A 72,089-nucleotide genomic window follows, 5' to 3' on the forward strand; every position below is an offset into this window, starting at 1 on the left:
CAACGTAATCTCCCATGAAGAGATAATTCGTATCAGGAGCATTTCCACCAATCCGAAACAACTCGACCAGATCGTAAAATTGACCATGAATATCACCGCACACCGTCACGGGGCACTTCACCGGCTGCACATTCCATTCTTCCACAAGTATAGCCCTAGCTTGTTCGCAAAGCGTTTTCACCTCCGATTCTGTCAACGGCTTGCACTCCATCAACTGCTCTATCTGCCGATCTATATCCGCGTGCGACGGCATTTTTCCCCTCCCGACCAACTATCCAAGAACAGATCGCAAGCACAAAATTCAAACCCCTAAACCAAAAATTCAGCAATTTACCAAACAAAACAGAAAAACTGAACCGATTCAAAATTGAAACACAAAATCTAGGGTTTGAATTGATTTCACTTGCAAGAATTACACAAGATTCCTCTCCGTTGACTTCAAGTATCAAAATTTCTCACCAAATTTTGCAAAAGACAAAAGAAAAATAGTAATAATAATATGAATCTGTGTGCAGTGTGTGTGTAGAGAGAGCAGATTCAAATGAAACTCAAAAGAAATGAAATTTTCTTTGTGTTATATCAGCGCGTCGATTATCACGCACCGGTGGCTCCGCCGAGTCCAAATCACCTCGTAGATGGTTTCCACGTGGCACTTCTTTCTCCAAGGTGGATGCTATCATGCACCGCTTCAAAATAAGTCAAATCAAGAAAGTCAAAACGAACGACCCCTTTATTATGGTCAAACTAAATCCTTAAAAGTTTATATTTTGATTTAAAATTAAATATTTTATAAAATATTATTTCTCTTTTTAATATATTTAAGAGTAAATTTCAAATTTCGTCCCTTAAATAAAATGATTACAAGTATAGTCACTATAATTTCAATTTCGGTATACATTGAATTTTATCTCTAACATTATTAAGTGGTTGTTCGGTTATGGCTTAATTGGCTACATAACCTATATGGCTTATTCGGTAAGCTATAAACGAGTGTTCGTTTGTGGCTTAATACTACAGCCAGGTGCTTATTCGCACAACCAAGGCAGACCTGTCCTTAGCACTCAACCATAGTTATTCTAGAAGTGTCCCTTATCATATTAAATAGACACATATGCCTTCACCAGGAAAACCTACCAGATCGATCACCTTCTCCATCGTCGGTCATCTCCTCCTTCCTTGTCGCCGGTCATCACCTCTTCCCCTATCGCCGGTCATCGCCTCCTCCCTCCATTGTAGGTCAGCTAGCTCATCATCTCCCATCATTGGTCATTTCCTCCTCCATCGTCGATCACCTCCTCCTCCATCGCTGGTCACCTCCTCCTCCCCCTGTCGTCGGTCATCACCTCTTCCCCTATCGCCGGTCATCGTCTTCCTCCCCGTGACCCCATCGTATAGTATAGGTCTTTTCTTCATCCTTCTCACTCATTGTTGTTTTCTAATAAATGTCGAGAGGTTTAAGTATGATATTTGTGAGTTTCTTCCAAGTCGCATGAACTCATGAAGGACCTTCAGATATTGGTGGGAAAACATCTCTAGAGCAAAAGTTGCATAAAACCCATAACATCTTTTGATTCACATGTATTTAGGGTTTCACTGATTTGGGTTCTTTTGAATTGGGGTTTCATTTGATCTACTTGTTGTTCTTGTTATGGATACCTGATGTAATAAAATTGATCCACAAAAATTTACAACTAAAAAGTCATTTGTTCAACATTTTTATCGAACTGTTGTTTTATTCAAACAAAAATACAGACTAGGAGTAGAATGGTCATTTTTGACATTCTTCAGCACAACAACCGAACAATAACTTATCTGTTAATATACAGACGACTATATCAATACAGATAGTTATATTCATACAAGTCTTAACATAAAACGAACCGAACAGCTCCTAACTTAGTTCAGCTATATCAAAAACCTTTTGATCAATTTACACTTACTTTTAAATAAATAAAAAATATATACATATATTTTATATACACAAACATACAGCTAACCTTCACTGCTTCTACAAACCTTGATCTCCCTCCTCCTACCATATCACCATCACTCAGTCTCCCTCCAAATGCAGATGCAAATATGAAGTGAACAACACCATTATGCACTCCATAAGAATACAGATACAAGTGCAGATGCAAATGGATGGACACCATGACAGTTTTATAGACATTTTTAGCTGGAAACAAAAGAGCTAGTGAACAACACCATTGTGCACTCCATCTCTAGACCTACAAAATCAGGTAACAAACTACACCGAATTGAGATTTCATTGAATTTTGAGAACGAAATGAAATCAGATCCAGATTCGAAGTGGTTTGGACGGAGATTTCATCGAGGGAGCTGCATCCATGGCGAAACCAGATCCAGGTTTCATCGAGTGAGACGATGACCACTTCTTCACACCTGTAATCAAACTGAACGAGGAGGAATCAGAAGAGGTTGACTACGAGTCTACTTGTGGTCGCGGAGCTGAAAATGGATCAACCTCAAGCATTTTGGGTGGAATTTTCTATTTTGGGTATGGGTGTGGAGAAAGAGGGCTCGAGGGGTGTGGTAGAAAGAGCTCGCCGGAATATGTGTGAGGGCTGAAGATGGAGGTTACCGTTGGGTTAGCGCTAAATCTATATCTATCTATCTAAATTAAATTATAATAGAAAATTAGATTAAAGAAATTAAACCAAAAAACAAGAACTATTAAATAGTTAATTTGATATTAATATCGAATTTTTTTTAAAATTCTTATGCTATCTTAAGGAAAATATTTCATTAAAAAATAATAACATTATCGTTTTTTCAAAACCACATAAAATCGTATTATATCGATAGAGATAAATAATAAAACTAAACATTAAAAATCAAGATTTATTTCGTTGTATTGTACGAATACTTTTCTAGTCTTTATCAAATGTATAGAATATCTTTTATTCTTTATTTTGGATAAATCTTGAAATATTTATTGGATTTACCCTTATTATGATATTATAAATGTTGATTTTGGTTTAAATGAGAACCGTAAAACAAATTTAGAACCAAAAAACTAACTTTTAGGTGTATAATATTATTAAGTATACTTATTGATAAAATAAATATATAAATCGTGCAATGCAGCGAGATATATCTTAAATTTAATATTTTATTTTTTATCTCAGTCGATGTTATAATATGGTCTTATGTGATTTTGAAAAAACAATGATGTTTTTATTTTTCAATAAAATATAAATTTGACAAAAATATATCAATATCAATATCAAATTAATTATTTAAAATTCATCATTTTTTGTGTAATTTTTTAATTCAATTTTTTCATTATAATTTAAGTTAGGTTCAATAACGAAGTAATTTATATTTAGTTTAATAATATAATTTTATTATAAAAATAATAATTAATTATTTAGTTAGAACTCGATAATTATCCTAATTATATATTAGATTTTTTATATTTTAAATTGAGATGTTTATCTTTCATTTGATTATGTTTATCCGTAGTTAGTTACACGAATTCAAATATGAAGCTTTAATAAGTTGTACTTATGCATAATTTACTTGTAATCTTGAATTTTAAGTAATATGCATCAATATACAGTACTTTACGTAAAAAATGGTTTTTAAGAGTTTTTATCAAATACTTTATAATATAGTATAGATACTTATTGATAAAATAAATATACAAATTAATATGTTCATCAATAAATATATAGTATATATATTAATGACATTTTTAGGAGCCCTTTACCAAACACTTACCCAGTAAGCAATTACGGGTAAAATTTAAAATTATAATTTACTTACCGAGTAAGATTTTAGTCCACCAAAACGACATCATATGCAGCAATTTACCTAATAAGCACTTACCGTTGTAAGAGTTGTCACTCTCACTTACCGGGTAAGACTATTGGCCCTTGTCTCGCTTTTACCGAGTAAGATTATTGGTCTTTATCATATTCATCCGGTAAAGCAATATGACTTGATAAACGTTTGGCAAATGACCCCTCAATATATATTTATCAATGAATCAAATTATAAAATGGTTTTTCGGTTCTCAAATCATTTTACAGTTCTCTCATGAATCCTCCCTTATAAACGTTTTCCCCTTAAAAGCTTTTTTCATATCTGTCAATTTATCATCCAACAATCCTCATCATTTTCAAGAGCCTCTATAAGAAATTCAGTACAACTCCAGACCTTAAAATCCCGATCCACACCTTGCCGCTTCTGTTGCTTTTATCCATCTCAAAAACTCGAAATGTATAACTAAAAACGGAAACGTGACAGCGAATGCACCCGGTCCCTATTCATGCCCCCAACAAGTTCAGGGCCTACGTATAGAGAACTTGTTGTGTACTCGTTTAGAAAAAACATAACAACAATTATATATTTATATTATTTCATAAATCTTTTGTGTAAAACTCTTGTATTTTAATAGTGCATCTATACAACATATTCAATCCCTTATAACTAGGGGTGCTCAAAAATCTGACTAACCCGATCAACTCAATCCAATCAAACGTGAAATAACTTAACTCGATGTCTAATCGAATTGTAAAGTTTCAAACCGTAGGTATTGGGTTGATATTGAGTTATTATTATTTGAACCCAACACAACTCGATGAACTCGATATCCTTTTATTTCTTGGATTTAATATGACTGTTGAATTTTAATTAATATATACATTTAGACAATTACACTATCATATATGCTCTTCATATACACATATTTTCAATCTGTTCACATCTCTATATAACTCATTCGTATATATGTTCAGTAACTGCGAACATATATGTGTAAATTGAGAAAATTAACTGAATGTGATATATGTAAGAAGTATGGGATAAGTTGTATCAAATGATTGATAATGAAAAAGAAATTATGAGTAGATAAATAATATTTAAGGTTAGAACTTGGAAGAATATTTTAATGTATCACAATATCAACCCGACCAACCCGTATGGGTTGGGTTGCACTTTGGTATGAGTTGGGTTAAAAAATTTCAAACCGTATACATTGAGTTAGGTTTTTAAATATTTTCGATCCGATCAACCCAACTTATGAGCACACTACTTACAATTGAATAGCCCCTAAATATAAATTATTAATGCTATAAAAGTTATGATCTGTCGAGAATTTTTGTCCTACACGACAACACTGTGAAATAACATGTAAAGTTTTGCTTATAAAATGAGTTCCAAGCTTTGGTTTCAAAAGTCTCAATTAAATGTACTTTAAATATATTATTATTATTATTATTATTATTATTATTATTATTATTATTATTATTGGTTATAAGGGGTTATAAGGTGTAAAGAAGTGAGTTCAATATTTATACTATATTATAAATCATTTGATAAAAATATTTTTTATGCTTGAAGTACTGTATATTGATGCATATTACTTAAAATTCAAGAGTACAAATAAATTATGCATAAGTACAACTTATTAAAGCTTCATGTTTGAATTCGTGTAACTAACTGCAGATAAACATAATCAAATAGATGATAAACATCTCATTTTAAAATATAAAAAAATCTAAAATATAATTAGAATAATTATCGAGTTCTAACAAAATAATTAATTATTATCTTTATAAGAAAATTATACTATTAAACCAAATATAAATTACTTCGTTATTGAATCTAAATTAAATTATAATAAAAAAATTACACAAAAATCGTACTTTTAAATAGTTGATTTCATATTAATATCGATATATTTTTGTCAAACTTTTATGATATTTTTAAATTTATATTTTATTTAAAAATAAAAACATTCATCATTTTTCAAAATCACATAAGACCATATTATACATCAACTGAGATAAATAATAAAATGAAATATTAAAATCATGATATATCTCGCTGCATTGGTTATAAGGTGTAAAGAAGAGACTCTCATGATATAGTGCAAAATGAGATATAATTATTTGGTAATTATTTACAAAGAAATTAGGGCGTTGAATGGTTAAAAGAGATCCATGATACAAAATCATTCAGTGGATTTTAGAACCATTAAGAGACAGTTTTTTTTTTTTTTTGCTAAACAAGATTCACCTTCTTAACGATTCAAAAACTGTCTCTTAATATAACTATTAAGAGGTAAACAAACAACCCCTTAGTCAGCTTATCCCAAAGTATTTTATTCCCAAAATAGCCCCTAAAGTTTGCATTTTCATGAGTATTAATCATTATCACTAATAACAGCTATCTCTCATCTGTTACGTAAGAAACATTTTTGTCTTGTTAATTCTTTTTTGTCTTTTTTTATTAGAAGATGGAGCGTTGTTTTCAGAAAATATCGTTATAACCACATTTTTTTCATATTGGATTTCTCATGTGATGGTAAAGACCTATTTTTACATTTGTTGGAAGCTATTAAAAATAGCTATTATGTATTAGATATGGTTTATTAATGCACAATTCTTCGAAATTCAAGTTTAAAGCACTTATATTATTACTACACACATACTTCTTAAAATTCTATCGTTCGAACTTCATAATACTAACTTATAAACACAATAAATTATAGAGTAATTTTGGTCCTGATCCCTGGCGTTTGACATTTTTCTCGAAAATCATCCATAATCTTCATTTATTACCAATTTGCCCACCATGTGTACAAAATCCAACGGTTTATCGTTAGTTTTTTTGTTGTTAAATCCAATCAACTTAAGGGTATTTTGGTCGATTAACCGTTTATCATATTTTAAATATATAAAAAGTATATTAATTGTTGTACACTATATTAGAGGGAGGTTCACAGAAAAACCCTCCAAAAAATAAAAAACATCATAATAACTGTTCATCTGTACGGTATATATATGTGTATATAAGTAATTGAATACATTTTCTGGTTTCTATGCACGTGTGCATTTTATGCACATGTGTATGCTGGAAAAATTACTTGTATGCACATGTATATACTGAAAAAATCACTTGTATGTACATGTGTATAACATACAAATGAACTGTTACTGAAGTGTTCCTTAGTTTTTCAATTTTTGCGGTTTCTAGTGAACCTGAGCTATTATCTATATTATTATATACATTAATATTAAAGTAAATTTTGGTGTTGGTCCATCACGTTTGTCACGTGTAATAAATTTGGTCCCTAGTATTCATTTATTCACTATTTGTCCTTGATGTTTGTAAAATCGTTCAATTTTCGTCCTTTTTATTAACCGACGTTTTTTTTCTCCTGTTAAATCAATTATATTAAGGGCATCGAAGTCAATTCGCCATGCTCTCTATTTTTATTAAAAAAAATTAAAAAGTAAATTAGATTATATTATATTAATTTATTTTATACAAAACATAACCTCATAAACCAGTAACACTCTTCAGAACTTCTCCAACAAATTTTTTATAATTTCTTTAAAATTGGAAATATCAAAAATTAAAATCTCTAATAAAATTATATTTAGCTCCAACAAATTTTATATTTTAAATTTTTTAACATAAATTGTATTATTATAATATTATCTAATTTACTATCTTAATACATTTTAAAACAAAACTTTATATAAAATAATAATAATTTAATCTCATTGGTGGGACCGAATAAAATATCCATTTCTCTCTCAACATCAAGTTTTAGATAATTATCTAAATTTGAAGTTCTTTTTCCATGTTTTCTCTATTTTAGATAACATAACAGAGAATCTGTTGGATCAATATAGAGAATCAAAATCTACATTTTCTCTATCGTAGAAAATTTGGTGTGTTTCTCCTCTAACCTTCACCATCGTCGGCGATCGTGAACACCTGAGAAATGTGAACCATCGAAAGATCTTGACCGAGCTTTTCCGTTTAAGTCATCATTGATGATGTTCATCGGGGAAGAAGAAGAGGATCCTCGATGGATGGCTGGCGAAGTGCTTCAACGAAGATTTCAACTGATTGCAGTACATCGGGAATGGAAAAACACAATTAAATCGGTGTTTTGTTTCATTGAGACGTCCTAGATTCAATTTCTGTCTACTCAAAGATTGAAACCCTTTCATTTTAAGTGGATACTTTTGTTCCAAAAAAGCATTTTAGATCCATCAAATTCAACAAGAAATCACAAGTTTAGATCCACCGGAGACCGTTTTCCTTTGTAAGTTTTTTTCTTCTTCTAAAGTATATAATATTTATATACGGCAAATATAACAAATAAACTCACACACCATTCTCATATTTGGTGAAGTTTGAACCCCTGACCTTCTAGGAGGCAAAAGACTACAATACCGCAAGGCCAAAGACCCTTTGGATTTTCTCCGCAAGTTCATCAGTGTTATTGCCTCTTTCCACCATCACAGATTTGTATGGAACCCTATGTGTGCAACACAATCATTTTAAAGTTCGGTTTGTTAGTAGCTTATATGACTGTTTGGTAATGGCTTAATGAGATAGAAAAAAATGTAAGCTTCTAGGGGAGTTCATGCAGAAAACCATTTTTTTTTCAGACCTCGCATCCCAGTCAAAAAACACGCTTCTTCCATTTATGAAAAACCTTTCCAAACAAAAAATTTCACAATGTACAAAATTTGTTGGTTTTGCAAACGTGAAGGGCAAATATGTGACAAACAAGGGTGAGCTATAATTAATAATTTCATAATATGATACAAAGGCATTGTGATAAGTGGTTACTTTGTTTTTAGCTTTTGCTTTTTGATTGGCACAAGAGTAGAGAAATGGACCAGAAACCCAAAATGGTTGAATTGTAGAATCCATTGAAAATGACCAACACATATAATCCAACTACTACATACACCCTTTTTCTTTCTTTTCAATCTTGGTGGGTTTGCTTTTCTTTCCATTCTTCTTTTGACACATGCCATTGCCACCACACACACATATATGTATATGTATGTGTATATATATATATGTATGTATGTGTATATATATGTATATGTATGTATGTGTATATATATATATATGTATATGTATGTATGTGTATATATATATATATATATGTATGTAGATTTGAAATCATCTGAGATCAAGGGTTTTTCGTGAGACCCGTAAGACCAATTCTCAACCCTTAGATTAGATCTACAATTTGAACATTCATAATCACAAAATTGTCATGAGACTTCTCAATAATCACAAAATTGCCACCGTGCAACTTTAGACCATTGGATCATTAGCTTATAAAGTTGATCAATGAACATAAATTGGTCTACGGGTCTCACGAAAAACCTTTGGTCTCACGTAAACCCAACCCTATGTATGTATATATATATATGTATGTATATACACACACATACACACACACACACACACACACACACACACATATATATATATATATATATATATATATAAGCAAATCATAATACTTGTATTGTTAAAAAGGTTTTTAAATTAAAATAAACATAAAAATAACAATACTTTCCTACCAAAATCATTCTTCGGCTAAAAATATTCTGATGCTTGTCGATCTGTTAATGTCAAAATACTTGTAATTTGAAACAACTAGCCGAAGGATATGAAAACTGATATTTTTGTTAAATTCTAAAACTAATCAAATCAACCGAATCAATTGATCCGATGTATTTCATTTAGAAGTAGAGCCTGAATAATAATAATAATAATACGATACATACAGATCTTACGAGGAAGCCCAGTTGCAAACATGATTCCCGTTATGAACTAGGAGACGAAGAGGGGGGCGACATGTGTCCTCATTCATCCTTAATAACGAGTTATGAACTTTTTACAACATTCATGATGAATATACCGTCACACACTCTCCTCTGTCTCCCTATTCGCAATGAATATCAGAACCTACCCCTAAATTTTACTTCAAACATTAACCGAACCGAAACTATAGAATCTTAAAAGAAAGTCCAAAATCATGAAAGAAAAGCACACCCAATTGCTTTATAAAACAAAACCAAAGAATTTAGCTTTAAGAAGCAAAAGCTTAACATATGATTTGATTGGTAAAGATTCTTTGAAGTACATATTCTTTCATAATGCATTCATTAGCAGCCTTTGAGAAAATGCTCTGGTTTCCATCACCTTTTTCTTTCTCTTTTGGAATTAACCCATTTTCTTCATTCATCTCTTCAATCAAACTCCTCACAAGAAACCAGTTATATTATATTATATTATATTATACACATTAACAGTAGTATTAAATTAAATAAACGATACTGATACAATCGTTTAAGAAATATGTTATGCATCGAACAGTGTTTGTTAGTTTAAAGCCTGACTTCTAAATGTAGGATGTTTTGCAATCAATGTTTTCAAGACCGTCTCATTTTGATCATAATTTTCTTGGAAGTACATACGAATCTTGTATGACCATTCTACGCTTGGCCCGGGGGTCTTCCGGAGTTTCCTGCTCTCCTGTACAATCATTAACATACGACTGTTGTTGTTATTTGAAGGGGTTGAAGCCTAGTAACATGTTAAAGTGACTATATATAGAGTTTTAATTAACATTAAAAGGATCAGTTTCATGACCTACAAATTTCAACAGGACTATGACAAATCTAAAAGGGAAAAAAACTAATTGAAAATGGTGTAAGTGACTTTAAATCCATCACTTATTAATGTCTAGTTAATTAATTAATCAAGAAAACTTGTATCCATAATTATTAATAGAGTTGGGTTCACGTGAGACCAACCTATTTTCATAAGACCATTTTTACAGCAAAATGCTGTGAAAGTAACCTTCACAGTGTTTTTGTTGTGAAGGTTCGATTTTTTTTTACCTTCACAATGTTTTGCTGTGAAGTTTCAAGTGTACAAATGTGGTCTCACGGGTCTCATGAAAATAGACTGGTCTCACGTGAACCCAATCCCATTATAATAATATATATGTATATGTTTACAAGACGAATGTTTCATGTACGAAACTCGACAATTTTACAGTTAAATAGACGAAGCGTTAATTAATATTTTATCGATTTTAAATTAAGTAGTAGCTCTATTAAGTAGTGACTATAGTTGTAATGCCTTGTGTACCTTTCTAATATCCTATGTGTTTATTGCATAAAAATCACCTATTTTTTTTTCCATATTCCTCAAATCAAATTTAATAGGAGACTAATATGTATTTTTTTTTTGGGGGATTCATGGGTGAGATTACACATACTGACTAATCTTTTGGATGACTGTAAATGGCTTGGAGTCATCGTAGGTGAACCTATATGACAACAAGAGTTTTGATAATGTCTGGATTCGAACCTGAGGTAGATAATATTTTCCCACTACATCTCTTTGAGACTTAACTAGCATGTTAGAACTCAAGTGGTCAGGCGAATATGGAATTTCAAGGGAGGTTACGTAAGTGTAGGAAGTGATTATATATGTAAATGTAAACGATGATGTATATTTAAATTAAACTAGAAGGGTATTCGTTCAATGCAACGAGATACATTATCGATTTTAATGGTCATTTTATTTCTTGTCTTTGTCGATATAATACGGTTTTATGTGGTTTTGAGAAAACAATAATGTTTTTATATTTTGAATAAAATATAAATTTTAAAATATCATAAAATTTTGAAAAATATATATCAATATTAGTATCAAATTAACTACTTAAAAATTCTTGACTTTTTGTGTAATTTTCTTTAATTCAATTTTTTATTAGAATTTAATTTAGGTTTAATAATAAAGTAATTTATTTTTTATTTAATAAGATAATTTTTAATAACAATTAATAATTAATAATTCTGTTAGATATCAATGATTATCCTAATTTTATTTTAGATTTTTTGCATTTAAAAAGAGATGTCTATTATTATTTGATTATGTTTATTTGTATTTAGTTACACGAATTCATACATTAAACTTTAATAAGTTATACTTACATAGAATTTAATTGTAATTTCTAAGTAATATATATTAATAAATAATACTTCATACATAAAAAATAATTTTTAAAAGTTTTTATCAAATATTTTTTTAATATATTACAAATATATGGTAGCGAAAGAGGGAAATATATCTATCAACGTAACAAAATTGTTTTTTCTATGCTTGTGTGCATGGGGAGATAGACCCACATGGATATATCAAAGAGAGTTGCAACTTTTTTTTTTACTACAAATCAAATTTTATCCTAAAATTAATATTGGGTATTATTCATTGAATTGTTATTCACATGTGATTTACATACAAAATCACATATGATTTTACACTAACAGTTAACATAAGTGATGTGCGGGCAACGTGGTGCATGAATCACATGTGATATTAAACTCATACGTGATTCAGCCACTTTTTCTTATTCTCGTATTTAGTTATAGTTCTCGTATGAAGATGTGCAATATTTATCGTGACCGAGGAAAAGAAGAACTTATATATGTGATAAATTAATAAAAATAGAATAAATTAAGAAGATGCATGAGAAAGTAATGAACCTGTTATGAATAGGGTCAGGTCCATTGGGAACTCTTCTTTTGCTGATGTGTAAACTCGGTCGACCACCGTAGACTCCTCCTCGGTGCACCACCGCCTCTGCAAACTTGGGATCTTGAGACGACGACGTTGTGGATGTATTGTGAAGAAGAATGAAGAGGGAAAGAAAGGCTAATAAAAAAACAAGAGCCCTAATTAGGGGATAGTAGTAATGGTAATAATGTCTCTTTTTACTGCTCATTTTGGAGGTATTAATTGGATTTGGTGTAGAGAGATGATGTTGAAGAAGAGAGTGTAGGGGTGGAATAATGGAAGGGTGGGTGGGTGGGTATGTTTCTTGGTGTTTCATAGGCTTCTCGCTTTTCTTTATAGCTTACACTCATTCTATTTCATTTACTTTAACCTAAAGATATTATATACATACACACACTCTCAGTCTCTCTTTCTTTCTCTCTCTCACACACATATATGTATAGAGAGAGAAATATATTAATTAAGTGAGAGAGATTAAAGAGAAAGGATTGGATTCACGTAATACCAGTATGTTTTTGTGAAACCATTTTTTTATGCTTGAAACTTTACAATAAAATATTGTGAAGGTAAAAAAAATCGAAACATTCACAACAAAAACAATGTATATATATATATATATATGTATGTATGAATGTATATGTATATATATATATATATATATTGAGAGAGAGAGAGAGAAGGGGGGGGGGAGAGAGAGAATAGGATCACGTGAAAGCAACATGTTTTTATGAGACATGTGAGACCATTTTTTTACACTTGAAACTTCACAACAAAAAGCTGCGAAGGTAACCTTCACAATGTTTTTGCTATGAAGATTCAGTTTTTTTTCACCTTTTTCGGATGGCCCTGACTATACTTTTCCGAACCGGAGGGAAAGATTATTATAATGTATATTTATATTTATATGTATATGTACAAGGTTAGTTTTAGGAGAATACCGTAAAAATTGAAAATAAAAAAACACTCTAATAATCATTTATTTGTACGATATGTATATATACATACAAGTAATTTGTTCAGTATACATATGCATATATAACATGCACACGTCCATAAAAAAAATAGAAACATTTTCAATTACTTGTATGCATGTGTATACCGTACACATGAATTTTTGTTTTTTAAGAAGTTCCCCTAAACCCCTCCATATATATTATTATATGTATACTAGAAGGATATTCGCGTCAATGCAACGAGATATATTTTGATCATAATGTTTCGTTTTATTCTTTGTGTCAATCGATATTATAATACGATTTTATATGGTTTTGAAAAAAATAATAATGTTTTTATTTTTGAATAAAATATATAAATTTGAAGATATCCATAAAAATTGAAAAAAAAAATATCAATATTAATATCAAATTAACTATTTAGAAGTTTTCGTTTTTTTGTTACTTTCTTTAATTCAATTTTTATTATAATTTAATTCAAGTTTAATAAAGAAGTAATTTATTTTTAATTTAATAATATAATTTTTTATAAACATAATAACTAAGTATCCAGTTAAGATTCAATGATTATTCTCATTACATTTTAGATATTTATATCTAAAATGAAATGTTTCTTCTGTATTTGATTATGTTTATCAACAGTTAGTTACACGAATTCAAATATAGAGCTTTATTAAGTTATACTTATGCATAATCTACTTATAATCTTGAGTTTTAAGTAATATGCATTAACAAACAGTATTTTATATATAAAAAATATCTTTAAAAACTTTTATTAAATACTTTATAATTAATATAAATACAGAAATAAAGAGATGGATTGGTTGGAAGGTAACATCGAAGGGACAGTAGGCTTTTATAGTGACATGAAACTAAGCTATTACATGGACCTTCCTTTCCTTTTGCTTTTAGTTTGAGTTTTTTAATGCACCTTCTTATACAACTTTTTTTAAGTATATAATATTTATTTATAAAAAATATAATAAATAAACTCACACATCCTTCTCATTTTTGATGAGGTTTGAACCCCTAACCTCCTAACAAGCCAAAAACTCACATACTCCCTAACCTCCGATGGCGGCCGGAGGTGGTGGTAATGTTTACGAGAGATGGAAGGGAGGAGGTCTGCCGCCGAGGAGTGGTCTGATTGTTCTCAAGGTTTTCAATCTCCGATGTGTTTGATATTTAATATACATAATATTATATTATTCTTTTAAATTATTACTAGAAAAAATATTTAAAATGTAAATAGACAAAATTATCCTAACTTAACGACATTTTTCTAACGTTGTTTACTTTAGGGACGAAGAAGGAAACAAAATAGAAACCACGATGACGAAAAAAGCAATTTTTAAATACTGGAAACAAAAATTGTTATAAAGAACAAACCACAGGGACGAGAATCGTAGTTTACTCAAAATAATCTATACTATTCGACAAAAACTTTTAAAAACCATTTTTTATGCATGAAGTACTGTTTATTAATGCATATTACTTAAAATTCAAGATTACAAGTATATTATGCATAAGTACAANTAAATATATTTTTATCTTAATTAAAATAAATTTTATCAAAAATCTTTTTTTGATGTAATTATTTTTTTTGTAAATATAAGTACTTTTTTGTTATATTTGTTTAATTTTATAGATCTAAATACTTTTTGATTCAAAAATGTTTAGAGACTTAATCGTTCAAAATATGAATGTTCATTGGGGTTTTTTTTTCGGACTTTTTTCACTATTTTACCACACATTTAACTAGTTGTACAAGTCATAAGAATGTATCCAACAAGTTTTAGAAAAGTCCAAGGAGTTATTTAACATGTTTTGGATTGTCCAAAAACTTATTTGTTTCAAAAAATTGTCCAATGAGTTATTTAACATGTTTTAAATTGTCCAATGACTTATTTGTTCAAAAAAAATTGTCCAATGACTTATTTGTTCCAAAAAATTGTCCAAGAAGTTATTTAACATATTTTGGAATGTCCAATGACTTATTTGTTCCAAAAAATTGTCCAATAAGTTATTTAACATGTTTTGGAATGTCCAAGAACTTATTTGTTCCAAAAAATTGTCCAAGGACTTAATCATTCCAAACACTAAAGTCCATTGAGTTTTTTTCAGACTTTTCCTTTTTTTAATTACAAAATTAAACTTTTTTTTAATTTTTTAATATAACACTATTTAATCTTGACCATTAATCAAGAAAATGGATGGTTGAAATTGATTTATAGGGTATTCACAAATAAAAATGATTTGAAATTGATCGCTTCCCATATATATATATATTTTATTGACCAAAAAGGCCAAAATATACTTTGCTTGGTCGAAAGGTTACTTTCTTTGAAGACTCCATCAGACTATGAGAATTTTCTAATTTCTAGAAACTTTTTTATCTCAAGTATTGATTTTCATAAATCATTTAATTTAGATAACCGTTATTTATTCCATCATTCATATACATCTAGTTTTCATATTTATATTTTATTTAAAATTAAAAATATTGTTGTTTTTTCAAAATTATATAAAATCGTATTATAACATTGATTGAGACAAAAAAAAAATGAAACATTACAATCAAGACGTATTTTGTTGTATTATACAAATACCCTTCTAATCTTGTTTTAAATAAATCATTGTTTTAATACAAAATCCATTTTTTTATTTTAAAATTTTTGTAACCGACCAAATCAATTAATTTTTTTAATCGTAATTGGCTGAGTTGATCGAGTATTTTCTACCAAAAATTTGGTTCAATTGACCGGTCATTTTCTTTTTCCATTTTTAGAATTCTTACAAACAAATAATAGTTAAATATGATTATATATATATAGAGAGAGTTTGCTTCAATGTAACTCATTGTATTTGTATAACCAATACAACCCAATAAATTGAAATATTTATTGAAATGATGAGGGTTCATTTATCATAATTTAAATATTTATGAAAGATGAATAAGGTTCATTAATTATGACGAATAATTTATATTAGGAAACAATCAAAACTTATATGAAATTACATATTCATCAAATTAAATGGACGGTTGAGATTAAGTTGTATTGATTGTACAAATGTAATGGGTTGTATAATAACTCAACTCTATATCTATACTATATTATAAAGCATTTGACAAAAAAACTATTAAAAACTATTTTTTATGCATGAAGTACTGTTTATTGATGCATATTACTTAAAATTCAAAATTACAAGTAAATTGTGTACAAATACAACTTATTAAAGCTCTATGTTTGAATTCGTGTAACTAACTGCGTATAAACATAATCAAATAGAGAATAAACATCTCATTTTAAAATCTAAAAAATCTAAAATATAATTAGAATATTATTGAGTTTTAACAGAATACTTAATTATTATCTTTATAAAAAAATATTATTAAACCTAAATTAAGTTACTTCGTTACCATGAATTAAATTATAATTAAAAATTTGAATTAAAAAAATACATAAATAAAAACTTTTAAATAGTTAATTTGATACTAATATTAATATTTTTTTTGCAAATTTTATGTGATATTTTCAAATTTAAAAAATCATATTATATCGACATAAATAAAAAATAAAATGTGTCTCTATGCATTGCACGAGTACCTTTCTAGTTAATAATAATAATAATAATAATAATAATAATAATAATAATAATATTGTTAACAAAAACAAGGTTTAGATAATTAGAGAATATTATCCCATAAACTTACTTAATTTGACAAGAGAAGAATATGGTTCTTGTTTCATATCCATATATATTTGAATCACTAAAGAAATTGATGATATCTTGGAAAGAATCAAATTATAATTAATATCTTCTTTTGCTTGGTATTTTTTTTATATTAAAATTTTAAGTTTGAATATTTTTTAATTAACCTAGATATCTAACCCGTTATGTGAGCTGACTAATCTTAGAATGATCACCTGTTTTACGGGTAGTCTGGAGGCACGACATTTGAACCTCCGTGACCATAAGGGGATTCTTATTTCTCCTTAGATTTGAACTTGGGACCTGCAGATACTTTTAACTTTTGGAGCCCAAGTTCAAACCAGTCAGGCACCACTATTATGGTTTAAGTTTGAATTTTGCGTATTAAATATTATTGGTATCTTAAAACACGAAAGAGAAATAATATTTTATTTTTCTACTATGCTTTTTAAAAACGTTATGAAGAAGAAAAATCAAATGATCGTCATGACCATCAAATCAAGTCCGTTACAAGAAAATCGAAACTCAGAATTTTGAAATCTAAACCGTCTTATTATTATATATTTAACATAAAATTTAGTTTTTTTTTTCAAGATTTGAATCAATTAGAATAAAACATAAAGAATGACCGTATAAATCATGGAACTGATAATGAAAGAAACTTTTTCTTTTTTAAAGTCCCAAGAAAAGCCATTAAACGGAATCCATTCTTTGTTATATCTAATTCGTTAACTAATGGGTCTTTTACCTAAATGCTTACCCGGTAAACGCTTATCGTTAGGAGTCAACACTATAATTTATTTTATTGTGTAACATTGTAGGACATCAAAATGGTATCATATACAACAATTAACCAAGTAAGCACTTACCCGGGTAAGAGTCGTCACCCTCACTTACCGAGTAAGACTCTCCATCTTTATCATTGCTCTTATCGGGTAAGATTTTTGACCGTTTATCATGTTCATCCGGTAAATACTTACCGGACAAAAGTTTAGTAAACGACCCCTAAGCTATACTGAAAAACCTCGTTTGTACTGTCACCCTGCCAGACAAAAACATGGACCACTTTGTTGCTTTGACTTATAAGTGATACTAGAAACTCCTTTTATCTTTTTTTTTATTAACCTGGATATCCAACCCGCTATGCGAGTCGATTAATCCCAGGACGACCACCTGTTTTGCATATAGCCCGGAATCGTCGCATTTGAACCTCGATGTCCACAAGAGGATTTTTACTTATATAACAATATATGTAGACATGTTTCTAGAAAAAATTTACACCAAAGTATCTATTAATACGAATGTAGGATCAGACGTGTCGAGTTTATGATATGGAATCGAGTAAAAAGCATATCGTATTGTTCTTGCGTATATAACATATAGCTCTTTATGCAAACTAAAGATTCCGATACAACTATTTTGTTTTTATTGGTCGTATTATGATAACCTGCCTAAACGAAGTGAGGTGAGTTTCAGTTAATAACTTGCAAGAAACATGTATATGACCATCCCATTTGATGCATAAAAGTTGGTTAATACAGTATGAAAGATAAACAGATAATGTCTCATGTATGTAGTTAAAAGATCAATTTATTCACTGTTTCTTTAGAAAAGGGAATCGTATCAACATGCTACTTTGGCATCGGGGTATTGGCATCAAGTCTGGTAGGACCGATATGCACACAAAAATGGACATCGCCAGATTTACTCTGTGATTCACAATACCCTTTTTAGAAGAAAAACAAACAACAAACATATGACTCATACATAAAATAAACCAAAATAATCTAATAGATTTCATATATGGAATCTAGAGGATATGATATATATAGATTTGGTCCCTACACAAAAGAGTAAAACAGTTGTTTATGAATTTTTGCCTTGTGAAAACTACGTGAAAGGGAGAAAACCAGCCTATAGAGTAGTCAAATAGTCCCTTTTCTGTTCCACCAATCACATGAACACATACAATTATTTCATTTACGGTAAATTTGTTTAATTTATATTTCCATTCTCTCTCTCCGATGATTCGGTTTTTTTACTGATTGTGGACAAATAGGAGACATGGGATTTGGGGACAGGAAATCTCTCTGATGATGTGGTTTTACTGATCATTGGACAAGATGAAGACATAAGATTTGGGTACAGAAGATTTAGAAAATACCTTAATTAATACCCTATCAACTAAAGTTGGCCAACATGGGTCCAGCCTGACCCGGGACCGGTTATGGACCGACGGTTCGGGATCAGTTATGTTTTTAAGGAAAATCCAAGGCCCGACCTAGATTGGAACCGGTTATACATAGGCTCGATTTTTTTAGAAAAGTCCGTTTTTATAAATCACGTATCAGTTTTTCAAGATGTCTATAAGATTTTCAAGTTTTTTTTTACCAAAAACTTCAAGTTTTGTTTTTGAAGTTAATCAAATTTTTTTCTGAGTGTTTCAATACTGAATTTCAAAAATCATAATTATAAAAACATGTATGATATTTTTGCGTAAAAACATTTAAAGTGTATTTGAATGATCTAATTAAAGATTTCAAAGTGTATTTCAATAAATATTATCCAAAAAAATACAAACATGATTTTTTATATGTTCAAAATTGATTTTTGGTCGGGACCGGGACCGATCATCATGGGATAACTATAAAAGGAAAATCTCGGCCCCAGACCGATTTGGGTCCGACCAGAACCCATTTTGGCCATCTCTAGTGGGTCCGGCCTGGCTCGGGACAGAGGGAGGACCGGGACCGGCCCGACGGTCATTAACAGTTACGATTTTTAGAAAATTCCACGGCCCGACCAAGACCGGTTATATATAGGGCCGATTTTTTAAAAAAAAGTTTTTATAAATTATATATCAAGTTGTTCAATATTTCTACAAGGTTTTTAAGTTTTTTAGTATGTTTCTTTTGACGTTTTTTAAGTTTTTTGTAAGTGTTTTAATATTAAATCTCAAAAAACATAATTATAAAATCATCTATACACTTTTGTATAAAAGAGATCTAAAAAGGTATTTTTAAAGCATCTCCCAAAAAGAAGAAAAGTTTCATACAATATCTTTTACGTTCAGAATAAATTTTGGGAGAAAAAGTTGGGACCGATTTGAGCCTAGCCCAGAACCGGTTACAAAGCATGGAAACCAGGACTTGGTATTTCGGTCAGGACGGAACCGATCTGGGCCCAGACAGACTCGGCCCGATTTTGACCATCTCTAGCCTCTACTATCAACCAAAGTAGATGAACATGATAACACACACATAACATGTATATATATATTAACATAGAAAGTGTTTTTCTTAGGGAGTGAAGTAAAGACTAGATTCTACAACCAACTTACAGATTAAAAGTAGTAAAGAAGATGAATGAAAGAATCAACACTATCATTATCTCTAAGCCTTCTACTACTGGCATCAAATTATACATCTTTTGTTTTTAAAAACTTACAAAAATGTTTCCAAAAAAAGAAACCTTCAAAACTGTCCAAAAAGGTAGATAATAATCCTCTTTTTTGTGTACAACTTCTAAGACTGACTGGCTCGGGGTGATTTCGTCTTTTGTCTCATGCTAGCTCGTCGAATCACATCCCACGGCTTCTGAGGTGTCGTTACTCCTTGCTGTGTAGCGAAAAACGACTCGTACCCGGGTGAGTCAAACGCGAAACCAGTGTGCTTTGACCTTTCCCTCGGGAGTAGGGCAAAGGCGTACCTCCGTTCCTCTTCTGGGGTCAGTTGGTTTCCGACTGCTAGCAATCCGGCACCAATGGCTTCTGGCTCGTGCCTATGGATTTCCTGAACAATCTGGTAATCGCGCGGGTAGAACCATCTTTGAACCCTGAAATCACACAAGGAATCATTCAAGCATGTGCTTAGTGGCCCACTAAGCTCAAACAAGAACCATAAATATTTTGAGAAGCTGGACACCAACTATTTCATGTATTATTTATAATGAATAAAATCCTGAATAATCCTGTATTTTATTCATCATGAATATCATGCATTTTCATGATGAATATCATATATTTTCATCATGAATATCTATCACCGCATTCATGATATTCATGATGAACAAAATACAGGATTTTATTCATTATGAATAAAGCATGAATAGTTGGTTCCTAGGTTCTCAAAAAATTTACGGTTCTAATTTGAACCTGCCCTAGAGATAAGTGATCATATCGTTCATTAGAAAGCATTTTCAAAGACCAAATAAGGAGTCTATCACAGTAACCGAGTGGCAACAAGTTTTTATATAACTGATAAGGCCTTCAGGTGCTACAAATATGCATGGGACCAGTGGTTGCTGATCGTATCACTCATTTAACGATATTTTCAAGACCAAAATAGGAATCAATCTCCGGAACTCAGGCAATGAGTGTTAAAGATACTGAACTATATGTAATTTTGTTGAAAAGAAAAGCTCACCCTTGGTACAAAAAGTCACACAAAAGCGCAACAATGGGAACAAGAACGATCATAAGATAGAAGTAGGCGGTGCCCATTAACACATAAATGGTGTAATAAGTCCCCTGAAGTTAAACATGAAAAATATCAAGCGTTAGTAATATGATTTACGACAATTCATTGATATTACTGGCATTAGGTAAAAAAAAACACCCACAATCGACTTTTCAACTAAAATTGGTCCTAATTTTATGGTTTAAAGAAGTCCTACAACCCAAATAACTACCTGACGAAAGATGCAACTTTTGACCGGTCACATAGGAAAAACGTTAATTATTTGGGCATAAAAAGTTGATTACCGTCAACCCCAGCCAGCCTCACACGGAACCCGTCTCCAAGGACACCAATGTGAAGGGGAATTTTTTGGCTCACTCAGCGGCTGAGGGTAGCCCTCCCGGGGGGGATATTTGTTTTTGGGCAAAGTCGCCCGCCCCTTTGCCACATATAGATTCATTGGAAAGATGCAATTATTTCATTTTTGGGACGTCATGTAAAAGGTGCAACATTTTACATTTGGATTCATTCCAAATTGAAGTTAACTATTTACCCATTACATCATTACAAATAAACTGATATTACTGATTCGGGTCCCGAAGTTCCTTTTATTCATCTTATTGAAGGGTATATTAGATATTTGACAAACATATCAAACACTGCAATTTTCATGGGACGTATAAAGTATTACGGAGAAATTTCATTCCCAATAATATGTATTTATAACAATTTTGAACCTTCTATTCCTACATTTGGATTTCTAGAAACGTGTACTGTTTTTCCTCTTGACTTGACTAGTTAGCTATAGCATAACGATCATTAACAAAGTATAGAACTTCAAAAGATGCGTACCTTGTTTACGAAAACAACGGCATATATAAAAATGAATATAAACCATGCTAGAATGCTGCCTCCAACACTTATACTGTGCCACCTTGTAACTGTATTGCACATCATAAGAAGCCGCAAATTGACGGTAATCACAAGACATGTAAATGCAGCGGTGCTAATATCCCACAGGCCCAACATCCTTCCAGCTGAGGTTAAACCAGTCGTACTAGAAGCGACCGCAAAGTTATATACGATTATCGATTGATAAACTGAAAAGCAAGCTAAAGTACCCACAACTTTCCAATTGAAGTAGGCATTATCTATTCCCTCTTTGTATAATTGTGGGTACTTCTTTGAAAGTGATGCACTGACGTCCTGCCAAAAAGTTATTTGCATCAGCTCCCTTGTAATTGAGTTTGTTGCAGATACGTACATGATTATCAGAAAATAGACTGGATAATGCTAATTCAGAAATACAGGAAGTAGACATCGAGAATTAAGGTCAAATCTACAACTTTTGGAGTTAAAACAATTATATGAATTCTGTCTAAAGTTTAACACAAACAGACGTATAATTGGAGGTTCATAATGAAGTTAGATGGAGTTATGAATTTGTCATAAGAAAATGCAAAGCATCCATATCAATTTTGAAGTTGGAACATAGGCCCTTAGAGTTAGGTATACGAGAATAGTAACCAAATAAGGGAATAAGAAAATGGTCGAATCACATGTGATTTTACACTAAAATCACGTGTAAAATCACATGCGATTCATGCGACTTTGGCCGGGTCACCTCACCCGCACACCTTCACGTTGACAGTTAATGTAAAATCACATGTGATTTTGCAAGTGATTTGACCGTTTCCGTGTTCTTTTATTTAGTTACATATCTTGTTTGAACCTTCCTCTAGGCCACCATGCCTCATCTTTGGAACAGGGAATATAATTTTACATAAAAGCTACACCCTTCGTCCAAAAAATCGTCCACAATGAAAAATGCACAATGTTATAGAAATGTGTAATTATTACACTTTAATGAACCAAATGACAATTTTACCCTTAATAATAGAAAGGAATAAGTTCCACCATCTCATATCTAAGGGTAGGATTGGAAAGTAGGCACTTTGTTTTGAAAGTAGACACTAATTTTGGGACAAACTAAATCAGAAATACGAACCCATATTCTGGGACGGAGGGAGTATTTTTCTAGCGACACTTATCGTGATAGTATTAGGGTATCATAGTTCAACTTGAGAAGGAGAGAGATAACTACCTTGTCAAGCAGTCCAACAATGATAACAGGCAGGGCAGTGAAAATGACATTATACAGAGACTGGAACCAATCATCATAGAACCTTTGACCAGAGTACCCAGTGTGGAAGGTGTACCAAAATTGAGTCAAAGTGAATGTAAGATTCTTGTAAAAGAAGTATGAAACAACCTGCAAGAGACAAGCTTTTGAAGGAAAAGAGGACAGATATAGACTAAAAGTTCAGGGCAGAAGAAAGTAGAGATGAACCTTGCATAATCTAAGATAGGACCATCGTCCATGGACAAGAAGTAGATCTGTTAGAAATCGGAACTGAGCGATAGCAAAATCGCTGGCCATCACTGCTTGCATCCCCTCCAAACCACTTATTCCGACACCAACATGAGCTGCTTGAATCATGCCAACATCATTGGCACCATCACCAATACTTAGCGTTATCTTATTTGCACCTTTTCTGACCAGTCTTGTAACCTGTAATTATCAACAAAATGATTTCTCATCTAGATTGTGGGCAAGTCCTCAGAAAAAGTTGACATATGCTACAAATTTATCGTAATGTATGCATCGTAATATGAAGTTGATTTATACTGATAAAGAGATGAGAAATGTACAGTTTCACATTAATTTAAATACCTAGAAATGTATTATAAGTTTCAAGGAATTTGTTTAATACAGACAATCATCCATAAATCTTAAAAGAGTACACCAAGAGCATCTCCAATGCAAGGTTCTTATAAGCAAAAAGTGTAGTTTCTTACAAGAACCAACATTGTAGAGAATTCTTATAAGAACCTCACCCTCTTTGAGTTCTTGTACAAGAACCTTGGTTCTTACCTTGAAGTTGGTGTGAAGTGACAATTTACTAGATTTTTATATATTTTCTTGACTTTTATATCCAATATAATAATTAACATGTATATATTTATTTAACTTATATTATACACAGGACCCACAAAATGGGTTCTTATAAGAACCACCATTGTGGAGTTTTATGTAGGTTAATAACTTGGTAAGTTGAAACTGACTTGACAAGAAAGAGTACAAAAAGTGGGTTCTTAAAGAACCTCAATTGGAGATGCTCTAAGGTTCTGCAAGAGTTTTGGCCAGCAGTTAACTGATAAGTCAAGCCATAAAGCCACAAAGCACTAATAGTTAAATGTCAAAAACTTGAACCATTCATCCAGCAGATAAGGTAATGGTTGGCGCACATGTGACAGAATGTAATTGTCATGTTAAGCAATCCAAAACTTAAAAAAAAATACATACCCTTTACAAGAAAGATCATCAGAAATAGCCCTCCATATGTGACTACTTTATATAGCACTCTACACTCAACATTTTCATCTTCCTAACTTATCCCTTCATATTGTGAATTGAGAGAAGCACAACAAAAGCATAAACTCTAGTAACTTCATGTCTTTATGAAAAAAATCAAACACATTAATTAATACACTTCAAAAACAGAAGGTAGAGAATGCTGGTGCAAGAATTTATTTCTAGCAAAGCTGTCAGGCTACTAACATTGAGAATACATAGGAGTTGCTTGTCTCTACTGAAAAGGTATCTTTCTCATCCTATTAGAGGTGGTTTCAAATCATGAAAGCTCAAGCATGTGTTGAAAATTTTCCATCTAATCAGCAAAGCATATGTCTCATGTTAACGTACACCACATTCAGTGGCCAGTCCTCTGGTTTAACAAATTTATGACACAACTAATCCAACAATTGAAGGGTTGACAAAAGCTGAGCTATCGGTTTCAATTTTACACAATCGGAATCGGGTTGATGTGATGTACTTTGCAGAGAAAAGAAGATTTGGTCAAGATTTTGTCAACTACGTAATATTCATATTAACAAGTCATGTATGCAGTGACGAACGTGATTACAACTGAGATTTAAATGCAACAGGAAGTATCAACATAACAAACTATCTCAGAGCAATTTTTACCTTTTAGTTAGAAAAAATCTCAATATGAACATAGACAATCACATCATTAGAAACATTACCTGTGCCTTCTGTAAAGGAGAAACACGGCAGCAGACTACTGAACTGCAGCTTAAGCTCAAACTAAGCAATGTAGACCGTAAACTTGGGTCTAAGGCATACATCAAACACTTCCCATCTATAAGAAGGGACAGTTTCTGTCCAGATGAGCCATGAATGATACTTTGTGCTTCTTCATGGTACTTGTGAAGGTCATTTTTCACTGTTTCTCTTATGAACTGAGCAATTTCCACTTGGTCACCCTGGAAGAAGAGTTTGACTTGAGATTGAATTGTCTGAATAATACCAATGAATAGGACGCTAGCTAAAAAATTGCTTACTCTGTTTTCAACATCCCTGATCTCATCAGTTTCGGAACTGATAACAAACTGTTTCATGTCATTGTTAATTAATTTGCAAGCTGGGACAATTAAAAGATAAGTGAATAATTTATTAATGATATAGCATATATGAATCAAAACATAATCAATTAGGAATAAAGAACACTATACCGTAAGCAATATTTATTGCAGTTTCCAATTTGTCCCCTGTAAGCACCCAGATCTTAATTCCAGCTCTAGAAAGAGTTTCTATGCAGGATGGTACCCCTTCCTGAAGCTTGTCTTCTATAGCAGTACATCCGATCAAGGTAAGATCCTTCTCTATCAGTTCTGCCACCTGTAGAAAGTTTCATATGCTTCAGACATAGAAATACAGACATACAGATCTCCATATATGTACGCAGAGACAAAGAGAAAACCCAGAGATACAGGTATAAAATTGGCATCCCTATCTGAACTTCACAATGCACTTCCTAGGGCTTGTTGGTTAGCAGCTTAATGAGCTTAATGGAACTCGCAGCTTATTCGATCAGCTATACATGACTTTGCTAATGTCTTAATGATTTAGGAAGTGGCTTATTCAGTGCTCTATAGGGGAGCTTTATGCAGAAAGCCAAGTTTTTCCAAACCTGCTCATTGCAATTAAAAACACACTCATTCCATCTATGAAAAAGCCCTCCTAAACAAAAGCCTTCCCAATCTATACAGACAGATTAATCTACACAAACAGCTTCATCCATACGGGACTTAATGGAAAACCAACCAAACAGCCCCCTAGTTCTCTTTAAAGAATGTTCAAGGTGTTTAGAAGAGAAAAACAAAAAGGGACGAGGCCAAAAGATATTACTGTAGCAGCATTTCATGTTATTTAACATTTTCCTGGATATGTCATAAAATTAGGCCTACTTAAGATGTGAAAAAGGATGCGGGTAAGTATCTTTTTCAACGCCAATTACCTCATCCAATTTTCTTTCACGATCTCGAAGAGAAGACTTAGCCTGGATAAATTTCTCATTCCAACTTTCATATATTTCTGGGCTTAAATCTCTGTAGGCCAGGCAAAGAGTTCGCAAACCAGCTTCTCCATATTGCTCTAATTGCTCCCTGCTAATTTTCTTTAATTCCTCGCTTCCACTAGCCAATCTCTCATAAATTACGGTATCAGCTCCCTGTGAAGGGAAGATTCTGCATTAGAGTCGGTTCACAACTTAATAGAAGTTCCATTTACAAGATAGGTTTACTGGAGGTATTACCTTGCAGTATAATACAAGCCTTCCATCTCCATAACGGCATACAACAGATTGACGTTTCCTTGTACTATAAAAATCCAAATAAATTTTGGTAAAACTATATTTAAGCATTGATATAAAGTTTTATTAGCAGAAAAATATAGATGTTAAAAACAAGTGGCAGCAAAAAGGCCTTACCTGTTGAACTCAAGGATGTTCAAAATTTCATATGCAGCATCTTGAACTTTCCCCATTTTCTCAACATGCGATTCACGAACATATATCATTGTAGGTGTACGCCTGCAGAAATTGACCTCACTATATCAGCATGACAGAAAACAAAATAAAAGAACTGTATCCCATACACACCTTAACAAGATTATGCTCTATGTTTGCAGTTTATAAACAAGTACGACCACACATATAGATCAGTAGTATGGCAGCACACGGCAGACAGAAGAAACAATATTAAAATCTGTTAACATAGGCAACCAACCATATAGGGGAAAGACTTGGACAAACCGATAAGGTGACCCAGAGGTCATCGATCAAGTCAAGGAGACAACCTCTTTGCGGAATGCAAGAGAATCGTTAGTGTGAAAATACTTCCCCCAACTCTTGCAAAGTCGAGTTTTTGTGCACAAGGGCAACCCTTTAATGAGGCCAAACATATATACCTGTAGAAGAAGAAGCCAAAGTTCTTCGCTGCAGTAACTAAGGCAGCCTCATCTGGAGATGCAGCTTGATAACGAAGTTTTTCCGGGGACTCTTCACCTTCAGGGAGTACGGTATGACATATAGCAAGGCATCTGAAAAATTCCTAAATAAAGAAGGAACACAAACTTTCAACAAACGACCACGTAAGGATTCAGCATGTTTGTAAATGACGAGATCAACCTGTCCCACAGGGGAAATCCATACATGCAAAAACTGTGTTGGATGCTACTTGGTTTTCATGACCACCAGTTGCTAGAATAAAGTGGGCATACATACAGCACATATAAGCAAAATGTGACCATGGAGCAATCATAGATATAGACTTATAGATGGGTGAATGTATAAAGTACATGTGGCATCTGGATTTTATTTTGAACCCAGATCAGAAGCACATTCACTTTAAGCATCAACTATCCTGATACAGAAAATGTTAGCTTTCAGCCATGTGTTGGCTTCCTCCAGAGCTGAAGCAGAGAGCTCTGCTCTTGAAGTAAAGTTGTTCATAATAAACCTCACTTTTTTATTTTATGGGTAACTATCTAACAAGTTCTTGAGCATGAAAGAATTTTTGCAGTTTAGATAGGATATTTAGCTATTTGCAGATAATAATAAGAAAAAAAAAATAACCTGTAGAAATTTTTTGTTATTCAAAATATTGATTCCTCAATAGTCAGGACCCATGTAATCTGTACAAGCCAATAAAAATTTTCTGGAGGAGTACATTAGAAGATCATTCACATGATCTTATAAGAGAAATATGAAAATTTGAACCCAAAACTTGGCTTGTATAGAGATGTAGTGGGTAACTTCATCATGCATAGCCAAGGTTTATTGACAGAAGGGGATATTACAGTGTACTAAATACAGCCATAAATAAGGACAGCTGGTCACATGCAATCATAACAAATAAAACTGATGCACGTAATTAATTTAAGTTCCTTATAAAAAAAGAATATTTCTGGTTCTAGAAATTACTCATACCATTAGAAGTTGAAAACTTACCATATGAGAAAATGATCAAAGAAAACCAATTACTAAATCAATGATGAGGTATGAACTAAATATAGAACTCCTTTGGTGCCCTAACAAGAATTTAGATCATTCACACGATCTCATAAGAGAAATATGTTGCCACCATAGCAGAAGTCATGCAATATTCAAGACATTGAAATCTTGTCGCATCTAATTAGAAATCCAATTTTTTGCAGAGCAATACAAGATACAGAGTAATGCCAGCTTAACGCTATTGACTTTGATGTACTGGTAAGAATTAATTTTGTAAGAGAAAATCCACCTTATGTTGATAACAGATAAAATAATTTAAATACTACACTTTGCTTATAGAAGTAAACTACCTTGCACATTTCCGGATTAGGTTCATTCCTCCAAGCACCATGCATCAGCCTGGCATCATCAAAATTGAAACCCTTTTCACGTACTGCATGAGATGGTTTCTGCACCTGAAAAGTTTATGACAACATAATTCATAGTTGGCAGATCAAGTTGCATCCTTCCAAGTTATGACAGATGATCATACCTCCTTAACATCTACGCCATTCCTCTTCGCTGCTCCGATTTCTATTTCGGTAACACCAGTTCCATATGTCTCTCCACTAATTGAACATTTAAAGAACTCCATCAAGTTTCTGGTCAGAGTTCCAGTTTTATCAGAAAAAATATACTCCACCTGTCACAAAAGAGCAGCTCGCTGTTTCAGTGCTATAATAAACTTTAATGAACTGCAGCTGTAGTTCCATAAATAGGATTAGGAAATTAGATTGGACCTTGAGCTGACCAGACAATGTTCATGAGGCAGTGTGCATTGTAATGAAGGATTATGCTAAAGTTCAATAATATACATATAGGGCCTACAGTATAAACCCCAACCCTAAATTCTCAAATGACATCCAAGCAGTGGTCCATCTACATGTAGTGGCCCTCAAGGTGCAATGTGTTGGACTGATGCACCTTCTAGAACGATGGTTCCAGGTTTCTATTCTGGCATGTTGAGGCAATTGGAATTTATGCGAGAGTTCTAAAATCTCATCTTACATTTGGTGTGATTGTGAATAGTGAGCTCCTAATAAACCCTTGGTGTTGGCTTATTAAATGGCATTCCACCATACATTTTAGGTAATCTTATAATTATCTGTGTGCTTTGGCCAATATAAATGATATTTAGATATCAATAGGAAATACAATGTATGTGACAAATATATATATCATCTTGGATCATTCATAGCGAACTGGGTTTGAGTTGGAACACAAAAGATATAAAATGGTGCTAAATCTCTAGGTTATAACGGCAGAAGTTGCCCATCAGCAGCGATTCTACTTCTAATTATGTTCTGTTTGTTTGTTTGGTTTCTCAACCGCCATTGAAAACTCACAAGTCGTGACCTCCTGTGTTTGGATCAACCGCTAACACTCGTGTCTCCTGCAGCACCTCCCATGCTTCAACCTTGCAAGATGTCCCATCCCCTGAGGATATGATCTAACATCCAAACACTTATTAGTGTTCACATCAATCTACAACTATCTCCACCATTGTGGGAGCCTCCTGACCTTCATCGCCACATGTTGAACCACGAGAAGACCTCCACAACTAACAAATAACCTACCCAACTCAGCCTCGTTTTAAAAAATCCTAAATTTAGGGCCTATTTGCAAATCCAGAATTCCAGGAACCATCTGCAAGTCAAACCTGATTGGACTACTCTCTTCACCAGGTTATTCTTCTCGTTCCAGACCAGCACCGCTTCTTATCCTGATCAGTTTCTCCCATTTTAATCAGAAACCATGCCTAAATAAAACGTAAAGGCATCAAGCTCCACTGCGCACATCTATTCATGCGCTGACACCTCTGAAATCTAACTGCCCAGGTAAGAATATCCAGTCCTGATTTTGCATGGACTCCTACGGGTCATGGCATGCCTAACTAAGCATATCCAAGCCTGATCTGTGCCAATAACATGCGCTTTTTTGCAGCTTTGATTGAGTTTCAAAATGCTTCTCCCAATGAAGATGTGGAATATAGAATATGTTGAGATTTACATGAAAAATGTTCACTGTAAGAAGAAGGGAGAGAGGGAGAAGGAGACATTAAGACTAGTGAGGATGAGGTATCAAGAAGATCCAGATAAGAGGAGCTATCAATAGCATGCTTTACATGATGTGTTCTCTGTCATTATTCTTCAAAAAAATTCTGTTTTACTTGTCAGATTAACATGATTTATATCTGTCATCCAACTTGAAGAGTGTTAGCAGATAGATTCATAAATTAGATTAAATTGACTGACTTTTGATTGTTAGCATCAGTCCATAAGTGGATTATATATTCAAGTTAATTTCAGTAATCTAAATAACTACTGAATACCGTCTCAAAACCCTAACCATGCCTCACTAACAAAGTAACAAATACAATCTCACCTGATGCATTACCTTAAAACACTTTGATAGAGAATATGACTAAGAACTCATTACCTGTCCAAGTTCCTCATTTAGATTTGATGTGCGTGCTAACGCAGGGGTATTGGTTTCACTATGGTACATGCGCAAGTCATTGTTTATGAACTTAGTTGACTGAATGAATTTGATCATCTGAAAATTAGAAAAGAATAAAACTAATTAGAACATGTCATTTAGACATCACATATATGCTGCAAAACTAGCTTACAAAATTCATGAACCTACCTCGATAGAAACATAAAGAGAAATTGGAATAATTGGTGAATACAGAGTAATAAGGGTAAAGATGCTTAGAACAAAGACCTGTAAGCAAAATACCAAAATCAATAATGGTAAAACACAGAGAAAACATCAGAACCAGAAAAAATTCCTCACACATCAGCAAGCAAAACAATACCACAAATCTGTTGTTTGGATTGAACTGTTGAGAGTCCCCATTAATCCAGAGTTCCAAGTAGTGGTACTTGTTACTTACAAATACAGCACTGCAATGTTTTACGGACAAGGCTATTACAGCATGATGAAAGGTACCAAAGAAGCGATAGCAACAAAACATGAAAAATATGCTACCTAGTCACTTACCTGCCTATGGCCCCAATCAAACACATGGAGAGAAGAACACCAAAAAGTGTAGCTATTACTTTGTCAAGTTTCCTCTCTAGCGTACTCCTTTTGGAAGGAACGTTCATGGCATTCATCATTACCTGTCATTGGATGGGTAAAACGATAAATTGTAATACAATTCTAGATGTATTTTGAACAAAAAGAAGAGGGCGGCAAACAGAAAAGTACAGAGAACAAATTAAAAAAGCTGTATGAGGTTCAAGAGAGATGCTAGAGATTCCTGATGCTAACTATCAACCAGTACAAAAGAAACCCTCAGATAAAAATCAGATTCATGCCAATGATTGAAGACGGCATCAGGGCCACGTTGAAACCCCAATAGTATGATGCAAACCATGACATTTTCCCCATGATGTTGTTGAGAATATACAATAAGTGAAGGTGTGAAAGAGGGATAATAATAGAAATTGAGCCAGCCAAAAATTCAAAAACCTTAGTCTCGTGTCCAGTAAATATCACAGTCCCAACAATGTACTCTGTATTACGTAGACTGCATCCCTGAAATACATGTAGAGCAATATTAGATTAACTAAACCAATGATAGGATAATTACAAACTAATCATACAAAATATTTAGCCCATAAATGCATAGCAAAAAGCAGCATTTTATTGTTCAAAACAAAATCTAGGTCCTTCATTCTCGAGAGAGTGAATGAACAAGACTGCCTCTCCATGTGATTCATATAGATTCCCAAAAAAATAAAGAAGATTCACATGGAACAAGGGCAGTCACATATTTTATGTTTTCCATCTGTGTGTGATAACAACTATTTAATGTGTATAGATTCACAAAGCTGTGGAAGATTGTGATACTTGAGAACTAGATGAATTTCTTAAAGCAATAGAGACAAATAAAAATAAATGGAAAATAAATAGCTCGAGACATCATGGGGAACATGTGAGGGAGATGTAATTTGAACCACAACGGGGGGAAGGGAAAGAATCCTTAAACGGAGCTATATAATAGACAAGAAAGATGACTATCATATCTTACTCGCAACAGAATATGATTTGGACCAAGGGGCAAAGTCTGCTTTTGAAGTATCAAATTTCCAGTAAAGGTATAGAGTGAATTGTTTGGTTGTTCACAGTGTATTTCACCTGCATCAATAGAAACATCGGCATCATAAAACAAATGAAATTCACTATTTAAAGTTTTGTGCATCAAAATAAAATGTAGAACTTATCATCAGTTATTGTTACGTTAGTAATAGTTCAATATTCAAGACATAAATTTTTTGGCCATGCAACTGCTGACCAGGGCAGGCAGGTTGTTGCTTGCCATGGGTGCTCCAAGGCAGTGAAGATGGCAGCTGTTGTAAGGCAACATTTATGAGGACTAGTTACATCAATGCATTATTAACCTAAGACGTTAAGACGGATGGATCAAAGTGTATACATATTCCATGTTAGTAATACAAAGATTTAAACCTTTAAATTCTGAGGCTTTCTCAGGAGTCACATAATCCCATGTCTTCTCCAAAGCTTTCCGGATTTTAAGATTTGTTTCACCATCCAGATTTGCAGTCTGGTAAATGAAGAAGAAAGATATTAAAATATAGTAAAAAGCTAACAAAGTATGGTCTCATGATATAAGTAGAAATGCAGAGCTTATGTAACAAAGAAGATAGACAAACACAAACATAATACGTCCATAATTTAAAGAAAGAAAAGAAGTGTCGGACAAGCCTCTCCAGCTCAAGTCAAACTTTCTGCAAATACTTGGAATCAATAGAATGGATCTACTAAGCCTTCTTCAGTATAGACCTGAGTTTGCAAAAGATTCTCAGTAGCTGACGTTACCGTTCTCTCTGCTACAGGTATCATCTGTTTTGCTCTTAACATAACAAGTCAAAACATCTTAATCAATCTTCTTAGTGCTTGTTTTCCTACAGCTGGTATTTTTACCACGTGCGAAAAAATTATTACCTACCTAGTTGTGTTATATAATATTCTTTTTTTGTAAACAACTATAGATATGGTGGTTAGTTTCTTCTACATCTTACATGACCCCTCTTCTCTATTCTATCACATCAGGAACGGAGATCAGCCAAATCTACAAAGAGGTCTGCTGGATATTCGTTTTTTAATTCACTCACTACAAATAATTCAATTCACCTCCACCAGAGAAAAAAGCATTTAGTTTAATTTTCTCCTATCGAGTCTTCAAAGGAGCTCTTGCCCATTAATTTCCTTGTTCCTACTCAATCAGATCAGACTCTATCTCGAAGGTCTATTATAGGACTGAAGGATATATCTAAAAAGAAAGATGCTGCTCAAAGCTAAAAATCTGACAAACAAGCAATTTTGCTATGCATAATTGGGTTCATTAGGATATAAATGCATATGTGGTTTCAAAACCTCCCTCGGGAATAACTCAAGCATGTTGAACATACTAAGTACTAAAGTTGAAATCAAGAGACCTCAGTATAGCAAACACCGTCAGGGTTTGTACTTGCAAGGAGTAGCAAATCAGCTGGAAAGAACCCATCCTGCCTCACCTGCAACAAGATGAACATTCAGATTTGCACCAACTTCACAAACGAATGTAAATTAAACCATTACCGGTGATCAAGAATAAGCAAGTAGGTTATGTTGTTCAAGATTTCTTCTTTTTGTGCTTAGTCTCAAGATACATGTTAGACCATGAATTTCATCCCAGTTCACTTTCCACCAGCAAAAGGATCTTTCTATTAGTTTGTGTACATAGAAATCTGCATGTGAACTAGTCACTATGGACATTCACATGCCCCACAAACACAGCCTTTTGGGTCGTTATCTACTGGAATCAAACTAGCAATTCTTCTATCTTTGGCATTCATACTCACTTTGTTACCAATCCTCCCTTTAAATTAAACAAGTCGTAGACACGATTTTTTGGGGATGATAGAGTAGAATTTTAACTGAATGCCAATACGGTAAAGATACGAAAGACATATATTGCAGTTCAAAACAACTTGTAAAATATTCCATTTTCAGGATGCGACTTTTTAATGCAAAAGCAAACTGTTGCTCAACTATTTGGAAGAAAGGAATTATTAAACTAAGATAATTAGGTTTGAAGGAACATTTTCAAATGAATGAAGCAATCATAGGGAATCCATTCCCGATGGAATATGAATGGAATGAAGGTGATTAACTCTCGTAGGGAGCAACGGTATTAACCAGAACGCCATGAACTGTAAACCTCAGTGAGCTACAAACAGCAAAGGTATATTTAAAACTTTGGCCATAAGGAGGTCCTTTCGAGAAAGAACAGTTGTGCTTTTAATCAAACATCAAAACATTGCAGAACTGGGAACACAGTAATGGCCTAACAACCAACTACATAAACAATGACTAATTCAGGTTCAATATCGGATTCTCTTTGAGCATGAAGAAAATATGAGGACAATATGACTTTTTCAGTCTCAACTAACCAAAATAATACAATGGTTTGACATGATCATAAAGGAAAGAGAGAGTGCCGGATACTTACTCTAACAACGTCCCCAACCTGCAGCTTCTTCCAGGGAAGGGATTCCCACCTTTGCTCTTGCAGAATCTCAACAGATGAATTATTTATTGTCATATCATTTTGAAGGCGCTTCTGTTAAGATTAGAGTTTTGTTTTAGGAAGGGGGATAAAAGTTAAGTAAAAAGGATGTCGATAATTAAGAAAACCAAAAAAATTACATGCTAAAGACTGTTAGAAATGCTCGAGTAATAGTCCATGGATAACCAACTTCTAAAAGCATTATCGATAGATGCAATCAAACACAGTCAGTCTAGAGTTTAATATTGCTCACCCAATCCTCAAATGCCTCCTTGACAAGAGAGACAAAAAGTACAAGACTTAGCGGGATCACATTTGTAATTGGACTAACAGGACTGCACAGAAACAAAACCATTTTAGAATCAATACTTACATATTTGGAAGCAAGCCAAAAATTGAAGGGCAAATTGCATGAAAAAGTAACGTACTTTAACTTTATTCCTATTTTGGGTAACGTACTTTCAGAACTTCCATTTTGGTACCTAAGATGTAAAGTTTTAAACATTTAAGTACCCGGGTAACTGGTTGAAGCATTAACCGGTTACCATGCTGATGTGTCAAGTGATGGGATGAAACTGGGTTGAATAGCAAATAACACTGAGTTGGATACCACATCACTCGTCATATCAACATGGTAACCGGTTAATGCTTCAATTGGTTACCCGGGTACTTAAATGTTTAAAACTTTACATCTTAGGTACCAAAATGGAAGTTCTGAAAGTACGTTACCTAAAATAGGAATTAAGTTAAAGTACGTTACTTTTTCATGCAATTTGCCCAAAATTGAACATGTTAACATTTATTAAAAAGAAAAAGTGGGTCCGGCATGCAGAATAAAGTGAGCAACAGAAAGTTCAAAGAGGTGTATTTGGTAGGTCGCAACAATTATTTCCTAGAAAGTCTAAGCACAGGTTCTATCATCCATTTATGCATGACGATAAAAGAGAATCCAACAACAAGTATGGGCTCTAACAAGCCCATAGTTAACTTATATGGAAGATAAAAAGTACTCTCTATGTCTAAAAATAGATGCAACAATATTTTTTATGGAATTGCAAAATTTCCCTTCTTGGCAAATTACCTCTTTGTCTATAATCAATTTTTGCAATATACTAATAGCACTGGTTTTTGTCCATAAAATCCCCTATTTTGTCATTATTGAATGGTATTTTAGATATTTAACTAATAGTCAAACACTTGCATTAAATTGGCATATAATCCAAATTAAACCATGGAGGTTGAATAAATTACTCCAGGTACGAGCATAAAGCCATAAATCATGTGGTTACAAGTAAATAACACCAACAAAGCAATATACATGCTAATCTTCTGGGTTATTTTTCGGCAATCATACCTGACAGGTGTAAATGATAAACAAGAGATCGTAAGAAAGTACAGGTTAGCCACCCGCCTAAACTGTCAATTATAAACAAGATACTATGTCAGTAGCATACAAGATACAAGGTTCAGATAATTAGTCAACTTCAATGAAGTTGGTACAAATAGAAGCCATAAGTACACAATAAAGAATTATATCCCTAAAATATTTTTAAAAAAAAACTTCTAGGACAATAAAGCACTGCTAATAGTGAGTTAAATGAAAACAATGTCTTCATTTTTAAAATATAGTCCAAAGAAAAGGCAATCCCCTCCCACTAACAAAAAACCCATGTTCATCCTTCTTGTCCTCTCAAGGGTGTTCATGCTGGTAAGTACATTCATATGCATGCACAACGATATGTTAGAGATTTTTGTTTGGCAGGAGGGGGGGAGTCCTAGGCATTACAAGTTTGCATGAAACTTACAAGCAACTTAATTAAATTTTCACGAGTCATGACCAAATTCACTAAATGCTTCTTTAGTAAATGTTTGAATGACTTACCTGCTCATAGAGCCCTTTTGGTAAGAAGGTAGCCACGTTGTACTTCGTAGTTGATACAGCATTTCCCTGAAACGATTGATTCACATCAATCAAGATTTAATCCATGCAAGCTACTCTCTTCATCCACAAATAAATGAGCCATTTGCTCAGAACATAAAAAGGTAGAGCATGTCTCATCATTTTGATATGTATATCATCTATCAATATATTCTATATAGGAATAAAAGTTCCTTTTTACATTCCAACGTCTAAAATAATTGGATACTACATCAGAAGAGAATCAATCACATGGACACGACATGCAAGTCACGTATCCGACCAGACGAACCACGACAAAAGCACCGCTAGATGTAAGAACAGAGGATTGTAATGTTATTAATATATTTTACAGACAATTTTAACTAGATGTGAAATTTAATGAAAACTATTTTGAATGACAAACAACTTATGTTCAAAAAAGAATGACACCCAACTGATAAGCTATAATTGATCATTATGAAAGGAAAGTATCAAGAAAAAAATGAAGACTTGTAGTTGATATTTGATATACATGTTAAAAAGAACAAAAAAATGTAAATATTATTCAAATTTTGAAAAAGAAGGCCCATACTGTTTGGAACAAAACCGAAAGGGTCATAATTTGAGATACAGGAATTATTGTAGTACAATTAATAAAAAGATGGCTTGTGCTAAGAAACTAGATAAGCTTCCATGAAAGACAGCAGCAATTATATTTCTCTTCATATATGGCACTAATGAAGTTTCCAATGTAAAGAGCGTATACCGATCTCTATGTCAATAACTTATTTAACATGGTGGTACCTTCATGCTCCAATAATATCCGGTGTCATTTTGCATGTTTCTCCCATAACTGTAATTGTGTATGTTATGAAAGGCATGCTCAGACATGAGGCCTGTTGAAGCACAACTTTGGGGCCAAGCCTTGATTGAGGTTCCCCGGTTTCTTGAGACACATGCCTTGTCCTTTTAGGCAAAAGAAATGCGGTGGAATATATTTAAGCAGACACAGGTCAGTTTTTTGGAACGTGTATTTCAATGAGGCCCATCCCAATTAAGAAGTTTTCAACCAAATAAACTACAAAAGGTAGAAAAACCCGGAATGGCTGGAGAGCAAAGGTTCCTTTAAGTCAAAGTTCGGGCATTGGCTCATCCTCAAATGCCTTTCTGCCTCTCCTTATCCTCTTCATCTCTACGTTCTTCTCTTTGATCTTGTTTTATGGGCATGGAGTTGAATGATTGTTAGTGGTTATTAGGCTCTTAACTTCAGTTAATGGTTTTATTTCATTTTCAATAGTTAATATTTTTTTCAATTTGCTTGATATCTTTGATGTTAACTAAATGTTGCTGGTTTATGATGTTAGTTATTATTGGTGTTAATATTAACATTAAATTGTTAATTGATGAATTATACAATTGAATGTTAGTGATTCAGTATAATATGTATTACTAATTGATGTTAATGATGCTATAGCAAATTCAATACTCCAAGAAGAATGCCTTTTCCCCTCCCTCTTTAATGATTTGTGTGTGTATTTGGATTTGTATAAATCATGTGTCTCCTTTTATTGACGCACGAACCTTGCCTTGCGCCACATGCCTAGGCCATGGGGAGAGCTCTGCATGTTGGTTGCCTCACACAACGTTTTGTGCAGATCATAGTCTCTCTCTCTCTCTCTGTCAATTAGAAGCAATAGTTTATTTATTGGTCTGCATATTCTGAACAATATAGAAGTCATAACTCTAGCGAAGCTCCCCAACCTAGCATCCTCAAAGTTACAACACCATATGAAAGCCTCGTTTTCTTTTCATGACAAGAAAATAGTGAACACAAAACTTATAAGTTATCTCTCTACCTGCCCAACCCACCATACCCCTCCAACCTGAAGTAGAAAAATAAGAACACATCATGCTATAAAAACCAGCCTGTGACAAAAATTCACAAAAATGATCAACTCTCCTGTTTGCAGAAAGCTCAAGAGAGGACACCCATGCAATAACAAGAAAATGGTGTAGTGATGAAAATGAATGAAAATCCTGATGCAACCCTAACTTAGAACTCTCTTCTCTCCCTCTAAAATTTTCAATATGCGTGGGGGTTTTATTAAAGATAAAGAATAAGAGAAACAATAAGCAAGACAGAAGAAAAGTCAGGAAAGCACTTTTGCTGAGGTTGTGAGTTTTAGCAGATGAGAAGAGAGAAAACTTAGCCCTCATTCTCAATAAATTCCTACTAGAATCAGAGATAACTACAAGAAAAGAAAAAGAATCCAATTTACAATTCTCAAATACCAAATTCTAACCTAGCATAGCAACAATACAAAATGATATATGTTAAGATCACATGGTAATTTTTAGTTTTTCCTTGCATGTTGCTTTCAAACTTACAAACAAAAGAGCGGAAAAGGAATTTTCCTTCATAACCTCAAAAACCCCTAGAGTGAAGTTAACTCCCCCTTCAATTCCTTCTTTTCCTACCATTTACCTTCTCGTTTTCTTGCTTCTCCTATGTTCATAAATGGAGTGCACAAATCTGTTGATGAGTTTGCGCACAGGGAAAGCCTGAGAAACAAGGCTGCATATTTTCTCCTGTAGGCTCTCACCGCATAACCAAGTTCATTATGGATGGTCAATAAATTCAAAGGGTCACAACTGGTTGTGTCACCAAAGGTCCAAAGCTTTCTTAATGGAAGAAAATCCTACATAACTACTATACATCATCTAGAGATATACATATTCACATTGGCAAGTGGCAACTTTCAGCAATATGAAGAATATGTACTAAAACTGGATGCAGTATTTGGATTGATCTTGCTAAATACCATTTTGGACCACATGCTAACTAAAGTACTGAACTGCCAACCTAAAACTGCAAACACAACAATAGCGATCAGTCAAAAGGAACTTAGCATTGTCAGCCACTGGTACATGTTCATCCTTCTTTGCTCTCATTTCCCCTTCAATGATCTTTATATAATGTTTTATTTTTTATATTCAACCATTGACCACCGCATTACTGTCAAGCAATCAAACATTACTCAAAACTCGTCATATCAAAACCCACTAGAGCTTCATATCTACAAAGACCAAGTCAACTCAAACTTTAGCAACACAAACCCCACCTAAAAGTTATCAATCTTGAATAATCATAGTCCATTGAACTCCAATTCTACACAACATCCAAAAACTGTTACAGCATGGTCAATGATCATCATGTTCCCATCAAAACCACCAAATATTAGTTACTATACCAATTCATATCTCTTCAAGCACAAAATCTACATAGTAGAAAGAGATGAAGCGCAAATAAACCATTATTTCAATCAATCACACATCTAACCGCAATTTACATGCATCTATGATTAAAAAAAGACATGCACCTTGTATTTGGCAAGGTAGTTGGCTTCGCGATCGTTGCAGAAAACGGTGCGATGACCTGGCGCCTGGGGCTGAACGCGACCAAGTCGAATGGTGCTCATTGAGGGGTTTCTGTCAACAGCCAGCGGCGTACCGGCGGAGGCACTATCGCCGCCTTGTCTTGATCCAGATGCCTCCCTCCACCCTGTCATTACTTTACTCCGATAGCAGCAGGATGAATCAACCAAAAATTCGAATCAAGAACCCAATCTTAACACATAATCATACAGATAAACTATGTTGTTACCAACAATTGACAATTTAGAGTTGTCGAATGGAGGATTTATGAAACCAATTTTCGCCCCCAATTCGTCGTCGTCTTCGTCGTTGAGGGTTCCAACACACCAATTGGATCGTCGAGCGTAAGGTACAGACAGCCTTCAACTTATACGCATTGCCCACGCGCCGAGAAGGACCGTGTCTTGTAGATTCTTGGTTTATCAAAACGGTGACGTTTGCGCCTGGAACATGTCCGCAACAAGGGCTTTGCTAAAGTGCGCCGTGACGCGTAAAATATTTAACGGAATTGGTTAAACATCTAACGGATGTAGCAGTTAACGACGTTAACTTCCGTTATCCAATTGGGCTAACTTGAAGCGCTTATTAATGCAAACCATGGGCCACATTTGGGCCAATGGTTAATAATTTATCTTTAAATTGATTAATTAAAATCTCATTAATCTATACTATATTATAAAATATTTGACAAAAAACTCTTAAAAATCATTTTTATTGATAAAGTATTGTTTACTGATCCATATTACTCAAAATTTAAAACTACAAGTAAATTGTTCATAAGTACAACTTGTTAAAGCTCCATTTTAAATATGTAACTAACTACAGATAAACATAATCAAATATAAGATAAACATTTCATTTTAAATATAAAAAATCTAAAATATAATTAGGATAATCATTAACATTTAAGAGAATACTTAATTATTATCATTATAAAAAATTATATTTTTAAACTGAAAATAAATTACTTCATTATTAAATTATAAAAAAATTGAATTAAAGAAAATAGACAAAAAATGAGAACTTTTAAATACTTAATTTTGATTATAATATTGATATGTTTTTTCAACTTTTTATGGGATTTTCAAATTTATATTTTATTCAAACATTATCATTTTATTCAAAATCATATAAAGTCGTGTTATAACATTGACAGAGACAAATAATAGAAATAAATGTTGAAATCGAAATATATCTCGTTGCATTGCGCAAGTACCCTTTCTAGTGTTACTATATACCTAAATATATATTGTTTTGGGGTCATTGAATCATTGTATTAAAAAATATGATCATTATTTTGCTTTTGGTGTACATAAACCGAACCAAATACATATGATAAAGAAACAGGATTATTATCATAAATGACCAGAAAAATTTACTTTTTAGCCACCTCCAAAAAAATCACAAAAATAGCTGAGAAACTGGAAGTCAACATCGTAAGGCATTTTTCCTTGCGGTTTCTGACATTTTCTGACGCATCTAGATGAAACATGGGCCAATCGCAAAAATAAATCGAGACACAACAACTTGCGGCACCGCAAAGACATGCATCGACGCACAAAAAGTAAGCCAAAGTCATAGCTTGTGACATCATAAGAAAAAAAAAATGTCTTGCGTCTTTGACTTGTTATTTCTTGGTTGTTTTGTGAATAGAAGTTTGGAAGTTGCTAAAAAAGGCTTTAAAAAAATAGCCCATATGATTTATTTATACGAGTGTCGCATTTATAATATGGTTAATATATTGTTTATTTATGCAATTTCTAAAACCAAATAAAACAAGTATTAATAAATAAACTCAATCAACATAACTTATATGACTTTTTATCCTTTTAGACCCAGATTCCATAGTTGTCGCCCCAATTGTCAACCATGTATTATATGAAGAAGACGTCTTTGATCCTGTTGAAGCATTTGAACATCTGTGCATGATGGAACCAGAATCTACTATACAAAATATTATCAAGATATTTTAATGGTATATTTTCTCACTTCTCTCTTAAACCCAAGAAAGGTGGTCCATGCCACCGTATTTTCCATCTATCGTAGTGTAAAAAAAATTAGAGTCTTAAAAGTGTCACCGTATTAATTTGTTGTGTGCTACCATATGTCTTTTGAAACTACAGCAAGAACAAGTTTTCTTTAGTAGAGTTGATTAATAAGGTTTTTCTTCTATATGAGACCCGAGTTCAAATCTCATTAATGTCATTTTCTTGGTTAAATGGTGTCATCATTTGGAAAAAAAAATAAATCTATATTTGTTTCTTATAGAAAAAATTTTGGGCCTGTCCCTGTAATTTTGGCCATGGTGAATAGAGACCATACTTTTATACGTATTTTATTTAGTATGTGAATAAATAAAACGAGATGTGTAAAATGACTTGATTATATAATTGATTTTTATTTTATTTTTCATGATCCGTCTGTCATATTCTACTTGACTCGGTTGAAAGCTCGATTAAACTTTTTGAATCGAGTCGAATTGGCCATTCGAAAATATGTTCATAACTTATAAGTCATACAACAAAAATATAAAATGTAATGAACCTGACACAATAAACAAGTTAATCGTTTCATAAGCTGGTGTCTCTTTGTTTACACACAATAAAGCAAGAGATATAAAATGTGTATCTACGCATAACAGTCAAACTTATTTAGATAGCTTATAGACTCAAGGGTTGGGTTCCGGTGAGAACATCAGTTATAGTGAGTAGGTTAAGAAATAATCTTCATCTTTGGATAAATCGTAACTGAAGATCAACACTAGTATGATGCACCAAGATGCACCGGATCAAATGTCCCAAATTTTCACTAATTATTTATACCCCCTCCTCACTCACCACTTACATTTCATAATCATGTGTCCCAAATTTTCACTTAGGGGTCGTTTACCTAAACACTTACCCGGTAAGCACTTACTGGTAAAATTCAACGTCATCGTTTACTTACCGAATAAGATTTTATTCACCAAAACGTATCGTATGTAACAATTTATCTCGGTAAGCGCTAACCATAGTAAGAGTCATCGCCCTCACTTACCGGATAAAACTTTGTATTCTTGCTTTCGCTCTTACCAGATAAGATTCTTAGTCTCTGCCATATTCATTTGGTAAAGTAATGTGACTTGGTAAGCACTTACCCGGATAAGCGTTTGATAAACGGCACCTTATTCATATTCACTAATCATATGAATAGAAATTCTGAGAGAAAATGAATGGAACGTGTGATTTTTATCCCTTCACTCGTATACCAAGTAATATAAGAGAGAAATGAGGAGCTAAATTAACAAATGGCAAGTAATAGGTTCATCTTTTGGTAATTAAGTCTACTAAATAAAATAATTCCACAAATACCACTTAACCAAGCACAAAAAGTGACGCAAAAAATAAAAGTAAGGTACGTTTACTGAATACTTGTCGAGTAAGCGTTTATCGGTAAAATTTAATAGTCTCACTTACTTACCGGATAAGATTTTAGTCTACTAAAACGGTATTGTATGTACCAATTTACCCAATAAGTAAGCTAAGACTCTTGGTCCTTGTCTCGCTCTTATCGGATAAAATTCTTGGTCTTTACCATATTCATCCGGTAAGGTAATGTGACTTGATAAGCGTTTACCCGAGTAAGTGTTTGATAATCGGCCCCTAAAATGGAAAAACAAAACAAGTGAACAAAGTTTTCACATATTTTATCAAAATAAAAGGGGATAAAACATGAAAACAACTATATATATATATATATATATATATAATGTTACTATGCATGTAAAAAGAAAGATCATATATATATATATATATATATATATATATATATATATATATATATATAGTATACGTAATCATGAAACACACAAACCTTGTTAGCTCAATGGATACAAGATTTTGGCAATTTCATGGCAGTGTTCTTATTCCTCTTTGATCATAAGAATTCGAGTGAAATTAACTATATTGTTCTTTCGAAACTGCCGCCGATTTGCATATGCAACCATTCGGGTGATGACGTCCTACTAAATTCTCTCGTCGTGGGTTGTGAAAACGGCATGTCCAATGTTCGGTGACCCAACTGAGACACACGCCATTCGTGTATGAGACAATAGATATAGCAAGTTTGCAATAAAATTGCTCTTTAAACATGAACTACTAGCTGATAGCACTACTAGAAGATGGACTTTCCCAATATTACTTACAGACACCTCCGTCACTAATAACCTACGGATCACCAAGACCCCACCGACAAATTTCTAACCAAAAAGTAGACGTGGATTGTTGACGGGTTAACGACAAGACAAAAGCTGCAGGTAATTTAGTGACGGATTACTGAGAGATTTGCAATGTGTTTTTTTATTTCTTATTTTTATTTCTATATGGGTAGTAATGGTTATAATGAGCCTTATTGGGTTAGATTGTTAAAGTCTACATGTTAATTACAGAAAAAGACGAAAACTTAAAATTTTCTTTTAAAATCCAAGATTTCCAACAGATATCCTTTGAAAAACCAACCGTAAAAAACAACCATCGACGATAACCTTGTTTTTAGTAGTGATTGTGATTCATGACTGTAAGTCAAGTTAACACAAATAATTAATGATTGAACATGGGAGATTTTGTTAGAAGAGTTGACATTGGAACTTACGTCTTTCGAAGGGAATCCTTCGGGGTTTAGGTTTGATCTTGAAGTGACAGCTTCAAGCTTCATCGATAAGAACTACATAAACCAATTAATTAGCACATCATTTGATCTCATCCATACGGACAGTTAAATCACGATGAAATGATCTACCATAAAGATAACTCATACCTCAACCTGCCGTTGTAACGCTTGGATGTAATTGATAATCTCATCGAGGACCAATGCTTTTCCAATGACCTGAGATCACCGCATTAGACAAGTTTGAATAAAATGAAGCGAAATATAATGACGGATTTCTTACATCTCGTACAAAAGAAAGTTTTTACGTCATTCTTAAACCATTTACCTTATTTTATTATCAAAAGTCAACATTTATTTGTATGACAGATATGGCCTCTATCATTTTCAAACTAAATATAGGGTAGGTAAATACATACCTATTATTTATAAAATACATATCTATTTATAACATGTTATCGTTCAATATCAACATACCATTTATATTTCCAATATATGATTTGACCTGATACAGTTCATATGATTATGGGACAAAAGATTTGCACGAAACCCCTTCATAATTTAACATGGTTATCAAATTAAAACGGTCAAAATTCACACGTGGGCCGTATGCCCCATTTTGGTAACGCTTGGATTCGAATATGGGAAGATAAAATTTCTATTTCATCCCTTAAACGTCGTTAACTGGTGTGTCACAACCCAACTGGTTATATTCATGTAATATTTGTAGAGGGATGAAATTGTAAATAGGTGACCAATCAATAAAAAGGAACAAAGCAGTTAAGCTCCATAACCCATGTAATGCAGAAAAGAAATAGATGGATATGTAGAGATGCAATAGGAAAAGGTGATACATCATACCTTGTTACAGCCAGGGACTAGATCTTGGAGAATTTTCATCCTCTCACTTATCTTCTCTCTTCTCGCCTGTTCATCAAATCAAATACGTCAAAGATCAAGATAAAATTGTCTCCAAAACCATGTACTTTTGGCTTTAAAGCTCAAAAGTAATTACATATCATCCCCACAAATCAAAATTATGGGCTGTTTGGCAGTTGCTGAATGGTTTGGTACAAAATGATTAAGTGACTCTCATGATATAGTGCAAAATGGAATATAATTGTTTGGTAATTGTTTACAATGAAATTAGCACGTTTAATGGTTAAGGAGACCCAAGATACAAAATCATTCAATAAGAGCCAGACTTTTTTTTTTGTCAAACAAGATTCACTTGTTAATGATTCAGAGTTTGCCTCTTAATGAAACTATTAAGAGGTAAACAAACAACCCCTTAGAGGAACATCACATCAAATGTTCTAAAATAGAGATTTTGGGCAAGTTTTATGCTCCAACAAATATTCAAAAAAAATCCCCAAAACTAAGAAAGCAAGTAGAGAGTTTGAATTTTTCCAAATTTTAAGAACTCTCCAAAAATGATTAACATGAGAGAGAAATGCTTTTTTAATTATATTTCTATCAATGAGAAACTTTGAAATTAAGTCTTTAGGTATAAATAATATTTTAATACAGTACTATTTTAATAATATAATCAATATTTGTAATCACCGTTGGAGAAGCTGACGGTGTTGAAATTTTTTATAGAGATTTTGGATTTTAATTCTCTGTTTTAGAGAAATTTTAAAGAAATTGTTGAAAACGATATCTTTAAGTGGATGGAACCAAAAGAAGCACAACTTTAATTAAAAAAAACGTTAATTAGAAGCAAATTACTCGTTCTGCTAGACTGTGACTATCAGTGGCTTGACCTCTTCGAGCTCGCACATGGATGTAGTCTTGCTTAGATTCAGCTGGCTTTATGTGGTTCTCTGCTAGCTTTCCAAAACCTCCATCAGCTTTGGCTTTAGGTTCGAAATTTTCATTTCCAAGCCCCAACATTCTAAGACGTTTGCCATCACAATCACTCTGTTAAAATTTTAAGAAATTTATCATAAAAAAAACCTAGCTCAAAGTTGCTGATTACAATCAGAATAGCAAATCTCTAACATTGAAAAAACCAACTTCAACTAATTCGTTATCGACATAACGTACTAGTTCTCTAACATTAATTTTTTTAGCATAATAGCAAGATTCGAATTCCGCAAATAAATGAAAAATAACGGAAGAAACTGTTACATGCTTTACTTTTTTGTGGAAATGAGATAAAATTATCAGTAATCTTATACCTAACATGGAGTTGGTTCAAACAAGAAGACTAAATATCATGAAAATGTACGAAATGAAAGTTAAAGAAAAGTTTGTATATAAACCATTGAAAAATACGAGAGAAAAAAATGCTATTTGAATATGCATATCTATCGTCAAATGTACTTTTTCTATGATTTCATATGAAACTTCCCATTTGTCTTTATTTCTTACCTTTTCATCATATTTAGACTTCTTATTTAGACCTCCGGATATACAACATAACAAGAGCAATAGTTCTTTTTATGGGTACCATATGTTTTTAACATCAATAATTATTATATTTATATTATATTATAAAACATTTGACAAAAAACTCTTAAAAACCATTTTTTATGCATGGAGTATTGTATATTGATGCATATTACTTAAAATTCAATATTACATGTAAATTATGCGTAAGTACGACTCATCAAAGCTTCATGTTTGAATTCTTGTAACTAATTGTGGATAAACATAATCAAATAGAGGATAAACATCTCATTATAAAATATAAAAATTCTAAATTATAATTATGATAACTATCGAGTTCTAACAAAATAATTTTTTATTATGATTACAAGAAAATTATATTATTAAATCAAATATAAAATACTTCGTTATTGAACTTATTAAATTATAATAAAAAATTTAAATATTTTAAATAGTTAAATTGATACTAATATTGATATATTTTTATCAAAATTTCATGATATTTCAATTTTATATTTTATTCAAATATAAAAACATCATCGCTTTTTCAAAATCATAGAAGACCGTATTATAACATCTACTGATATAAATAATAAAATAAAATATTAAAAATCAAGATGTATCTCGCTGAATTGCACGAATACCCTTCTAATATTTATAGATAAATATATAAAAAACCAGTTATCATCTCACATCAACTCCAAAGTAATAATTAACGTTCGTTGCGAAAAGAATTGAGATTCTTATGAAAACTCCCTGCACTATTGGTTGTCATAAGTTACACTTTATACTTATAAACTTATAAGAATTTAATCACCTTTTTTTTTTTCTTTCTAATTCTGGCTCCCAAAGCAATTCGAACCAATTTAAATCTCAACATCAAATTATAGCAACTATTGTTATTATTGATCATCTAGACTTGAGATGACGTGAGACTAACATATTTTCGTGAAACCCGAGAGACCATTTTTTTATGCTTGAAACTTTACAGTAAAACGCTGAAAGACCTTGTGAAGGTTCGGTTTTTTTTACCTTCATAATGAAATGAAGTTTTAAGTGTAAAAAAATAGTCTCATATGAACCCAACCTGATCATGATATCAAATAGTGTTTTGCAAAATATTAAAACTATTTAATTAAAATGTTTGAGTAATTGATTAATGATTACCATGCCATTGCTAGGACTACTACTCGAAACTCGTTTAGGCGAGTCATCTTCTTCACGTTGCTTCTTACTATGGAAATTACTCCCTCTCTGGTCCAAATCCATTGGATCATCAACAGAAACATGATCTCCATGATTCATATAGGCATGAACACTACTGCCGCTATTGTTATTACTATTGTTTTCGCTGTTCCCACTCAATTGCCCCCAACCAAACGACGCCGAATTACCGACGCTGCCACCGAAATTGACATGGAACGGCACGATATCCGCCAAATTACACAACGACGAAGCCGAGTTACCGGACCGGAAATCACCTCCGTTCATCATCACCGGCGGATCCATCTCACGAAAATAAGAACACCGGTGAGTTGAACTTCAATATCGATCCGAATCCGAAACTCTCACATGAAAATCCTCCAAATGCTTCAACGGTGATACTGTTAACGAGATGTCTCGAAACTCGATTTTTCTTAGCCGGTAACGCTATCTCCGACGACCGTGGAGAGTACTTTGATGGATGGATATAGATATAGATAGAGATAGAAAATGTGTATGTATAGAGAGAGAAAGTGAGAGGGAAACAGCGGTGATAAAGCTGTGTGTTCGACAACTGAGGGTGGTTGGATGCGTACTGTGCCCCCACCACTATATTATTCGGCGTATGTTAGTGAGAGATGAACATTGGGAGTTGAAAGAAGTGACTTTTGAGTGAGGCATTCTCGGAGTATCCAGCGTTTCTTTGTCGAGGCTCATCCAAAAAGAGTGCTCGAATCATAAATCCCAGATCAATATTATACCTTCGTATTTTTGTAGGGCAAGTGCACTTTTAAAGTAGATCAAATGTCTGTAAAATCATTCGATGTGTTGTTAATCGAATTTTACTTTTTCAAGACATTTTTTAAGCTGGGGAACCGAACCGATCCAATCATTCATTGGATGTTGGATTTTGTCAACCGATCCGATCTGATTAACATTGGATAACTGATCCAATCCAATTGATAATTGGATCAGACAGTTTCATCCATTGGATATCCAATGAATGATCCGTTGGGATTAGGTCCATCTAATGTGTTAATTCAATCCAATTCTCCAACAATGATACAAATTGGTTAATCACTTTTAATATGTGTTAAAACCAACACAAAGAAAGTTAAAAATTAAAAACATCACATAAAGCAAGTTCTTATTTAAGCAATTCGAAAATAAATTAATTGAATAATGGTTGGATGAACAACTGGATGGTAATTGGATTATTAATTGGATGTTGATCTGTTCGGTTCGGTTTTGGTTGGTTCTTAACTGCCATCCGACCGATTCAAATTGGATGTTGAAAATTTGAATTCGATTTGATCCAATTACAATTTGATATCCAATTATGATCGGTCGGTTCCAATTAGATCGGTTGATTTTCTGTGTGGTGTTGTAGTACCATGGTATAAGATACTGCATGTTAACCAAATTTACATACTTTGTATAGCAGTATCAACTAATTTAAGCTGCTATCAGTTTAATTTGTATGATTGATATATATGTTGACTGATGTATTTTATTAAAATAAACAAGACATTTTTATTTTTTTCCAGACGGAAATCTTGAGGAATGTATTATTGACATGTGAAACTTGCTTATAATCAACACTTAGCATTTTGATTAATTAGCGACACACGAATCATAAATGTATGTCTATTTTAGTAAAGGTTATTAATGATGATGGTTAATGAAACATTAGATATAATATCAAGGGGTTGTTTATCAAACGCTTATTTGGGTAGACGTTTATCAAGTTACATTACCTTATCGGAAGAATATGGTAAGAACCAACAATCTTACTCAATAAAAGCGAAACAATGACCAAAAATCTTACTTGATAAGTGAATGTACAACCCTTACCATGGTAAGCGTTTACGGAGTAAATTTTTGTATACGATGTCGTTTTGGTAGACTAGAATCTTATCCGATAATTAATGATAGTGTTAAGTTTTACCAGTAAACGCTTACCGGGTATATGTTTGGTAAACGGCCCCTAAAAAGATGTATAAATAGTAAAATATCAAATTTTATATAAGATTATTCATTAAATTGGTTTTTATGTGTCGAAAACTAAATACATTTAAGGGGGTGTTTGTTTTGATGAAATTATTTTTTTGAGAAATTTGGGTTTTGTGAATGAATTTGGAATTGCGAAAATCTGAAATCTTATTTGTGTTTTTGGTTTGTAAAATCTAAAATACAATTGAATTTCATTCTTTATAAATAATTTATAAAAATAATAAAATTACCTTTTTATTAATTTATTATTAAAAACAAATATTTTTAACATGTTTTAAAATATTATTATATATGAATATTTTGCACTACATTAAAAATGTTGTTTCATTGATGATGAATTAAAGTCTCTACAAAAAATTGTGCTTATGTTCTTGTTCCACAAGGGTGCGTTCGGTATATATTGGATATGACAGGACAAAACAGAACTCAAATTGTTCCACATTTGACAGAACTTTTATATGAAACAAACACATACAGAGTGAAACAAAGTAGAACCGACATGTTCCAGCCCTACACCACGGAACAAGGCGAAACAGACTTATATTTTACAAATATAACCTCAAAATAAAACTTAATTCTTTTCTAAAATAGCAAATAAGTCTCCTTCTTACATTTTATTCATTATTTAAATATTATTTATTGTATTTTTTATATTTTTAAATTTTCATTTTTATGTCCTTAAAATATTATTTTTATACGATTATTTTATTAATTCATGTAATTTATTATATAATAATAATAATAATAAATAATAATGTAGAAAAGGAATGAAAAATAAAAATTGAAAACTACATAAATTTTATTTTGATAGCATTTTAATTGTTTTGTCGAAAACTTTCTAATGATATAATTTGTTATAAAAAATATTTTATTATAACTTAATGAATTACATAAATTAATAAAAATATATAAACAACTCATCACGAGTAAAATTAGTCATTTTACTTGTTCTGTTATGTCCACTTTTGTCATACCAAGTACTGAACATTGTTTTGTCTTATCATGTCTTCACACCAGTCGCATCATAAGAACCCAAAGTTAGCAGCCCTCAAACTCGTGACACATGAGAAGTGGCCACCATAATAAGTCAACGTGTGTACAAACTAATCTACACGTCATGGCCACTAGACAATTTTTTAATCCTTAACTTTTGAACCTTATAAGATCAGTAAAAATGGACACAAATTGATCATACATCCATAAATATTAAAAAAAAAAAAAGCATTTTAATGCATTATTTTTAGCCGATAATATATGTTTTTCTAAGTTTTTTACCCGTTTGTCCAAAAAATATAACAAATGACGAAAATAAACTAATGTTCAGATAAAGATACCAAATGTTGTTTACAAGAGTTTTTTTTTTTTTTTAATATTAACCTGAATATCCAACCTGCTATGCGAGCTGACTAATCCCAGGGCGACCACCTGCTTTGCAGATAGTCCGGAGTCACCGCATTTGAACATTCGTGGCCACAAGGGGAATTTTTGTTCCTCCTTGGATTTGAACCTGAAACCTCCTGGTATTTTTGATCTTTGAAGCCAAGCTCAAACCAATCAGGTACTACCCTTATGGTTGTTTACAAGTTTTATTATATAGGTGGGTATAATGGTCAATTACTATAGTGGTTGGCCTAACAAAGTTTGGTGGGAGGTTGATAAATACAAGCTTGCCTAATACTTCTTTATTTCGGTTAGACATCCATCATCAATATAAATACCCTTCATCTTCCTTCTTGTCTCAAATTTACCGATTAATGTATACAGGGACGGATCCAATATTTTTTTTTCCAAACGGTGTAACCATTTGACTAAGAAAATGACACTAACGGGATTCAAACTTAGGTTTGGGGTGGAATAAAAGCCTTACAGACCAACTATACCAAATAAAACGTGTTCTCATTGTAGTTTCAAAATACATACGATGACACACAAAAAATTAATACGATTGCACACCTTTCACGAACCTAATTTTTTTTACCCTTTGACGAATGAATAATACGATGGCACGTATCACCGTATACAATAGTATAGGTCCGTCCATGTATATAAAAATCTAACTCTAATTATGTTAGAATTTTTATAAGTGGTATTTAGGTCATGTAACGTTTTTTTTAATATAAAAACATAATATTTTAAGTATGTTTTTTACATCAATTTTGTTAACAAAAATTGGTGCAAATAAACCGTTTTACATTAAATTTTGTGTTTTACTATTTATAACATCAAAATGATGCAAATATGACGTGTTTATTGAAAATAAATAATGTAAAAAGTGAGATTTTCGTTGGTAGATGCCTAGAATCTAATATTACCAGAAATAGAAAAAGAAACATATATCGTTTATAAAAAAGACGACCCAATGATTATATTCCTATAAGCTTATTTGAGACCCTTCGAATTCTAACATGTGATTTAAATGAAATTTTAGTCGTTTTTAACATGTGGAACATGTGTTTTCCTAAATAATACTTAAGAAAATTATTAAAATGAAAGATTAAGATAAGAATAATACATAAAAGAACCAAATGAATACGATGACTTATTTGGTAAGACAAAAACCATACCCAAGAAAGTGAAAGTTTGGTTCTTTTCTAGATTTGTGGTGTAACAAACATGTGGCTTTCAAGTGGTTTTAAATTGAATCAAATGATTATCGGGTAAGTGCTTATCAAGTCATATTTCCTTACCGGATGAATATGACAATGACTAACAATCTTACCTAGTAAGAGCGAAGATACTATAAAAATATTTGTTTAGTTATTTTCTCAATTGTACGTCCAACAAGAACAAGACAAGGACCCCCAACTTGATATCTTGATTGTTAATTGGTCAATTTGCAGCACACACTGATATTTTCGTTCGAAATATAAAATATAAAAAATTATACACCTTGATGAATTTGTAAAAAGTCAATTGAAAATCGACCTGAATAAGTTATCTTTATTCAGTTAAGTGAACCGTTTAAGCCGAAAAGGAAAACCCAAAACCGTTTTCATCCGGATTAATTATTTGGTTTTAATTTTTTTTTCTACACCCCCAAGTGGGCCCCTAACTATAAAAATTTATGGATCCGCAACTGTCAAATAAGATCCATCTAAATTAATTGGATTTCAATTGATGAATGCTCCTAGACTGATGCTCATAGTCTTATAAAGATAATTTTGTATACACTCTTTGATTGTCATAATCAAATGAAATTATGCATTGAAAATGCAAAAATCAATTGATGTTTGAAGAGGGTGAGAATAGGCATGGGAATGGGGCGGGGACCTCAATCCCCGTCTCCGTCCCCGATTACTTATCTTTATCTCCGATCCCGTCCCCGTCCCCGTCCCCGATTACTTATCTTTATCTCCGACCCCGTCCCCACCGAGGATTATAATCGCATCTCCATCCCCATCCCCAACGGGGAAACGGAGATTTTTTTTTTCCGTTTATACAAGTTATTTTAAATTAAATATATGAGAGACCATACATATTTAAATCTCAAACATTTTCAATAAACCTAAAATGAAAATGAATTTTTTTTAATACAAAAAAAACTACAACATCATATTGAGACTAATAACCTAAAAAAAAAAAATCAATTTAATCCAAACAAACATAAAATCACATGTACCAAAAGATATTGAGTAACATAAAACCATATCGAGTAATATACAAAACTTGTTGAGTAATTGTATTTTGACTTGACATCCAAAATATTACATATTAACATCCAAAAAGTAACAATTTTAGATTATAAACCTTGTTAGGAAATTATGAATTACCGCTTTAATTGAAATAAATAATATATATATATATATATATGTGTGTGTGTGTGTGTGTTTGTATATATAATTTATTAATTAACATATATGTATATATAACAGGTACGGGGCGCCGGGGCGGGGAGTACCATACCCGTCCCCGTCCCCGTCCCCATCCCCTATTTAGCGGGAAATCCCCGTTCTCGATCGGGGCGGGTGGACCGAGTTCCCCGACAGGTCAGGGCCCATTCTCATGCCTAGGTGAGAAAATAATTAGTAGGTAAGAATGCGTTTAACTCAACCCTTTATAAATGAGTAAATTACATTTTTATCCCTAGTTAAATCCGACTTTTGTTTTTGTGTTTTTAAAATTACGGTTTTTGTCCTTATGGTTTTTAATTCATTATTATTTTTGTCACTAAGGCTAATTTCTATCTTTAAGTATGTGGAACCAAACAAAATTAACTTGTAAACCATAAGAACAAAAATAAGAATGAACTATAAATAATAAAAACGGAAACAACAATGAAAAGTAAGGTATAGGGATAAAATTCATAATTTCAAAAGTGTAGGGACGATAATATCAAATTTCAATAAACCATAGGGACTAAAAACGTAATTTACTCTTTATAATTTGGGGGTGTTTGGGTAAGCTTATTTAAAACAACTTATACTTTTTTGTAAAAGTGCTTATTAACTTATGCGGTATCAAACTGGAGTTTTGTAAAAAGTGTTTGGATTAGCTTATAGCGGTACCAAAATGCAAAATGACCAAAAAGGACAGCTCATTTTTAGGTTATATTTGAAACCCTAGAATCGTTGGAAGTTGGTTGAAGAAAAAGGGTTCATATTTGAAACCCTAGAATCGAAGGAAGAAGCAGGAAGAAGGAAGAAGAAGGAAGAAGCAGGAAGCGAAGGAAGAAGCAGGAAGAAGGAAGAAGCAGGAAGCGAAGGAAGAAGCAGGAAGCGAAGGAAGAATCAGGTATATCTTCTACCCTATACCAAAATGCAAAGCGAAGGAAGAAGCAGGAAGCCGGCGATGAGAAACCAGAGGACTTGCCGGCGATGAGAGGGGAGAGACGGATGCGATGAGAGGAGAGACGGATGCGATGAGAGGGTTAAAAGGGTAATATGTCAAATAAGTCAAGATGGAGTAACTTATCAAAAACAACTTATTACCGGTTTGGCACCGGTATAAGCAGTTTTTTTTTTTTCACATCCAAACACTCAAAATAACTTATCGGCGGTTGTGGACTGAAATAAGTTGATAAGCACCTTAAATAAGCTTTCCCAAACACCCCCTTTGAAACGAAACCAAAAGAGACCCGAGTTGCAGGGAAAATTTTTGCGGCAAAATGGAGCTGAACAAACTATCAAAATTCAAGCTCCAGCTGCAAACCCTAATCACGGAAGTTCGTGAACTCAGAGTAATCTCAATCACCATCCATCCTGTCATGTTCTTAGATTGATTAATCATCAGAACATTATTGATAATTTTCAGGAAAAAGAGCGCGATTCTTCCGATCAACTTCACAATTATGTCCAGGTTCTTATAAATTGAACATTAAATTACTCCCTTTAACGAGCTTGAGTTTGATTTTTGGTGTAAAACTGATGATTTTTGATGCAAAATTGGTATAGGATTCTAGCGGATGTAAGCCATCGTTGCTTAATCTTTAGTACTTGCTGAAAGTTTAATGTAGCTGGGGAACATTTTTCATGCTAGTATCGAAGGTCAAATTGGAGCTCTATGTGAATGTAGAAATTATCTGTAAACCTATCTTACATTATCATTATTTTGAATTTATAAACAGAAGCAACGCGACGAAGAATTTTGTAGAAAGATAATGGAATTGAAAGCGGAGTTAGCTTCATCCAATGAACTTCGCCAAAAACTTGATTGCAAGGTGTAGTTCCTATGTCACAAACTAAATGATACAGTGTTATGTATAAGTTATCCGGTTTATTTTGTATCTCATGGAGTAGTTCTTTACACTTAAACATAAGACAGTGATCCAAAATGTTTGTATTTTCAAGGGTAGGGTAGTCTTCTATCACAGAAAAAGTGCACAACTTAAAGAACATATAATCTTTTGGCAATCAAGATCATCAGAATATGTAATTCAACTTTAGTATGGAGGTAGACTAGTTATACAATATCATGGCATCAGAATAGTCACAACAGCTCAATGTTTTTAGCTTATTGTTTCAGGACCTTCATTATATTTCAAAAGTATGCAGTCACCATGGCTTTAGGAATGGACAGTAAATATTAACCTCTTTGTTCGGTAAATCCACTCTTGAAGTTTAAATCAAATGGGTTTTGCCAATTTATCTAATATATGAGTAGAGCAGCTTCTATTGATCCCATGTTATGCAGAACGGAAATGTGTGGATTCTAGTAAGGAGAACCTGAGACCAGGATCTCCTATATTTTAAGTGTAATGTTGTGTTCACTGATTGAAGCTTCATCTGCTGGTACATGCAGGAATCGGTTTGTGAAATGAAAAGGTCCATCGAGTCCAGAGATAGAAAGATTACCATGCTTTCTGAGAAGATAAATGCTGACATACTATCATTTGACACAATACAAAAGGAGGCATCCTTTGTCAAGCAAGTAGTGGATAATGCACAAAGTGTGGTCAATGAGAAAGAGGAAGTAGGCATGTCTTCCCTGAATAATTTTGTATTTCAACTGTATGGTCAATTGCTCATATGACCAATGGATAGTTGATACATTTACTTGAATGCAGCATATTTTGAGTCTCTGTTAATTCCTCTTGCAATTCTCAGTGGCTCGATTAAAAACAGAAATGGACAAGGTATGTGCATTAGAGAACTTATTCATTGGTACTGCAGTTGTTTCAGTTCACTTCATTTATTTTATTTCTTTTTTGTGCAAAGCCAATCATTACTACCATGCTTGTAGGTACTATAATAGCATCGACATGCTACTTGGTCTATGGGTCACTGGTTGTAAAATATGAATGTCTTTGTAAAGGTTGAGTCACAAAATATACTAAATCACTATATCTGGCACTCAGAGTGTGTTTGTTTATGACAACATATCAACTGTTGAAGGAACTTTTTATTCTTGTTAGGATTTGTAGGAGAATTAATTGGGTATGATTAAGAAATGAAGATGGATAGAGAGGGAGAGACTGAAGGTTATCTGTTAATTGATCTAGTTAATTGGTTACAACAAAAGAAAACCATATATATATATATATATACATTATAGCCTTTAGACCATATACAAAAGGCATATTTGATATAACATATTCTAACATTTTTGTTTTGTGCAGAAAAGATCAATGACCTTGAAACTGAACTCGAAAGTAATGAAATTGAGTTAAAGAGAAAGGGTAGGGTAATTACAGAGTTCCCGATACAGCTAGAGACGACAAAAATAACTGATCAATGCCAATCAAAGATAGAGGAGATATCCATACCGTCTTTATTGTAAATGTTGGACTAAGCTTCCAACCAGAAATGTCGATTTGCCTTAACCAACCTTACCTTCAGGAAACAGTACTAGTGAAAGAAGGGTTCATACAGACTTTAACTTCAGAGAACAAAGTATGCACTAAAGGCAGTTTATTCTCTTTTTTACAATATAGTTTCCTCTACAGTGCCCGTACTTTGTTTTTCAATTTCTCAGGCCTTGCTTTCTGAACTAGGGACGATGGAAGTTACTGTTAAGCTGATTCAAGACACTATGGTACGTATGGATGAAGAGATCAAAGAAAATGGGATCTCTTTCTTGCTAATAATTACTTAATTTGTGATGCTATCACAAAGTTATAGATTTTTCTCAATGATCTACATAACCTGTCCATAACAACTCATGTCAGCTATGACTAATACATTCTTTTCATGCAGGATGGAGTTGGTTCCTCCATAATGTTGACAAACCAAGAAAAATATGCTTTTGACCTTTGGATTTGAACCTGGGACCTCCTGATATTTTTGACCTTTGGAGCCAAGCTCAAACCAATCAGGCACCACCCTTGTGGTTGCATTATGTATGTATTGTGGTCATATGCAAGGGGCAAATAGATTTGTTCCATAAAAAATCCCAAAGGACAAGATAAGAGTACCGATGTTTGTCTGATCGGATGTTATCGGCCTTTTGAAATCCCAAATATCTGGACACAGAAACTGAACTGCTATCTAGTAGTTGCTCTTCTCATGTTAACTGGTATTGGAAAAGCAGGACCAATCATGATATCAGGGACTGAGAAGCAAGCTCTCATCATGAAGCTTGTAGAGCAACTGTTGCAGAAATTACAGGTATATCGTATATGTACTTCATCCTTTCCTCCTTAGCTTAGTCAATAAGACTAATGGTTCTTTCATCTCATCTGTATTATAAGCACATAGATAGATAGACATATGCACATATATGGGTTGGAAATTGGAAATGTAAGTGTTACATAAAACTCCATTTTTTGATCTTTGAATAGGAAATTTTAAGTTAAACGAATTTTATTGTGTTCGAGATCGACCCGAACTCGTTAATAATTAAGCTCGAAGTCGAGTAGCTCGTTAACAGCTCAAATCATTTAAACCCCCTAATCTTAGGGCATCTCCAACGGATTCTCCAAAATGGAGAATCAAAAGTCAAAATCTCTAAAAAAGTTTATATCCATCTCCAACAGCTTCTCCGTTTTGGAGATTACTTTATGAATGATATTATTAAAATATTTAATCTCTTATAAAATATTATTTCTCTCTTTTATACATTTAGTTTCAAGGATTCTCATTGGTATGTAGAATAAAAAATAAATTATCTTTCACAAACAATCATTTTTAGCCTCTTTTAATTTTCACCCCTCTCTCATGTTTTCTTTATTTTGGAGAAGATTTTATAGCATCTTCAACAAATTCTCAAAAATGAATAAATAAAACATCAAAATCTTAAAAAAAAAAATTATATCATAATAATCATTTTTAGAGAATTTTTCGAATTTTGAGAATTTCATCATCTCTTTCATACTTTCTCCATTTTAAATAAAGTTGTATAGAATCTGTTGGAGTAAAAATCTCTAATTTAAAGAATCCGTTGAAAATGATCTTAAAAAATCTGTTAAAACAAAAATTCTAAAATTTAAATTTTAAAAAAAATATATTAAAGATCTTTTTAACGATCAAAATTGGTTCAATAAACTCTTTGTATGAACCCAAGTAAGGTCGTTGCCCAGGTCAGTGTAAGAACGTCAAAATGGCCGGCCCCCTTGTTACCGTTTGTCGTTATTTTCATAGCCCACAAGGATGAATAAAAAAGTCGATCAACAACACAACCACTAAACGACAAAAATTGCGTCCAACAAAGAGCATTTCTCATCATTCCACGTGGTAATCAGAGACTGAATTCCATCTTTATTATTATTTATGGTTGTAATAAAAAGAAAAATTATTTGGTGAGCGGTTGCTTTGAAGAACGCTTTCGTTGACTTTTGTCGTTTGTGTGAACAATCCAAGTTGGTTAATCGAATCTTGTTTTCGTCTCTTTGATGTGTATATATATATTTTCAGATTTTGTTAAATGAAATTGTAAGGAAGATATTTATCGATAGTGGTTTTAAAATTTATGGATTTAAAATGATATTTGAGATTGTTTATTTAAAATAACTTATATTTTTTATAAAAGTCTTTGTCAACTTATTATAAGTTAAAATAATTTAATTTTTTTAAAAACTTTTATTATCGGTTTGGCATATGTTTATCCAAACACTCAAAAGTGCTTATTATCGATATTACATCGAAATAAGTCAATAATTTTTTTTATAAGCAATTTCAAACACTTCATAATTAGTCAAAAATAAGAAAGAAATCAAGTTATCAAGAGATATATTAGTCGTCTTCAAAAATGGGTTTCTCATTGGATTTTATATTATTTACAAATAAAAATGTAATTATTACTTTATTGCAAGTTAAATTGAGAATTTGTGACCTCTAAATCGAGATTCGAACTTCTCCGCGTTTTATTGGTGCGGGGTTTCACCGGTTTGTTTTCGATTTTTTTTTTCTCGCCACCACCACCAATCATAGGTACATCCCCACACTCATGCATATATATATAGAGAGAGAGAGAGAGAGGGAGAGAGAGAAATTGAAGCTGCAGTTGGTGGACTATCTTCATCTTCTGTTGATTGCACTTAAAATGCCGTAATTTGATACGTGGGGAGATATATATAGATCCTAAAAGTACATATATACATACATATAGTGAGAGAAAGAGATAGAGANGGGGGGGGGGGGGGGGGATGGGAGGTTGCGTGTCGAGGCCGGAGAATTGCGTCGGAGGTGGAATAAAGAAGTCGTCGTGGTCGAAGAAGAAAAGGAAGTCGAGGAAAGGTCTGAAACGGCGTGTATCTTCTCGTTTGTATGATCAACCAAACTCCGTCAATCCAACTTCCCACGGTTCTACTTCTCTTCTACAATTATTTATTATATTCCTCGAATTTATGTATTCTGGTTGCATTTTAATTGAATTTCAGGCATCTTTATATATGAATAAACTATTAATGATATATATGTATATGTATATGTATATATATATATATATATATATATATATATTTTAAGGAATAAATTGAAGAAACATGACTTAGAGTTGTTTGTTTATGACTTAGAGATGTTTGTCTACCTCTTAATAATTCCATTAAGAAATCGTTAAGAAGTGAATCTTGTTTGGCAAAAAAAAGCTGCCTGGTTCTAAAACCATCTGAATTGTTATGCATCTTGGACCCCTTGACCATTCAACATCCTAATTTCATTATAAACAATTACCAAACAATTATATTTCATTTTACATTGTATCATAAGAGCTTATTAATCATTCCGACCACTTAATTATTCTGCACTAAACCATTCAACAACTATCAAACAGCCTAGTACTAAAATCTCTGAGTTAACTTGTTAGATGTCCACTCTTCTAGTGAAGTTCTTCATATTAAATAATACTTTTTTGGAACAAAACCGAAATCCAAAAAAGGGAGCGAAATTAATTTATATGTTGATTACGATTCTTTTAAGACAAGAAATGATTTCATATTATGATTTTTATACTAATTTGTACTGTTGGATCACATTTTGAGTCTAATTTTGATACCAAAAGCCCCAAGTTAGGACCTATGGAATAGCTGGGAAAAAAGGGAAGGTTCTAACTTGAATCATTGAAAAAAATCTATTTGAAATGCATATGTGAATGACTTTGCAGAGTGTTCACGTACGCATCTCCAAATAGATTTTCTTAACTATTCACATATGAACCTTCCCTTATGACGATGTTTAACTATGGTCCATATAACATTCATTTGATCAGCTTGAAATGGAGCATTTTGTTGGTTGCATGTAAACAGTTCCATTTTGATGTTTATTCAGTGTTATAACACTCATAAACAAGTGAAAGTTCCATAGTCAGTTTTAGATGAAGACTTGATTCATGATTACTTGCGTGCCTAGCGTTACTATTTTCATTGCAATTCAAGTAGTTACGCATAAATTTATAATTTCTATGGAGATTCTTACCTTTCTTTCTGATTAGTGTAGTATGTTTCCTTATAGTTGGCTCACTCAGCTTTTACTTTTTGGCACTAGTAGGGAGCACTGATGAACTTTGGTATGATTCTGCAACAATTCTTGAATCTGACAGTGGTGATGAAGATTTCCATAGCGTTCTCAATGGTGATATTTCTGCAGAGATATATAATGACATGGGAGGTTGAAATGAAAATCGTAAATATTTTGATAACATGGGAACCAACTATTCGTGCTATATTCATGATGATTGTCATGATAGATATTTATGATGAATAATATAGGAATAATTAGTTTAAGGGTTCTCAAAATATTTATGGTTTTCATTTGAACTTTCGTCATTAAAGAAATGCATGTGTTTAGTAGCTTAACTTCATCTTATGAATGCATATGTTCACAGATGTGCAGTCTCTAGATGGCTCAGAAGGTGTCTCCTGGCCGAACATTGAGGTTCATAGAAGTTCAGTGCATCCAGAAGACATGGCATTCCAATCAAGATGTGGTAGGCCTCTGAATGAAATCAAGCCTGTTTATCTTGATGAGATATCATCTTCTATAAATGAAAATTGTGGAAGGGAGAATAATAGTTTGTTGGATTTTGTGGAATAATTCCTAGCAATTGTTTGCCTTGTCTTGCTGCCACAGATACATCATTTGAGAAGAGATCTTTAAGCTCTAGCCCATCAACCACAAGGAAAAAGGCTGCACACAAGTTGTCCTTCAAATGGAAGAATGGACATCCTAATGCCACTACCGGTGCGTACTTTCACTAACGTTAAAAAGCATTTAGTAGCATTAGAATCACATATGAAAGCATTGAAAAAGTGTTTGATGTTTATTACCTTGTTAACTAAGGGGCCGTTTACCAAACACTTACCGGGTAAGCATGGCAAGGACCAAGAATCTTACCAAGAAAGTGAGAGAAAACTCTTACCCAGTTACTGCTTACCGGGTAAGAGACACTTATCAACAATCTATTTTAATGGCTGTGAATGCTACCCATAAGGTAATTGAGGGTGGTGACTTCTTGCCGATAAGCGCTTACTTGGTAAGTGTTTGGTAAATGTCCCTAAACAATGTGTAACAGTGAGGAGTTGGCATAGTGGATAGGATTTTTTTTAGTATGTCTCATGTTGGAATCCTGCTGGTGCTATCAATTCCTATGTGGAACCTCATTGGATTAATCTGCAAACGAGCTTTTGAGGAGAGAAGGGTGGTTCCAACTTATATTAAAGAGAAATGGTCTAAAGTCTTGCGAATGTGGGACTCCAACACCCCCTCCCCCTGAGGCTAGGTAGACACATATCGTCCAGAGTGTGGAGAGGGGAATAGACGGGCTCCCAGAGTGTCGAGTCCTTAGAGTGGTGGGGAATAGACGGGCTCCCAGAGTATCGAGTCCTTAGAGTGGTAGACGTCGGCACTGATACCATGTGAGAATAGGTGAAACCCTATTAAATTACTCTCCAAAAGAACCATTAAGGAGAGAAGGGAGGTTCCAACATATATTAAGGAGAAATGATCCTAGTCTAGCCAATGTAGGACTCTTAACACCTGTTTTTGTCCAGAAAGCCTAAAAGTTGCTCGAGCCACGTGAAGGGGATGCTTTGTATAACCCATAGTTCATACATGATACGCCGAAATTTAACACAGTTTCTTATCTGCTTCTAGTTTCTTCAAAGATGCATATACAACGGCCTATTGCTGGTTCGCAAGTACCCTTCTGCCCGATAGAGAAGAAAATGCTTGATTCTTGGTCATATATTGAACCTCAAACTTTTAGAGTACGAGGGAAGAATTATCTGAGGTAATCATACGAATTTATGCAAACATACGATCAATCTGTGCTCGTGGCTAAGACACTTTATCTTTATGCCGACCCCTATCATTTACAGGGACAAAAAGAAGGAGCATGCTTCTAATTACGCTGCTTATTACCCGTTTGGTGTTGATGTGTTCTCATCTCAGAGGAAAATTGATCACATTGCGCGGTTTGTAGAACTCCCTTCTGTTGGTTCTGTTTCTGCAGAAGTCCCATCCATTCTTGTTGTAAATGTCCAGGTATTTTTACTTTTTCCATAATAGTCTCATACGATTGATGGATATTGTTGGAGTCCACATCGTCTAAACTTGGATAATTTTTCCTCGATATACGTTGGAACCTTTTCGCTCAATGTTTTTTTGAAGAGTAATATAATGGGGTTCTACATATTCTTACATGATATCAAAGCCCATGTCTACCACTAGTAACTTGACACTCTAGGGCAATCTCTACCCCTAGCTCGCTCTTTACATTTTGGGACAACCCCTTGAGGAGAGAAGAGCTCTTTTGGAGAGTAATCTGATGGGGTTCCACATATTCTCACATGGTATGAGATCCATGGTCTACTCCTATAGTAGCTCGACACTCTGAGGCAATCTCTACCTCTTTACCCCCCTCTCGACACTTTGGGACACCCCCTTCTCTCCTCAGGGGCTCTTTTTGGTGAGTAATTTGATGGGTTCTACATTCTCACATGGTAACAAAGCCAAGGTCTACCACTCCAGTAACTCGACGACCTGGGGAAATATCTACCCCTCTAGCCCCCTCTCGACTTTTTAGACAACCCCCTTTTCTCCTCAAGAGCTCTTTTGGAGAGTAATAGTAATCTGATGGGGTTTCACATATTCTTAACTATATTTCATTAATAACCAGAAACAGATTAATAGTTCCCATTATGTCTTTATCTTTTATCGGTCTACAGATTCCATTGTATCCTGCTGCCTTTTTCAGAGGGGAAATTGATGGAGAAGGAATAAGTTTCGTGTTGTACTTTAAACTTTCTGATGGTTACTCAAAGGAACTATCTTCTCAATTTCAGGATAACATGAGAGTAAGCCTTTGATGCATTCATCATTGCTCGAAATATAATTACTGCACATACATCAACTTATTTATTTAATTACTTTATAACAGAGGATACTTGATGATGAACTAGAAAGGGTCAAAGGTTTTCCTGTAGATACACTTATACCATGTCGAGAAAGGTTGAAGATATTGGGACATGTTGTAAATATAGATGATCTTCAGTTGAATGCACCAGAAAGGAAGCTTATGCATGCTTACAATGGAAAACCTGTGCTTTCACGTCCACAGCATGAGTTCTACCAAGTGAGTTTGTGTTTTCTAATAAGTTTTGGTCCACAGACTACCAAAAACAGAACTTGCAAATTGTTTTTCATCATTATAATAGTGACTAAAGTTCCATTTTAAAATGTCATTAATTTAGGGAAAAAATTACATTGAGATAGATCTGGATATGCACAGATTTAGTTGCATCTCCAGGAAAGGGTTTGAAGCATTCCAGGATAGACTGAAAGACTGCATTTTGGATTTTGGCCTTACAATTCAGGCAAGTGTTTTCTCATTAGAACAACATTACAATACTGTGTTCTTTCCTTTCTTTGTTTTACATATTTGTGCACCCCTTCCCTAAGAATAGATTCCACCTTTATAATCTGAAGACAAACTTTTGGAGAACTTGCCCATGATTAACAAAACGAATCTCTATTCAATCTCTTAAGAGGAAGAGAAATTTAGGAACATCAAGATTGTGTTGGAGTCCCAAATCGGCTAGACTTAGACCATTTCTTCTCGATATATGTTGGAACGGGCGGTCTTTCCTCAAGGGCTCTTTTGAAGAGTAATCTGATGGGGTTCTACATAATGTAACATGATATCAGAGCCAAGGTCTCCCACTCTAGGGACTCAATACTCTGTGCCCGTCTTGCCTCTGTTGGAGGGGGCTTGTTGGAGTCCGACATCGGTTAGACTTGAATTATTTATTCTTAATTTAAGTTGTAACGTTAATTCTCTCCTCAAGCGCTCTTTGATAATCTAATGGGGTTTTACATATTCTTAGTGTGTTTAAGTGTTAACATTAAAATATTGTAGGATTGAGTGAGCAACTCTTTTGAGCTCAGGAAATTGTTGGTAACTTTTATTTACTGTAATGCAGGGTAACAAACCAGAGGAGTTACCAGAGGAAATCTTATGTGGTGTGAGGTTAAATGGTATCGACTACAAGAATTATCACATGCTGGGGTTAAATCAGGAGCCCTCATCCCCATGATACTGTTACTTATAGAGAACTTCCCTTTACAGTGTGGTCAGGTATCATTCATGCTTAAGCATAACGTGGTTTTTCCCCCACAATTAGGGGGGAAAGATGAGAGGCTAAAATGAAACATATGAATGGCAGAAGCCCAAATGATGGTAATCCACTTTTTGTGGTTTACTCAAAAGTCTCAGCTATGGAAAGCGTATTGCACTCTAAAGAAGGAAAGAAACTCTCTGAGACTTGATAATATGCGACTAATTTGACTGATGTTCTGGATCAAAACCAAAAAATTTATGTCATGGATGATGGCATTTTTTCTTTCTTGTAAATGATACAACATTATCAAACACCATACCATCTCCTTTGAGGTTGTGGTCCTTTTCTATATGGAGATAGCGATAGGATGTATAAATGGAAACGGGGATTCAAACTCTATAGCTTTAGAATACATGGAGTTTCTAGATCTCAGACCTTCAAACTACAATGATCAATTATTTTGTTGGGATGTAAGGAGTATGCATGATGCCTTTAAATTTTTGAGCAATTGACTTTTCAAATCTATGTTACAAAGAAAACATCATTTTTCTTGTGAAAAACAAAAACAACATTATACTTTACAAGAATAAACAATTTTGAACAACAAATTGATAATTTTCTGCATTTATATTTCTATAATTCGTCTAAACTCACCCACTCTTCGGAAGTATAACTCTATTCAGTTTGTATTTTTCCAAACTACTTTAATAATTATTAAATCTATTGCCATTTAACATAACCAGGAAGCAAGTTAAAAGTAATTCATTATCACCTGTGTTTTAAGTTGTAAATATACATGGCCTCTGCTGTTTGGAGTAATTGGCAAGAGAACACCCTCTCAAGTCTCAACATTTGAAGGATCCAGGTTTAGGCCCATTCAGGATCTTGCTAGAGTTGGGCTACACAAGAAAGGGAGAAAATCAAAACCTTAGTAACTTGAACCAAGAGTAGTTGACTTTCCAAACCATTAGTCGGCGAGTTTTCATGTCAAAAAGCGGTTGTTTTCACAAAAATAAGAAAAACATTTTTTTGCATTTATTTTTTCAAAGGTTGTCCTAGATTTTGCTTATTCTTGCAAACCATGGTGTTCTTTTTTGTGGGTATTTTCTAGTAGAAAATGTGATTCAACGAGTCAATTGCTCTTCAGGCTAATAAATTACTTGAGATAGGGCAAACCGACTAATACCAGTTGTTTGTGGGTGAAGATGAACTAGTTACTCATGAGATACTGACGACAAAGATCTTGCTGGCATGGAAGCTGTGGGACTTGTAGCTTCTACATTTTCAATGGTGGCGTTTCCATTCAACATCTTGATTGCAGTTTGAGCAACATCAACAAACCATTGATCCTCCGGTAATGTGCTGCTAAAATCGAAAAAAAAAAGAAGTCTTGTAATAGCAGATCCTTGAATTAATGGCTTTAGGCATGAAAGTAAAAAAAAGAACCTGTTGGGATCTATATTGGCTGCAGCGACCGAATCCATAACTCTTGAGATGATATTCTTGATAACTTGATGTAGATTCCGTGATAAGTAACGCCCTTGAGAGGCAAAGAGGATAACAAACTGCATGTCCAGATAAAACTGCATAGAGTAAGACCACCAAAAGGAACACCTGTTAAACTCGGAAAGACCTGGCTGCAAATAGGAACACAAGGCTCGAGCATTTGTTAATCTTTTTGCAAACATGATTAGAGAGATGCATATAACGAGTGGGATCCACCCTATAAGTAACGAATGTATGATCTCTTTTGCTACTAGTCTTCTTTATCCTACCTGTTATTACAACGTGAGGTGCAAGTGTTGAGCAGTTCCTACACTGCAGAACTTGTTGATGCTAAATCAAACCAAACCAAACCAAACCAAACCACAACCAACAAGCCCAATATATCCCACCCGGAGTTGGGATCTCGAGAGGTGGGGATGTATGCAAACTTGGTCTCTACCCTAAAGAATGGAGAAGTTGTTTCGACCACCAACTAGTGAAAAGTGTGAGAATTGGAGAAAAACATATATGCTAAACTTTGAACATGTAATGAATAAGTGAAATACAAATAGGATTCGAAATAGAGAAAGGAAAATGTGCTATAAATTTTGAGAAACTAGATATAAGTAAGCAACATCAATATAAAAAAGAAGCAATAGCAATGAACTACTAAGAAAGGATCCTATCATGGGATTTTATATAAAGGAAAGTATAGGACAAAGAAAGAAAGAAACCTGTCGAAGTCCAAAAGGGCCTAAAGGCTTTGATCCATGTTCAATCGCTTCCCAAAAACTTTGTTCATCAGAAAGCCATAAAGTTATTGTTTCTGTGAGTCTGATTAAAAGAAGGGTGGTAAACCTTTCTCTTCCCACGAACATGTCCGATGCTAAGATTGCGAGCGTATTCAACTTAACAAACAGTTCCTGGTAAATCAATTAGGAACCTATATAAGATACCAAAAATTTCTTAAACCATGTGACTGTCTGATAAATCCAGGTGGGGGGATAGGTACAACATCCATTCCAAAAAAGGAAAACAAGAGTTAATTTTCAACTTTCAGATTAATATGAACTTAAATTCTGAAAAGCAATGATGGCTAGTGAAAGTTAAAATCCATATTTGTTTTGAATTGTTCTGATCTCAAAAGTCAAAATGCACCTTCTTTGGAGCAGATAATTCCTTTACCTGAAATACAGTAGATGGGAACCATTCTGGCTCTTCTGAATTTTCATCCATACTCAAATACATTTGTGCATTAATACGTGCACTGCCATCTTCTGTAAAGATGAGTTCAAGGGCATGTTCTCTGCAAAAGCTATCTCTCAACTGATCAACAAATCGCTGAAGCCGTTTCTTTAATTCTCTTTGCTCTGGGGTACGGAGTTGTCTGTCTGAAGCTTTCCTAGGGGTTTCAGTGGGAAGACTGTGTTGTAAAGGCAACAGCTTGATGGCTGCTCGGGGGAGTAGCTCATCCGATAACAATAACGCATTAGCTAGCAAGGCTATCTGCTGAGCTTCATCCTCTGCCTTTCTGACAATTCTACCTTCCAAGTTCTCAGTATCTGATGAACCGGGTAACGCATTTACTAGCATGTGAACATATGAATTAAAAACTTGTACAAGACCTTCCATGGCCTGTCTGGAAAACTGCAAGGACCTAAGGAGTCCAATATCCTCGCACATTTCCTGGTATTGTGATCCAAATCAATGCAAATAATAGGATCTAGAGAAGTTTCAGGAAGTATGCTTTGAACTCTGAAGTCAAACTAGTTTTTCATATTTAAAATTGAAAATGCTTTGTCACCAACATTTGTTTATGTAAAGTTTGCTTCAGTCAACAATTTTATCTTAAAGTTTGAAGAACTTGTACCAACTTCGAACTTGAAAATAGTCTATTTGACCCTAAAGTCATATTGTGCCTCTATGTAGAAACTGGAAAGTATCAGGCAAAGTAATATCACCTGAACCATCACATGAAATCTGTGGGCGCTACTTGAAAGCTTTGGCTGGGATGTGACCAAGCTTCCAAGAGAAGCAGTACTACCAAGAGAGCGTGAACCGACAGGTGAGAAATTGAGTGACCAGTCATCTGCAGCTGCTAAAGCAGCAGTGCTTTGCTCGATCCTTTTCAAGTTAGCATTCAGTGCTTGTTCGATACAAGGCCTAAAATGTCTCAAAAGGACAGGAGCAAGTGCCAATCCACGAGCTTCTAAAAGATAACAATGACCCATAGAAATCTGAACACACTCGGCTACGGTTCGTAGCCCCCCTGAAGCAGAGGGTGAAGCAATGACGCGTCTCTTCATAAGATGTGCGAAAGCGTCGGTCTGCTTAACAGACCAAGTCACAAGTTCAGATGTGTACAAGGGTTGATCACCAAATATGGCCAATGAATCACTTGATGCCTGAGCTATGATTGAAAAGACGAGCTGTGAGAGGGCAGCGGTGTAAGCCACTCCATATGTTGAGCCTGATGTCTGAAGACCCTGGATTTTAGATTCTAACTTCTGGTGGTGCGAGTTAAGCAGCAGTGTATGGGCTCGTGGACCATCACCAAGTTGTTTAATTGTTTCTACAGCTGATCGAAGTTCAATACCACTAGAAGAAGGTTGGCAGGCAGACACAGCAAGTTGGTCTGCTAATTTTTGTCTTTGGTCAATGATAGTAGCCTGTAATGAAGAGAGCATCAATGCTGTCATTGACCCTGCGGATTTTTCTTCCTTTGCTACACGTTCTCCTTCATCAAGGGCAACCAAAGCTTCATCCACTCTTCTCTCAGCTAGTAGGATATGCAGGTTCTCTGTGTATTGCGACAACCAAACTTCCTTCTCTGAAGGTTCTCGACCTTCAGTGTCAGAACTATCCTTTTTCCTCGAACCAGGACCAGAAGACATGGATTCCACCCTAGAACCATCCGCTAGAGTCTGAATGATAGTCGCACGGTTATTTAGAAGATTCCTTAAGGCGACTAGTTGCCCCTCAAGATCAGAAATCTCCCTTGATGTGCTGTATATGTGAAAAAATATCACAAATCTGTCAACATTCTATAAATATATTCTAGCATTCTTTCATGTCATCTCTAGCTAATGCAGGGCACAACCATTAAAACCAGTAACAATCTTATTATATCAATGCGTTAAAGACATTGATATAATTTTTTTGAGTATACTGTCATAATTAGAACTCCAAATAAACGTCCACATTGATCTGTCTCCTTACCGAATAAAGGAGGGGTAATTAGCATAAACACTTTTTCTCATCTCTTCTGCCGAGGCCTTCTTTAGATCTAGAAGACAAGTCACCAATTGCTTTATTTCCTGCCAATTACACAATTCCACGGGATTGGAGATACATACTTGATTCAGACAACTTAGTAATTTTTTATCGTTTCTGCAGTGTGTATCATTCAACTTAGTAAGAAGAACTTTTACAGCTATTGCAACCGCTCTACTTTTCAATTTCAAAATTATAATATATGTCTTAGATCTTATATGAAAATGACAACCAAATCACTAATTTTATTACAAAGTTCTGTTTACTCAAAATTGTTTTTACAAATTCATTCTCAATAAATTTGCAAAATTCGTAAGGTAACACACGAAATTCGAACACATAGATGGTGTTCTACATTGACAAAGTTCATTGATACAGCCGTACAGGAAATCAATACGGACTTTAAGCCATACTATATCAGTTTTATCAAACCTAGCATGTTAATGAAGGCGAATCCTTCAAATGAATTTGGTGTAAAACAGTCACGATAAACTACTAAATTTATACCTTTTCGCTCGTTGTGCGGCATTTGGTAGATACATAATCTTCCGGATCGAAACCAGAAGTCTTGAAGACTTTAAGCTTTTCACCGAGCGTTACCTCCTGGCCGAAATCCAGATCGCCGGCGCTCGAAGAGAATGTTCCTTCAGGTAACGACATTTTTCTTTCCTTTCTTCTTTATCTTCTCTCCCCTCCTTATTATGATTAGATTAATTTTACACACACAAACACGTAAAATGGCCTCGTCAGGAGGCAACGCAAGAACTCTAGAGGGAGAAACGATGGATGTGATTGACGTGGATCTG

At 33.5% G+C, this 72,089-nt stretch overlaps 5 protein-coding genes across 7 annotated transcripts in view; 1 reads left to right on the forward strand and 4 right to left on the reverse strand.

Moving 5' to 3' along the window:
• Positions 1-521, reverse strand: part of LOC112524320 (serine/threonine-protein phosphatase PP2A-2 catalytic subunit) — a 7,467-nt gene extending 6,946 nt beyond the window's left edge. The window contains exon 1 of the mRNA XM_025134098.1: positions 1-521. Coding sequence (XP_024989866.1) covers positions 1-253 — 253 coding nt within the window. The 5' untranslated portion in view covers positions 254-521.
• A 19,783-nt stretch (positions 522-20,304) lies between these two features.
• Positions 20,305-41,151, reverse strand: LOC112524156 (phospholipid-transporting ATPase 3). 3 transcript variants are annotated; one of them, XM_025133838.1, is made up of 27 exons: positions 40,790-41,151; positions 37,392-37,457; positions 36,864-36,925; positions 35,763-35,844; positions 35,453-35,563; positions 34,398-34,475; positions 33,406-33,502; positions 32,969-33,075; positions 32,407-32,472; positions 31,933-32,054; positions 31,748-31,835; positions 31,576-31,653; positions 31,366-31,482; positions 29,420-29,569; positions 29,238-29,342; positions 27,843-27,985; positions 27,364-27,465; positions 27,190-27,253; positions 26,893-27,105; positions 26,108-26,273; positions 25,937-26,016; positions 25,619-25,858; positions 23,862-24,083; positions 23,616-23,783; positions 22,364-22,717; positions 21,479-21,582; positions 20,305-20,888 (listed from the first exon to the last, which is right to left on the reverse strand). In XM_025133838.1, exons 1-27 carry the CDS (start codon positions 40,976-40,978, stop codon positions 20,579-20,581), a joined length of 3,684 nt encoding a protein of 1,227 aa, XP_024989606.1. In that variant the 5' UTR covers positions 40,979-41,151; the 3' UTR covers positions 20,305-20,578. The 3 variants fall into 3 exon arrangements, 2 of the variants coding, with proteins under 2 accessions (XP_024989606.1, XP_024989604.1); XM_025133836.1 differs by having other exon boundaries at positions 25,619-26,016; XR_003070363.1 differs by lacking the exon at positions 20,305-20,888 and having other exon boundaries at positions 21,504-21,582; positions 22,364-22,452; positions 22,637-22,717; positions 25,619-26,016.
• A 3,317-nt stretch (positions 41,152-44,468) lies between these two features.
• Positions 44,469-49,576, reverse strand: LOC112525922 (transcription factor BHLH094-like). Its single transcript, XM_025136241.1, has 7 exons — positions 49,050-49,576; positions 47,220-47,411; positions 46,350-46,415; positions 45,639-45,707; positions 45,474-45,545; positions 44,697-44,903; positions 44,469-44,485 (listed from the first exon to the last, which is right to left on the reverse strand). Exons 1-6 carry the CDS (start codon positions 49,389-49,391, stop codon positions 44,784-44,786), a joined length of 861 nt encoding a protein of 286 aa, XP_024992009.1. The 5' UTR covers positions 49,392-49,576; the 3' UTR covers positions 44,469-44,485; positions 44,697-44,783.
• An 8,084-nt stretch (positions 49,577-57,660) lies between these two features.
• LOC112524286 lies at positions 57,661-67,056 on the forward strand. The gene is made up of 13 exons (XM_025134056.1): positions 57,661-57,697; positions 58,153-58,217; positions 58,509-58,568; positions 59,006-59,153; positions 62,456-62,539; positions 62,793-62,894; positions 63,038-63,148; positions 64,061-64,196; positions 64,285-64,450; positions 65,134-65,262; positions 65,346-65,540; positions 65,659-65,781; positions 66,388-67,056. The coding sequence occupies exons 1-13, from the start codon at positions 57,661-57,663 to the stop codon at positions 66,499-66,501; spliced, it is 1,470 nt and encodes a 489-aa protein (XP_024989824.1). The 3' UTR covers positions 66,502-67,056.
• A 661-nt stretch (positions 67,057-67,717) lies between these two features.
• On the reverse strand, positions 67,718-71,943 carry LOC112526071 (exocyst complex component EXO84A-like). The gene is made up of 7 exons (XM_025136462.1): positions 71,791-71,943; positions 71,230-71,327; positions 69,972-71,016; positions 69,196-69,696; positions 68,745-68,933; positions 67,972-68,108; positions 67,718-67,887 (listed from the first exon to the last, which is right to left on the reverse strand). The coding sequence occupies exons 1-7, from the start codon at positions 71,941-71,943 to the stop codon at positions 67,740-67,742; spliced, it is 2,271 nt and encodes a 756-aa protein (XP_024992230.1). The 3' UTR covers positions 67,718-67,739.
• Positions 71,944-72,089: the final 146 nt, after the last annotated feature.

Source organism: Cynara cardunculus, assembly GCF_001531365.2.
Source record: "Cynara cardunculus var. scolymus isolate 2C chromosome LG 13, CcrdV1, whole genome shotgun sequence".
NCBI lineage: Eukaryota > Viridiplantae > Streptophyta > Magnoliopsida > Asterales > Asteraceae > Cynara > Cynara cardunculus.

Coding starts and splice junctions, on each gene's coding strand:
- LOC112524156 (XM_025133836.1), bottom strand. CDS start 40,978: ATGACAGGGTGGAGGGAGGCATCTGGATCAAGACAAGGCGGCGATAGT. Junction 26,274..26,892: donor GTGAAAGAAAATTGGATGAG/GTAATTGGCGTT, acceptor AACTTTCTACAG/GTGGCAGAACTGATAGAGAA. Junction 26,017..26,107: donor TGCAATAAATATTGCTTACG/GTATAGTGTTCT, acceptor TAATTGTCCCAG/CTTGCAAATTAATTAACAAT.
- LOC112525922 (XM_025136241.1), bottom strand. CDS start 49,391: ATGGATCCGCCGGTGATGATGAACGGAGGTGATTTCCGGTCCGGTAAC. Junction 46,416..47,219: donor GTCACAGTCTAGCAGAACGA/GTAATTTGCTTC, acceptor TTTGATGAACAG/GCGAGAAGAGAGAAGATAAG. Junction 45,708..46,349: donor TAGTCCCTGGCTGTAACAAG/GTATGATGTATC, acceptor CGGTGATCTCAG/GTCATTGGAAAAGCATTGGT.
- LOC112524286 (XM_025134056.1), top strand. CDS start 57,661: ATGGACAAGGTATGTGCATTAGAGAACTTATTCATTG. Junction 62,540..62,792: donor TTTCCATAGCGTTCTCAATG/GTGATATTTCTG, acceptor ATATGTTCACAG/ATGTGCAGTCTCTAGATGGC. Junction 64,197..64,284: donor CGAGGGAAGAATTATCTGAG/GTAATCATACGA, acceptor TATCATTTACAG/GGACAAAAAGAAGGAGCATG.
- LOC112526071 (XM_025136462.1), bottom strand. CDS start 71,943: ATGTCGTTACCTGAAGGAACATTCTCTTCGAGCGCCGGCGATCTGGAT. Junction 71,017..71,229: donor AATTACCCCTCCTTTATTCG/GTAAGGAGACAG, acceptor TCACATATACAG/CACATCAAGGGAGATTTCTG. Junction 67,888..67,971: donor GCCAATATAGATCCCAACAG/GTTCTTTTTTTT, acceptor CGATTTTAGCAG/CACATTACCGGAGGATCAAT.